The 72089-nt window shown below is 34.3% G+C and overlaps 3 protein-coding genes and 1 long non-coding RNA gene across 6 annotated transcripts; 3 read left to right on the top strand and 1 right to left on the bottom strand.

The window, feature by feature from the left end:
- Positions 1–20866: 20866 nt before the first annotated feature.
- On the top strand, positions 20867–43029 carry LOC120083268 (mediator of RNA polymerase II transcription subunit 11). 2 transcript variants are annotated; one of them, XM_039038940.1, is made up of 4 exons: positions 20867–21237; positions 25440–25551; positions 25659–25775; positions 41075–43029. In XM_039038940.1, the coding sequence occupies exons 2-4, from the start codon at positions 25498–25500 to the stop codon at positions 41258–41260; spliced, it is 357 nt and encodes a 118-aa protein (XP_038894868.1). In that variant the 5' UTR covers positions 20867–21237; positions 25440–25497; the 3' UTR covers positions 41261–43029. The 2 variants fall into 2 exon arrangements, with proteins under 2 accessions (XP_038894868.1, XP_038894867.1); XM_039038939.1 differs by having other exon boundaries at positions 20869–21237; positions 25483–25551.
- An 11020-nt stretch (positions 43030–54049) lies between these two features.
- LOC120083504 lies at positions 54050–54957 on the top strand. Its single transcript, XR_005483439.1, has 2 exons — positions 54050–54257; positions 54481–54957. It is a non-coding gene; the product is annotated as an uncharacterized LOC120083504 (long non-coding RNA).
- A 5936-nt stretch (positions 54958–60893) lies between these two features.
- Positions 60894–64684, top strand: LOC120082839 (serine/threonine-protein kinase D6PK-like). 2 transcript variants are annotated; one of them, XM_039038175.1, is made up of 4 exons: positions 60894–61087; positions 61592–61666; positions 61942–63029; positions 63497–64684. In XM_039038175.1, exons 3-4 carry the CDS (start codon positions 62068–62070, stop codon positions 64371–64373), a joined length of 1839 nt encoding a protein of 612 aa, XP_038894103.1. In that variant the 5' UTR covers positions 60894–61087; positions 61592–61666; positions 61942–62067; the 3' UTR covers positions 64374–64684. The 2 variants fall into 2 exon arrangements, with proteins under 2 accessions (XP_038894103.1, XP_038894102.1); XM_039038174.1 differs by lacking the exon at positions 61592–61666.
- LOC120082840 (U-box domain-containing protein 35-like) lies at positions 64609–66813 on the bottom strand. The gene is made up of 4 exons (XM_039038176.1): positions 66094–66813; positions 65190–65308; positions 65001–65110; positions 64609–64903 (listed from the first exon to the last, which is right to left on the bottom strand). Exons 1-4 carry the CDS (start codon positions 66410–66412, stop codon positions 64642–64644), a joined length of 810 nt encoding a protein of 269 aa, XP_038894104.1. The 5' UTR covers positions 66413–66813; the 3' UTR covers positions 64609–64641.
- Positions 66814–72089: the final 5276 nt, after the last annotated feature.

Raw genomic sequence — 72089 nt, 5'->3', positions numbered from 1 at the left:
ATCACCACGAACACAACATCCCAAAGAATATGGCAAAAACACCACCACAATGAGTCTTCTTAGTTATCCTTAAGGAGAGAACCAACTGAGAGGAGTGAGCTTCCTTATCAATTTTGGTGCTAGGGAGTTTGAGAGAGATTTTGTTCTTTTTAGAGAATTTGCCAGGGGGAAGTGATGAAAGATTTTGTAAAGGGAACACTTCTTTTGCTCTTCCGTTTTCACGTAAAAAAACCACTCATGTCACCCCTTCCTCTCCAGACTGTATATGAGAGATAACTAAATAACTCCTAAGGAGTTATTGAGTTTTGAATTCAAAATTCAAAAGGTTAATTTTAATTTAATTATATTAACTAATTAATATAATTAAACTATATATTATATGGATTATAACCTATAATTTATTATATCACATATAACAAAACTTATAGTTTATTATTCTCTTATATAACTATATAGATATAAGGTAAATCTTTCACATTAATTTTAACATATAGTTTTTATATAAATCTCATTCATATAATAAATACTTGAATCATGTTCAAATACTTATCTCTCTCATTGAACTATATAATATTTCAACATATATTATACTTTAACATTTTAATATATCAATATACAGTATATTAATTGTATCTTATACAATTAATTTCTTTTAATTAATTTGAACAATTCAACTTAAACCAAAATTAATTTGACTCTCATTAGTTTTTATTGAGTTAACAATGGGACCTTATGGACCTACAGATTGAAGCTTCAATGATATGAGATTAATTTATTGAACTCTTTAATCAAATTAATCAACATTCATTATCTATTAATCATTTTACTAAAGACCGACAGGTGCACTCTTCGCAACGTAGATATATTTCTGTGTCCATTGGATATAACCAATCAACAGTGCATTGACCTTTCACAAATTGTATCTAAGTATAGTTGGGTCAAAATTATCATTATACCCCTGTAGTTACATCTAACTCCTTAAGTATCACTTATCCTTTAATGAATAATTAGTCATAGTCTCACTATAAGTAGACTCCTCTCTGACCAATGAGAGAGTGAGGGCCCTCATTGTTCAAGACTCGATATCAACCCTTAAGACAAAAATTCATCTACTTACCCTAACAAAAGGAATGAGCAAATTTCATCTTGTGTAATTGAGTTTCCAGCTTCCCACTCAGACGAATCCCTGAAATGGTAGGCATATTGAGTCGAAGAATTTGGCCACTCTCATTCATACAAATCAATGGAATGCCCCCATAGGCAGAAGTTCACAATTCACTCAGGATTAAGGTCAAGTCACCTATGGTCATTCCAGTGAAATGTAAATCTCTTCTAACAATGGTGTTATAAAGCTCTATTTATCATTTCGTGGTCCAATCTTATACAAACTCTTTATACATGATACCTCCACTCAAATGTCTCCACATGAATGATTGGGATCATATTATTTATAACACTTTATAACAATTATAACAATTACAAATAGAATCGTATTTGTAGTGTCACTAGGATAAGGTACCTACCGTTATCCATCTACTACAAACCGTTCAGGTTATCACTTAAACATGATCTACCTATATGTCTCCACATACATGTTTAAGTTACATAAACTCTATGTGACTGAGTCAACCAGCATGGTAGGGTGCACACTAAACGATTGAGTCAACCAGCATACTTCATCGCATAGTCACTGGCTACTCGATCACTTGGTATACGATACTTGACACTTGCTCCGCAATCGTTTAGACGATCATGCTTCACTACATAGTTGTCGTCTACTTGATCGTTTAGGCATACGTTGCACGATCGCGTGACCTTCATGCTTCATCACATAGTCATATGCACTCGATCCATGTTATATAATCATTTATGCTCGTTCAGTGTTGCTAGACGATCACAAAGAGTTGCTACACGATGACTTAAAGAGGCTTCGTCTGGATAGTTCAAGACCCGGTTCGCCTGTTTGAACCGTTGGACTCAATGCTCTTTGTAATAGTTAGCTTTATTCTTTTGGTTTTGAGGCTAATTGTCCTGATCCATCAACTTTCTTTTAATGTACATGAGATGTATGTTTGTTTATATGACATAATCTATGACATATAGATGTAAAACCCACATTGATTTATGCAATTCATGCATCATCTTTATATTATAAGTGTTATAATATAGTAGATTGCATGATTAAATTACACTAAAGCATGCTCATGTATCATAAAATTTCAGAGTTATATTTATGCACGCATTAAGCATTCATGCATCATCTTTATTTTACGAGTGTTATAGTATAAGGGTGTATGAGAGCATGTATGCTTGGTTCATTACTTTGTTATATAAGAGTTATATAAAAGTAGTAATGAATAAACAATACATGGAGCATGACACTTAGGTTTATTTATAAGAGTTATGAATTCCTTATGGATGTCTAACTTTGCATTGTGGTTGATTTTGATTGTTTTATTTTTTATAAGAGTTATAATTAATGAAATTAGAATTAAATTCAATAACCAAGAGTTGCATGTGCACTTAGGTAAGATCATGTTTTAAAAGAGTTTTAAATTTTGATTGAGATAGACCTAAGTTCATGGTTCTAATGAGATTAAATATCTAAGTTTAATCTTTTGAATCGATCTAATAGGATTAAATTGATTTGAGTAAAAGATTTAGTTTTTAATAAATCTATCTATAAGTGACCTTTTGTCTAAGGCGGGTTCTGGCTAGGCTGAGGTATTTAAGTTGACGGAAATGGAACACCCCTACTTGGGAACCTACCTGGAAAGGTGAATTAAATAGATTTTCTACAAGCATGCAACAGCTGATTATATGCTCGTGAAAGAGTTTAATGAATGTTGATCAAAAGTTGTTTAACTTTCCAAAGTAAGAGTTACTTTTGAGCAAACCTAAATAGTCACTTAGTAAAAATAATTAGTTGTGTTTTTCTAAGTAAACCAAACCCTAGGTTCTTAAAATACTCAGTGGGAGGAAACGATATATATGATATGTCAATGCCACTCACGTTTCTTCCTGAATGTTCACGTCGTGAGATTCATGATTGGCCTCGTGGCGCCCTAGAAGCGTCTCCCTTTGGATGGTGTTTGCATGGGTCAATATCAAGGTGAACGGAGAGAGTATTATAGTAAGTGGGAGAAGGATATGTGTCAACATGTCCTGCTGTCTCCTTCATTGGTTTGCACCGTGAGATCTTCTTACACAGCCTCGCGGCGCCCTAGGAGCATTCCCTTTTGGATGGTTTGTATAGTTGGTCAATATCAAGGCAAACTCCATAAATAGATAGGGTCGCTTTAGTTTTGCCCCAATCGAATTTTTTCCATTCGGATTGGCTGCTTGGGACAAAACTCTAAGATCTAAAATGAAGGGTCACACTTATGAAAAATTGTTAAGTAAGTTAATGATTTCTTGACCAAATCAATGATGGTTGATAGTTGTAGGAACAAGAGTTGTTCTGGTGTAATGATTTGTTGAAAGTGCTCAATTCAGAGGATGGATAAATTGACTACCCTTCGGTGGCTTTTGTCCTAAACCACTGAAGCGTCATTGTAAAACTAGATGTCTAGAGGTTCATTTAGATTTGGCTAAACCAGATTAGATTTGTCTTAAAGAGTAATTGCTAAAATCTAATGTAGATCAATATGTTTGTTTTTTCAACAACATGTCATTGAATGATTTTCCATTAGTTGCCTTTTCTAATTTGACCGATTACATACAATGGAAAGAGTTTATTAAAACATATTTTATGGTAAATGACCTCGAGTTTGTCATGATTGAGGAGTGTTCTCAAGTCCCAAACCTTGATGCACCATGAAATGTTCGTAATGCATATGAGGTGTGGATGAAGGTTAATTCCATGGCCTGACTTCACATTTTGGCTAGCATACATGATGCATGGCTAATAGGGTTGAGAACATGGTCATTGCACGTGAGATCATGGACTCGTTGCAATAATTGTTTGAATGTAAGTTCTCCCTTTTTGAGCAAAAAGAGATTGATGACAAAGAAACTAGTAGCATCAGTTCCCAAGATAACCTCCAGTCTTTCTTGAATGTCGAGGGACTAAAAGATAAAGCAATTGCTGCTGACTCTGATGAAGTTCATCGACGAGAATTGTTCTCTGAAATGGAACTTGGAGCTTATATAGGTTCTGATTTTGATCCTACTACTCTCCAGAAGAGGAAAAAGTCTAAAGACGATAAATGTGATTTATTTGTCTATGAGACATATTTGGTAAAGAATGATGATTCTGCCTGGATACTTGATTCAGGTGCTACTAACCACGTAAGTTCTTCCTATCAAGGATTTAGTTCCTGGGAAAAGTTAAAGGCTGGAGAGTTGACTCTTAGAGTTGAAACTGGTGAGGTCGTTTCAGCTGTTACTGTAGGTAGACTTAAGTTATTTTTGGACAAGAAATGTTATCTATTAATGGATGATGTTTATGTAGTTCCTCATATCAAGAGGAACTTAATTTCAGTTTCTTGTCTGATTGAACGAAGTTATTCCATCTTCTTTTTTTTAGAATAAAGTGTTTATTTTTAAGAATGGTATGGAGATTAGTTTTAGTTCAATAGAAAATAACTTATATGTACTAAGGTCGTTAGTCATAAAAGCCTTGCTTAATACTGAAATGTTCAAAACAGCAACAACTACAAAAAGACCAAAAGTTTCTCCTAAAGAAAACCCATCTTTGGCATCTAAGGTTAGGTTACATCAATCTCAATAGGATTGAAAAGTTGGTGAAATGTGGACTTCTAAATGGTTTAGAAGAAAACTCTTTGTCGGTATGTGAATCATGCCTTGAAGGCTTTTGACCAAATGACCTTTTACTGGAAAAGGTTATAGAGCCAAGGAAACCTTGGAGCTTATACATTCAGACCTCTGTGGTCCGATGAGTGTAAGAGCTTGAGGTAGGTATGAATATTTCATTTCGTTCATAGATGATTATTCAATATATGGGTATCTATACCTAATGCAACATAAATCTAACGCTCTTGAAAAGTTCAAGAAGTATAAGACTGAAGTTAAAAACTTGTTAGGTAAGAAGATAAAAACAATACGATCTGATCGTGATGACTTAGAATTTCAGAACTATATGATAGAATATGGAATCATGTCCCAACTCTCGGCTTCAGGTACACCTCAGCAGAATGGTGTATCATAAAGGAGAAACAGAACCCTATTGGACATGGTTCAGTCTATGATGAGTTATGTTCATCTTCCAGACTTGTTTTGGGGATATTTAGTAGAGACTGCAGTTTATATTTTGAACAATGTTCCCTCAAAGAGTGTTTCTGAAATGCCTTTTGAGTTATAGAGAGGTTGTAAAGGTTTTCCATTTCACGATTTGGGGATGTCCAACCTACGTGTTTGTTGCTAACCCTAAAGAGTTGGAACCTTGTTCGAAAGTTTGCCTATTTATAGGCTACTCCAGAGAAACGAGGGGTGGATACTTCTATGATCCAAGTGAGAACAAGGTGTTTGTATAGACAAATGCCATCTTCTTGGAAGAGGACCACATAAGGGATCATAAGCCCCGAAGTAAGCTTGTTTTAAATGAGATTTCTAATGAGACTACTGAGAATTCCACAAGAGTTGTTGAACAAACTGATAGATCAACAAGAGTTGTTGATATCGGTTCATCTAGTCAACCATCTCAAGAGTTGAGATTGTTTAGGAGGGTTACGAACCCATCTGAACGCTACATGGGTTTAACAGAAGCCCAAAACATCATATCTGATGATGGAGTTGAGGATCCATTGTCTTATAAGCAAGCAATAGAATATTTTGACAAAGATGAGTGGATTAAAGTCATGAATAAAAAAATGGAGTCTATATACTTCAATTTCGTCTAGGAGCTTGTGGGTCAACCTGATGGGGTAAAATCTATAGGTTGCAAATGGATCTACAAGAGGAAAAGAGGTGTAGATGAAAAGGTGTAGACCTTTAAGGCTAGACTTATGGCAAAGGGTTATACCCAAGTCGAAAGAGTGGACTATGAAAAAACTTTCTCACCTGTTTTCATTTGAAGTCTATCAGGATTCTCTTGTCCATAGCCACATTTTATGATTATGAGATATGGCAAATGGACGTCAAGACTGTCTTTTTGAATGATAATCTTCAGGAGACCATCTACATGGCTCAACCAGAAGGATTCATTGACCTAGATCAAGAACAAAAAGTTTACAAGCTTAATAGGTCCATTTATGGACTGAAATAAGCATCTAGATCTTGGAACATTAGATTTGATAGTGCGATCAAATCATTTGGCTTTAATCAGAATGTTGATGAGCCTTATGTTTACAAGAAAATTATCAACAGCTCAGTAACTTTCCTTGTGTTGTATGTGGATGATATCCTACTCATTGGGAATGATGTAAGTTACTGACTGACATTAATAAGTAACCGCCAAATTCCAAATGAAAGGTTTGGGAGAGGCACAATTTGTTCTAGAGATCCAAATTATAAGGGATCGTAAGAACAAAAGGTTGGCTTTGTCTCAGGCATTGTACATTGACAAGATGTTGATCAGGTACTCGATGCAGAATTTCAAGAGGGGTTTATTACCTTTCAGGCATGGAATTATTTTGTCTAAAGAACAGTGTCCTAAAACACCTTAAGAGGTTGAGGAAATGAGATGAATTCCCTATGCATCGGCTGTTAGTAGCCTTATGTATGCAATGTTATATACTAGACCTAACATTTGCTATGTAGTAAGGATTGTCAGTCGATATCAGTCCAATCCAGGATTAGATCAATGGAAGGCGGTCAAAACGATCCTCAAGTATCTTTGGAGAACGAGGGACTATATGCTCGTATATGGAGATAAGAATTTAATTCTTATAGGATACACAGACTCTGACTTTCAGACTAATCGAGATTCTCGAAAATCGACATTAGGTCAATGTTCACTCTGAATGGAGGGGTTGTAGTTTGGCGAAGCATCAAACAAGGATGCATCACGGACTCCACTATGGATTGAATACGCAGGCACTTGTGAAGCTGCTAAAGAGGTTGTTTGGCTTAGAAAGTTCCTTACCGATTTGGAAGTTGTTGTAAATATGTCTTTGTTGATCACACTCTATTGTGATAACAACGAGGCTGTGGAAAATTCTAAGGAACCTCGGAGTCACCAAATAGGTAAGCATATCGAACGGAAGTATCATTTGATCAGGGAGATTGTGCATCGCGGTGATGTGATTGTCACAAAGATCGCGTCGGAGCACAACGTTGTTNGGTCAATGTTCACTCTGAATGGAGGGGTTGTAGTTTGGCGAAGCATCAAACAAGGATGCATCACGGACTCCACTATGGATTGAATACGCAGGCACCGAAGAGGCAAGCACATCGAACGAAAGTATCATTTGATCAGGGAGATTGTGCATCGCGGTGATGTGATTGTCACAAAGATCGCGTCGGAGCACAACGTTGTTGATTCGTTTACAAAGGCTCTCGCGGTTAAAGTATTCGACAATCATCTGGAGAGTCTGGGGCTATGATATATGTGAAACCTTGTCTAGGGTAAGTGGGAGATGATACTGGGGTATAGAGTATGCCCTAGTTTATTGTATTTTGTACTGTTTTGTATTGTACATTAGTCTCCCAAGGCTTTAGGACGAGTGGGAGATTGTTGGGATTGGTGTCCTAATTCTTCTGATAGTCTCGTAGTTTGTAAACATATTGTTATTAATAAAATAAATGTTATTTTATAAATACTCAATCCAATAAACTAAGATCCGAGTTTATTTTATGTAACTTAAGCATGTATGTGGAGACATACAAGTGGATCATGCCTTAAGTAATAACCTAAATGGTCTGTAGTAGATGGATAAAGGAGGGATACCTTATTCTAATGACACTACGGATACGACTCGCTTTGTAGATGTTACAAGTGTTGTAAAGTGCTACAAATGGTATGATCCTAACCATTCATGTGGAGACAGGCGAGCGGGGGTATCCTATATAAAGAGTTTGTATAAGACCAGACCACGAAATGATTAGTCTCTTTATATAACGCCGTTGATAATTGAGACTAATATTCTATAGGTGACATGACCTTAATCTTGAGTGAAATGGGAACTCCTGCTCACGAGGGCGGTCATTTGATTTGTCTGGGTGAGAGTGGTCAGAATGCCAACTCAACAAGCCTACCATTTTGGGGATTCGTCTGATTGGGGAGTTGGGAACTCAACTACATAAGATGGAATTTACTCTTTCCCCGAAGCAGAAGTAAATAGATAAATTGCTCCATTAAGGACTGATTCCGGGTCTTGAACATAGTGGCCACACCCTTTCTTAAGGACTGATTCCAGGTCTTGAACATAGATATAACTACAGGGGCAAAGCGGCAAAGTGGCCCAACTATAATTACGAGCGATTTGTGAAAGGTCATCGTACTGTTGATTGGTCATATGGACACAGAAATATATCTGTAGTGCGAAGAGTGCAACTGTCGATCTTTAGTGGAGTGCTCGACAGTTAACGGATGGTGAATATCGTGATTAAAGAGTTTAGTCAGTTATTCACGTACTGTTGGAGCTTTAAGCTACAGGTTCATGAGGTCCCCTTGGTAGCTCAATGGGTTCAAGTTGAGAATCAGATTTTGGGTTAGTTTGAAGTGTTCAAATTAACAAGAGGAAATTCAATTATACAATATAATTGATTTGATGTATTAGATACATTAATTGAAGAAATTAATATAAATATATTTATATTAAATACCATCAAATAGAAAAGGCACTATGGTTTATATGTTTCATATGATGAAATATTAAAACTATAAGTTATAAATATAATATGATAAGTTGGTTATTATATTTATTTATAACATATTAATTATATGATAATTAATTATTCTTTTTCTTTAATAACCGAATTGAGTGGGGGGTTATTGAAAGTTTTATGGTAACTGTGAGATAAAAGGAAAATGGTTTTCCAAAATCAACATATGATTCATTTTTGTGTCATTTGACAAAAGAACTAACTTTCAAGTAAAAGCGTTTTACTAAACGATAATGTTTCACAGCCTAAACGATCAAGTATCGAGTTTACTATACGATAGTTACTCGGTACTACACGATCGAGTAGCAAGTCTATACAAGAGGCTTCTTCTTACTAAATGATCGAGTAGTTAGTCTATACGATAGACTTCATCCATCTCCCACTTACTCAATCGTCTACCTCCTTCATTCCTCTATCCAAAGTCATATAGAGCCCACAACTCCTGGATTTTCACACCAAGAATACCAAGGTAACTCTTGTAGTGGTGTTTTAGTTCCGTTCGAGGTTCGAGGATCGTGTTGAACTCGATTGTGATCGAGGTTCATCCAGTCGTTCATTGAGATCGAGTTCTGATTGTTGCATTCGAGTTTATGCTGTTGAACGAGTTTGCTGAATGATTGAGGGATAATTGAAGAAAGGTTCTTCAAAGGTTTTCATACTCTATCTCTTGTCTGTTCATTTAAAGAAGCATGTTGTAATTTAATGTTTATGCAACCGTTCCGTTGGGCTGTAATTGTTTGTGTTCTTTCTCGATGGGATTTGGAATGATCCGCTTCCGCTCACTGGTGGTCTATTTAGAGTTCCTTAAAAAATAACATAGGATCTTAGTTTATTGGATTGGGTTAGTGCACATAAAATAACAAATAGTTTATTAACGACAATTTGTTTATACAAGTTTACAAACTATGAGAATATAAGATATATATATATCGAGGCTTGAACCATGTACTCATGTAATTCAAAGTGTTAACTAAACCACTTTTTTCAACTTATTTTTTTTTTCATGAAAAAGAAATCAAACTGGCAAGCAACCAATTAAAGTCAACAACTATCACACCCCTTCCCAAATTACCCTCTTAACCTGTAAGGAGATGCGATGGCAACAGTTACCGACCCTCTCGACGACACTTACTGCCTAACTTACATATATAACCTTCTTTAAAACCTTGTTATGCATTTATGACTTAACAACAATAATATTTTACAACATAACCAACAAGTGCAACATTTTTAAAACCTTATAGTTTAACATACTAAACACACAATGGACATAACTATATAAGATCGGATACGATGGGTCCCAAAATGCAATTACCAGTCCCTGAACACTCTCCTTATACATGTGTACATTATATACATAGATCACCACCTAGATCTTTTCTTCCAACTAGATCTTCAAATGGCAGAGCAGCAGTAGAATCAACCTCTGGATATCTGACCACTACCTGGGGGTAGAAAACATATTAAAACATGGTGAGTTGGTTGCCCAGTGAGTGACTTATAGAAAACAAAAAATCTCATGCTTAACCATTCATATAAAACATGTATAGTTTAACTGTAAATTCAACAAGCAACTTTTTTAAAACATGAAGCCTAAAACATAACATCATTCTTTAAAACTATTTGAACCTTAGTTGAGAACGAACATTCCTCGCTCAAGTTTCCAACGTCATGTTATGGCCAAGTGAGACCCATACTTCGATCTCTTAATACTGAACTGTGGCTAGGAGACCCATACTTCGGCCTCTCATTTTGAACTACCTATACTCATATACCTTCCCTACCTTCAGTATCTGGCCAACTCAGGCTATATAGTTCTTAAAACATTGAGTAAAACTTTTAAGCATAGCATAAAATATTGTAGAACTTTTGCGTAAAATACAACGCATGCTTCAATCATGGGAAAACATTTAATTTTACTCCGGTGAACTATTTCATAATACCTTGGCATGCATTATAGTTATCACATTTAGGAAAACATACTTAGGAAATTCTATGCGTTATCATACTTCGTAGGCATAACCATGAGTTGCTTGAAAGCATGAGAATCACTTAAAAATACATGGGCTTTAAAACATAAGAACCTTCAAACATTTAGTCACTCACGGCTCTTGGCTTATCCTTCCACAAGCTTTGTAGGCTTCACCTATTGGTGTTGCTCCTACACACAAGAACATTATTTTCGCTACTACATTGGTCTCCCTTTTGAGACTACTCTTTTAAACCAAGCTCACATTTATTCCCTTCGCATTTAATTCTTCGTAATCTCACCTTAGGGCGTCAGGTACTTAGTCACATTTAAAGGGCTTAAACTTCAAATGATCGCCTCCTTCCTAACGCCTACACCCAACACTTAGTAGGATTTTTTGGTGTCAAACTCACGTTTAAAAGTAATTGTCTGCTTGTTCAACAAATTCCAGATTCAGATCCTAACATAAATAACTCGAAATACGTAACTCATTTTAAGAAAATTCCTTTTACAAACTTGCTTAGAATTGTGTTAACAATATTACCTCAAAATTTCAGCATAAAAATCCTTGTAGTTTGATCTGGAGCTTCAAACCTTCATCATTGGCCCCAATTCAAGCAACTGTCTGCTTGTTCAACAATTTCTAGTTTCAACTTCCAAAATATATAACTCGAATTCCAGACCTTATCTTACAAAAATTCCTTCTAAAAACTTACTTATAATGATGTTAACAATATTACCTTAAAATTTCAGCTTTAAACTCCATGTGGTTCGACCTGGAACTTCAATTCTTCATCGATGGCTCAGATTCCCCCGAGAACTAAACCCTCCGTCACTTTCTTCCTTCTCCGATCTTCTTTCGATGAGATTTCCTTCCAATGGCCTGGCCTCAGAAACTAGACTCACACAGCTTTCCAATAATACCAAGATCACTCAATTTTCACGGAGAAATTTTCCAAAATGGTTTCTTGAAGTTCATTTTCTCTTTTATACCACTGGCCACACACTTGCATGAAATCCCATCATGCCACCTCGTCCACTAATGGCTTATGGCCCAAGATTAAGCCAACTTTCTGGATTAATTAGTGCTTAAATCTGACCACTCATGCAAAACTCGATGCTGGATGGAATACTCGATGGTATTTTGGTAATTACTCAATAGAAAACTCGATGCTCGATGGCTTACTCGATGCACGATCCTTCCTCGATCACATATACTCGATGCAAGATGGCACTTACTCGATGCTTGCTTAGTGTTTACTCGATGCTCACCCACTATTTTTATGGCCAATACTTAGCCAAAATTTCTTCTTGCAAGGCTACTTATTAAACACCTGAGAGCAAAGTTTCCCATACTTAAGCATTTTCCTTCTTCATCTCCTTATCCTTTACTCATTTCCCTACAATTCCATACTAACTTAAATATTAAAGCCCCTCATTTTACTAATCTCAACAATAAACATATGTAAATAGAGAAAGTAGGGTTCGAGTTTTACAACAACAAATTAATGCACGGCTTATGTGATTTGTAAAAGAAATTACCTTCTTTTGTACCTCTTTATACCATTACTAGCCTTCGACTCATTTGTAGTAGTAGCACCCATAAATTTAGTTTGGTGTTTCAACTCCAATATGCCTACTACCGGAATGGACTTCAGCTGATGAAAGAATTGTGTAGTTATGAAATCCAACCCAAAAAGCCCTTTTGGTTAAACTATAGCCATGTTTATCATGACCAGCACATCGACCCCCAATTACTCCACCATTTGACATATCACATCCCTTACTTCTCCACTTTCCATTCTCATCTCCACCTTCACATTATTTAGATCCTTGCATAACCTCTTGACCTTCTCCTTCAATCTCCCCTACTTGGCAAATCACTATCTTCTCCTTCGTCTTCATTGGATGAAGCATTCCCTCTCCACAGTCGTGCTTCCCTACACCTTACATTTGTAAAAAATTTCTCTCTTCATCGTATTTCCAAATTCTCACAACATGCTCTGTTGTATGGTTTCAATTTGGAAAGATATGGAACAACCTTTTCGAATTTGATTGACATTAGAATCAATTTTATTTTCAATTTGTTGGAACTAAATGTTGATAGTTGTTGTGTCATGGAAGATCCATTAACTTGAAAGCTCAATTTGACGCGACCTTGGTGTTAAATCACAATCGTCAATTACTCCCTAAAGTTTACACAACCTCCAATCTCAGACGTGCACTCGTTGGAGAAAGGAATGTAATCAAAGAACTTGCTAGAGAAAATCAAAGTGATACAAAATGGGAAGAATAAGAAATCTTGTCTCAAAACTGAATTTTCTTTTCCCAATTAATTTGTAGGAAAACATATTAGATCTAAAATTAATTTTAGATTTATAACGGTCAAGCTTATTAATGCAAGACCGATATGGCAACCCTAGAGATGGTGATTAGGGTTTAATCAAATTAATTAAAGATTTCTCCTAATGTTGACCCAATTAATAAATTAACAAACATTTTTGTTGACAAGTAATTTAAACAATAAATTCAACCAAAAATAATCAAGAAGTTAACAATATTACTTGAAATCACCCAATTTGATTCTAATAACAAGATTGATAATTAATATAAAAATTTAAGAACTACCAACCAAAATATACAAATATGAGCAACTAGCTTCAAGAAAAAAATATTACGATTAATTTCATGCAATAAACTATAATAACATATTAATTGCAAAATTAAAGTAGTACAAGGATAGAGAAATTAATACCAACATTTTTTATAGTGATTCGATCAAATTCGACCTACAACCACTTTCCCAAGTCTTGGGATTTTGAATAAGAATTTCACCCATTCTTTTCACGGATCAGAGCCCAACCGCTACACCGCTCTTTTTGCAAGTTCAAGAGCAAATTCAATCATTTTCACGGATTAAGATCAAACCATTGCAATAACTCTTTTTTTTAGATTAAGAATAATCCTTACAAAATGTTTGGAAAAATTAAAGTACACTTGAGAAACTTTCTAAAAGAGTGGATGTACAAATTTTGAGCTCACAACAAATCAATCCTCGTCATACATAAATCTTTCTCAAGAGTAAGATGAAAGGAAGAAAATTGGAACTTTGAGAGAGCAACAATGAAAATTTTGTATTTTTTGAGAGGATTAAAAATTATGAAATTTGTTGTATCAAATTTAGAAAATAAGATGAGTTTAAAAAGAGATGGAAGAGGAGAAAATCAAATTCAATTTGGGCCTTCATATCTTGAAAATGTTGAGACAATGTCCTAAAACTCGCAGTTTGTAAATATGATTAACATATCCTATATTTATCAATAAAAGTATTATTGGGTATTTTATTCGATAAATAGTTATTTGTAGGTGTATATCCGGATGCAGCGGAAGCAACAAGGATCAATAAGCATTCTAATTCATTAATTTTGGCTATAAATAAAGCATGTTAATACACTAATAAGAGGGTTTCAAGTAATACTTTTGAAAGAACCTCTTTAATCTCGAATTTAGCTGCAAATCTTCTTCAAATCTTGTTTTGAACCACCTTAAGATCTTCCCTAATATTTTCTTGGAGCTTTAGATTGAGTTGTGTGACTCAAAATAAGCTTGAATGAACGGAATTTGGAGAAGAAGCTCACCAATACAACTTGAAGAACACTTTTTCAACCTTACGAATTTTCAACAAAACTTCAGCATGTTCATCAGCTCATGCATGCTCGATTTTCATTTCCATCTTCTCTATTTATTACAGGACATTCATGCAAATAAGAAGACTGCATGAGATGCAGTTCATGCTTGGAAGATTGAAGCAAAATCAAGTGGACTTTGAGTGAGCTACTTGGTGAATGTAGTGGAGAAATTAAACTTTTCTCAAATTTGTGTTTTCTAATTTTCTAATTTACAAATTGACTTCCAAAATCAATTTTGATTTCAAAAATTTGAAATTACTATTAATGTTACAAAATTAATTTTCTAATAAAATTAATAGTAAATAATTAATTAAATAATTTAATTAATTATAATTAATTTAATATCAAATATTAAATTAATTTTACACAAATTCCACCTTCATGAATCTAATATTTAAATCATATTTAAATATTAATTGATTCTTTAATTTTATTTAATTTCAAAATTAAACGTGTAATTATATCTCCCTTAATTCTAATTTGAACGTTGCAAATTAACTTATCACGCTACTCTAAGACTAATCCATTTACGAGCTAGTAGGGGACCTTGTAAACCTATAGATCATGGGCTCCAACGATCTGAGATTAATTGGCTAAACTCTTTACACCGAATTAACCCTCATTCGTTAACTAATGAGTCACTTCACTAAAGTCACTAGTTGCACTCCCCTCACTGTAGATATATTATGCCCACTTGATATAACCATGATTAGTAAGTTAACCCTTTAAAGATTGTTCGTAATAACGACTAGATCAAATTTTTGTTTTACCCCCGAGATTACCTCTTATTCCTTAAGTTCCACTGATCCTCTAATGAACAAGTGGTTTGTGATCAGATAAAAAACCGAGTCTCTCTCGGGCCAATGAGAGGGTGGGGCCTCTTGTTCAAGACCCCAAGTCATCACTTAAGGGAACGAATTCTCTACTATCCCTGAAAGCGGGTAGAAGTGAGTTCCATCTTGCACCCTATGTCCCCAGTTATCTACTCGGTCTTATCCCTGAAATAGAAGTTTATTGAGCCGACGCTATTAAGTCAACCCTTGCCTATGCAAATCTAAGAATAATCTCGAATAAACAGGAGTTCATAGTTAGTACAGGATTAAGGTCAAGTTACCTAGGTCATTGCTTTGAAATAGTCAATCTTAAACAGTAAACATCGTTATAAAGTAAGAGTGACTGATTTCGTGGTCCGATCTTGTACAAACCCATTGCACAGGACGCCCCCACTCTTTATGTCCTAATACGTACGAATTAGGATCACATCGTCTGTAGCACTTTACAACTATTTGTAACAACTACAGAGTGGGCCGCATCCGATAGTGTTACCAAAATAAGGCACCAACCTCATTCATATACTATAGACCATTTTGACTATTTTCTCGAACCTGATCCACTTTTATGTCTCCACATAAAGTTCAAGCAATCACATAATGGTCATGGGTCTTTTAGTTTATTGGATTTTTGAACAACGAAATAAGTAGTACATATATTCAATAACAACTTATTGAATTTTTAGAATAAGTTTTATTGTTTACAAACCACGAGTTTAGGACATAAAACCCAACAAACTCCTACTTGGACTAAAATCCCAGTGGTAACTTATATATCCTAATATATAAAACTGACTTTATGAGTTTTACAGAGAAATACAATAAACTAGTGCATCATATACTCCTGGTTTACGCTGGTATCCCATACCCAATTTTCTTCTATTTGCCCTAGGTTATTAACATGGTATTCTTAGTCTTACTAGGTGATTCTTAAACACTTTAGCTGAGAGAATCGTTGTAAACATGTTAGTGTACAATAGACTTCTTATTAAACTATATAGTGTACAATAGACTTCTTATTAAACTATATGGGGAATGCATCTTATTTTCACAACACTTGTTTCTCAACAACGGCTAGGAAGTCATACTTTCCTCCCACTACATTGAGGTACTCTCAACTCTTTGAGTAAGATACATCTGACTTATTTTAAACAACTCTTGTTTATAGTGTTAATTCAATAACTCTTTACTGATTTATGCATGTTTTCTGGAAACAGATTATACAAAGTGATCTGGAATAACATTCCAATGATGTTGAGAAACCAATTGAAGGTAATTAGAAAGTTTTTCACTGGATATCAAGTTCTATCAAATAGACCTAGAAATATTAAATTTTCTATACTTTGATCCAATCGAAGTATTTTGGTTTTATTTTACCTAACAAGTTTTGTACACTCGAAAATTTTCAAGTGTTCTAAACTTATCACTTAGGTTAAATAACTACTTACCTTAATTGAACTCTAACCGGTTTAAATGACTTTTAACTAGGTTGGTTCTTTAACAGAAGTTGCTATGTGATAGAACAAACATAATTTTCGAAAATGAACATTTCATTTACAACTAAATATATACAATTTTTTCTTTACATGATAATAAAAACAACATCTCCCACTGTTCAATCTAAGGACAACTAGCAATCTTTAGGAACTAGTTTTCCTGTTTTGTTTTCTCTGCTCTTCTCAGCAAGGTACTGAGGGCAGTTCCTCTTCCAGTGCTCTTCCTCGTTGCAGTGGAAACACATTCCTTTGTCTGCAGCATTAGCCTTGCATTTTTTTCCCAGCGATTTTCTTCTTCCCTTTCCCTTGCTCTTCTTAACAGGAATACCTTTATTATGTGAAGAGGAAGCAACATCAGGCTTTTTGGAGAACGATCCTCTCTTTTTAGCAGTAGTAATGTGTACTTCCGGTTTCAGTCCTTTAGCTCTCATCATGGTTTGGTAAGCCTGTAGCTCATTCAGAAGAGTAGTCAAGTTGTATTCAATTTATTCATAAGTGCGTTCATACAGAACTGTAGAAAACTCTTCGAAAGAGATTCTAGAATAAAACCAACTTGACTTCTCTTGTCAACGACAACTTCATTTACTTCCACTACGTTGAAGTGGACCATCATGTCCAGGACATGTTCACGAATAAAGGCCCCCTCTTTCATGCGACAGTTGTAAACGTACTTAATAGCATCATGCCTTAGGGAGAAGGACAGTTGTCCAAACATCCCTCGTAGAGATTCCATAATCTTTTTAGCAATACCTATAACCTCATATAAATTGGGATAAGTGTTAGATTTAATATTAAATTAAATTAATCAAATTATTTAATTAATTATTTAATATTAATTTAATTTTAAAATTGATTATTAGAATAAATTTTGAAATTAAATGGATTTGGTCAAAACTGCATTAAAAGTCAATTTGTTGACTAGGTAAAAAATGCAATGGAAGTCAAATTGTTGACTATTGATTTTTGAAAGTCAAAAAGCCAAATTTATTGACAAGACTTTGAGAATCAAACTTTGACCACGTTAGCGGAAAGATCCAACATTTGTGAGTAGGAAATGCCAACTTTTACATGGCCCAAGTGTTGTATTCATTTGAAGACACTTGTCCCACTAAATCCCACTTTTTGAGTTAGTGGATTTTTTTTGTCAAATTCTCATCAAACTCAAAGTTGAATGTTTGCATGTAATGGCCTTTAAAAGGGAGTGTTTAATGCTTTTGAAGAACTTTTGGCCATAGTGGGTTTAGATGAGATTATGTGATAATCTCATCCATTTTTCTCTCAAAGTTTTAGATTTTTCCTCTCCAAATTAGTCACTCACCGGATCCCACCATCCTGTTCTAAGGCCGGAGAATAGTAGGGAAGACTCTCGTAGTGGTCTACGAACTGTTCGTGGAGAGATTGGAGCTGATTTGGAGAAGATTCAAAGACTACAAAGGTTGTACTCTTTTCCCTTTTTTCTTGTATTATTGCTTGCATGCTTATCTTTATAATTAATCTAATTAAAGTACTTTAGATCTATTTTTCTTCCGCTACCCATGTGTTCATTCCATCGTTATTTATAGGGTTAAAACAATAATTTTGACCCAGTTGCAAATACGCACAACATGTGAAGAATCGACATACTGACTATGATTAAAATTGACAGAAATATATCTATAGTGAGGAGAGTGCAACTATAAAGTTATAGTGGTGTGTCTCGGTAGTTAACAAATATTGATTAATTTGATCTAAAGAGTTTAGCCAATTAATCTCAAATCATTGGAGCGCATGATCTGTACGTCCATAAGGTCCCTCTACTAGCTCATAAAATTATATCTTGGATTAGTGAGTTGAGGGGATCTGAAATGTTCAAATTCAATTAGGATTATAATGTTTAATTTTGTGAAAATTGAACAAAATTGGAGAGTTTAAAATATTTATGTTGATTTAAATTTTAAATTATATGAATAGAATTCATGTCTAATTAGATGTTTGATTAATTTAATATTTGATATTAAATTATTATTTATTTATTTAATTAAATTAATTTGATTAGTTATTTAAATAAATAAATTATTATTCATTTATTGAAATTCAAATTCAGATTTGAATTTACAATATATATAATTTTACTGAAAATTAAATGGAAATAAAAAAAAATGGAAATTGAAAAAAATAAAAATTCCACTTAATGTGGAATTTTTTAAGTTTTTCCTTCCATTGGAGTGGCTACACCCAAATCAGCCACATTTTCACTTACTTAGTACTAATTGAAGTGTCAATTAGCAACTAAGTAAATGTTTTGCATGAATAAAGTTTATAAATAATTTCAGCTTTGATCATTTCATGCGGCTGGAATTCAAAATCCCTCTCTCCATCTCTCAAACCCCCTTCAACCTTTCATATAATTGGCTCCAATTATGAGTTCCACTTTTCAAATCCAAGTTAGAAGATAGTAAAGAAGTTCTTTGTGGTGGTTCACTGAAGTTTTGGAGATCAAATTGACGAAGAGGAGCAAGAATCAAAGTTTTTATCAAAGGTAATTGTGTTCTTGAAACCTAATTTAGTAGAGAAATGTTTTGCATGCTTTTAGAACTCAAATTAAATGTAATTAGAGTGCTTATTGATTGTGATTTCTTCCGCTGCATGTTAGTTTATGCTATCATAAAAAGAAAAATCAATGATGGATATTTTTTCTTTTTTAATCATCTAGACGTTAGACACAAATATAAAGTAATATTAAAATTATTTATTTTAAAACCAATCCAAAAATCAAAAGTCTACCATATGTCACCCCTCCATTGCTCTAAATGACACTTTTCAATTGGTTATAAATAAAACTGCCACGTCATCCACTCGAGATTTTTTTTTGTTAAGCTTGTTTCGGCTATATTTTTTTCATTTGAGTTCCGATTTGAGTGGTTCAAATTGTGTTTGAATCATTGTCTTGAGCTGCAATGGATACTTTAAAACACTAAAATTATTAGTGAATAAGAGCATGTTTGTTATCATCAAAATATTAATTAATTAATTTGAGATTAATGACAAAAAAAAACCAACAATTAAAACATTATATTGTAACGATCAAACAGTTACAATATTTCTAAACACATATTTCAAATTGTAATATTAAAATGGCCACAAGTTTAAAGGTAGTAATTAATGGTCACAAACTACCCCTTCAATCAACTAAATGTTTCGACGAGGTTAGGATATTAATGTAACTTTTGATACTTTAATAATATTTTTTTTGAAATGAGGTACTAACAATTTCCATCTCTATGCTAATGGTAAATGTATTTTTAATCTTTTTTTTTTAAGGGTATTAAGGAAACTTTTAAAAATTAAGAGGTATTTTTTAAACAATAATGGTAACCATATTTTTGAACCCGTTCTTAAAGTTCAAGAGTATTAATGAAACTTTTGTGTTATCCATGTAACAAAGTGGATCTTTCCTGTGACATTATTAACTTTACATTTCTTTTATTCATATTGTTCTTTTGAAACTAATTAAGATAGTTTTCAATTTACATTCCGAAATTTTGAGTGTTGTACCAACACTTTTAGTATATAAATTAAAACCATAATAAACCAAAGATAAACTAAGAGGTTTGAATATACTTGCAGACATATATGGTCACTCATGGTGGTTCATTTTCAATCCAAATCTTTGAGTGCTTCAAAGGATGAGCGTGAATTGTATCAATTTAAACCATGAATTAATAATTACATCAGTTTGAACTCTAAATTTTTGTAAATAGTGCTTATTCTTTTTTCCTTTCTCCTTGACCTTAGTGGTTTGTTTTGTTATTATCCTTTGATGTATGTAAGTTTGTGTGTACTTTTGTTTCTTCAAGAAATAAAAAAATAAATAAAAATATTGTTTTAAATGTTTAAAATTTTAAATTATTTTAAATAAATCAATTTATTAGGATTACATTTTAAAATCGTTCATGCATGAAATTTTGACACGTATGTAGATGATTTTAAATGTCAAGTTAATAAAATGATTAATTATAATTGACGTAGGGACAAGTTTTTAGAGAAAATCTTATTTGAGAGTAAAATGAAAAGAGAATATGTATATGTATTAAACTAAAATTCCAATTAAAGTTTAACTTATTTTTATTTAAATATATTTAGAGATAGGAGGATTTCACTCGACAGTCCTTAGTGCCGCCCGAAAGTTGTCAGCCGCCGTTCCAGCAGCCGCACGAACGCCGGAGTCCACCGCCATCCGTCGTACCCGCCGATCTCTCTCTTCGCGTCGGCTTCCGTTCTCAGCCTTCACGCCGGCCACTTACCAGTAGCAGGAGCGCCGTCCGACGATCGACCGGGCCAGCGCGCCTCTGTCCGGCGGTCAGCGTTCGAACGCCAGTCTTCACGCCCAAAGGAGCTTCGTCCGACCAGCCAATCGTCCGCACCATTCGTGGGTTTCGCTCAGACGACGCCGGATTTCCGTCAGATCTCGTCAAATTTTGTTTTGGGTAAGAATTTTGGGGCTTTGTTGATCTTTTCTTTTCGGATCTTGGATGCCCACTAATTAATATAGTTAAAGAAAATTTAGGATTTAAATCGATACCACCGCAGACATTAGGGTACATATAATATAACAAAAGCCGAATAGCAACGGAAAACAACAGCCTTGCAGGATTATTTCGAACTTACGTGATCTACCCTCTGCATATAGTCAATTTGGGATTTAATCATCTGTATATCTCTTTCGTCTCTGCTGGAAATTGCTCTGTTTCTGCCCCTATGAATTTCCAGCAACTACCTTCTTCTTTATTTATCAGAGAATCATTCCAAGCAATACATTGTATTTGTATTATTCAATTCTCTTATAATCCCTAGCTTGTAGAAGTTATTTTATTTTTGGGGAGAAGACAATAATCACTCATACTACGAATTTACTTGAAATAAGAGCCATTTTTGGTCGTCTACATGCTTTGTACTTCATGTACCTTGATGTAAAAAGTTATGGAAAATGTTCAAGGCAAAATAAGCGTATTTTAAAAGATGGAGGGGTTAAAAGGGACTTAGAAGATTCTCCACTTTTAGCCACTTATATATACAATATCAATGAATTTTATCTTATCAGATGTTCAATCCCTTACTAAACCTTTGATTGGTTGTGGCTCAGAATTTGGTATTCGTTCCATAATTTTGTTTGAATTCATCTGATTAGGAAATACTGCCAGTCATGGAAATTTGAACTGTAATTCATTATTTCAATAATTTAAGTTTAAGATGAGAGATCTCTCTACTTTCTCTCTCTAATGGATTTCTCTCCGCACATCCCCTTCCCCCTCACCTTCTTTAACACTGTTTTGATCAACGGCATGTCCCTGCATTTTTTCTCTCCCCTTCCGTCCTCCATCGACAACAAGTCCTTCACCGTTGATTTATTTCATGGATTGCACATCACCGAGGCTTGGAAAGATCGATCTTTCACTCTATCTTTGATGATAAAGTCCCGCTCTTGGCTAGTCTCATGTTTCGTTGCACTGATCAATGCTCACCTCAACCAAAAGTTCTTCTAGAAAAGCCATCTTGATGAATATGATTTATGGGTAGAAAAGATCACCAACCAAAAAGGACGTTGTGCAGAAGTTGTTAAGCTTGGCATTATGGAGGCCTAAGTAAAATCATCTGTGGGAAAAGAAAGGAAAAAGAATGGAATTCTTCATCTTTCTTATTCAAGACACCAATCAATCTCCTCCAGTCCTCCTACCAATATTACCAAGGTTTCACACTTGGAAGCTTTAAAAGAAAGCCCTTTGGCTACAATTGACCAACCTTCTTCCTCTCCAACAAAGGCCATTAAGAAGGTTCCTCCTCCCTCCTCTCATGAGCTCGCGACCTTCTACCCCGAAAATCCATCATTTTATACCAAAAAAACCGTCACGATGATTGGTTTGACATTCTCACCGCTATATGAAAAGAGGTCACCTACTTTGGATCAATTAGCCCCTTACAACCGAACAAAGCTATCCTTGCAGTGGAGAACAAAGAACAAAACTCTTTGCAACATCAAAGGTTGGATCAAAGTTGGAAAATTTATATTAAAGTTTGAACAATGGAGTATCAACTTATTAGAGTGATTTGAAGGTACCATTTTATGGAGGTTGGTTAAAAATTCGTTAGTTACCCATTCACCAATGGTCACTCGACATCAAGCATACTGAGATCTTTGTGGAGGTTACATTGAAACTTCAAAGAAGACTTTGGCTAGAATGGACATGATGGAGGTGTGTTTAGAGGTGAAAATGAATCAGCATGGCTTCCTACTAGCAATTATCCAATTCCCTTCCTTTTCATCTTTATCATTGGTAGTGCATATTGATCCCTTTTTTTTTATTCCGAACTTTCACATAGGATATGTTATTGTTCATGGGAAAACTCCTAAGGATTCAACATCTTTTCCACTGGTGAAGACACTGGGTATGGTTCACCCTTGGTTGGAGATAAAAAATAGTGAAGTCTCCTCGTGTAATGCCCCAGGACTAGGATTTGGAATCTGGATTTGACACTTGATGGCCCTGACATTCCTCTACGTCTTCTCTGACCTGGTTACGTCATCCTTACTTGTCTTGAATGCTTCTAAGAGTGAAAGTTGTCCCTTTAAACCAACACTGGTCCTTTCAGCATGCTTTGTCCTCACTCCCATCCATCCTAGGAAAATTCCCACAAGGTCCCCCAACATAGGATTGTTCCAAGCTAAGCATGCTTAACTTTGATATTCCTATGATTGAACCATCAAAAAGGAAGGTGCACTTTGTTGGTATGGGTAGTAACTTTTAATTTTTTTAAGTCTTTCTCAACCATACTTTCATGTCCTCAGGATCCTTCTCATTCGGATGTGATCTCGGCTCATTTATGTGCCCCTCCTAAACTCGGGCTATTACATGCCCACCAGCTTCCGCTTGATTCGTCCCCAAACCACATCTTGTTGGGAGAAATTCCGCCCTGATACCATATGTAACGCCCCGTGCCCATGATTCAAACCAGGATTTGAATTTCGGATTTGGCACCTGATGGCTCTGACATTTCCCAGCATCCCCTGCGACGTGGTTACATCATCCTTACTTGTCTTGAATACTTTAAGAGTGAAAGTTGTCCCCACAAACCAACACTGGTCCTTTTAGAATGTTTTGTCCCCATTCACATGCATCCTAGGAAAATTCTCAGGAGGTCACCCAACATAGGTTTGTTCCAAGCCAAGCATGTTGAATTTTGAAGTTCCTGTGATTGAGCCACCGAAAAGGAAGGTGTACTTTGTTGGTATATGTAGTAACTTTCAATTCTTTTAAGTCTTTCTCACCCATATTTTCATGTCTTCAGGATCCCTCTCATTCGAATGTGATCTCGTTTCATTCATGTGCCCTTCCTAAGCTCGGATCGATACAATTTTCCCACCAAAAAACAACACATTTTGGCTAAAAAGGACACTACCTTTTCCCTCCCACCTGCTGTTCCTATTTCTACTTAATTCCCTCGTCCCATCTATCAATTTGTCAGCCCAAAAAGCAACCAAACAGGCTGTTCATGAAAGCAAAAACACATCCCTCCCCTCTCTCAAGCAAAAACATATCCACACTTAAACTCTTCCTTCGTCCTTCACCAGAGCCTCTCTTCCCCCATCCTCATCTTTTCCATTGAAAAGCAACAAGCCCATAACATCCCAATCGACGGTCAATCATCTTAAGACAAAACATTTTGCCCTGGTGTAAAGCATTCCATTGCACCACTGCCATTGTGGATTTGCCATCCAATATTGAAACGGAAGATTACCTAACAAGCCCTAACCCAACTCCATCGGGCTCTCCTCATCCATCCTCTTATGAGCCTCTAGAACTAGAAGTACAATGGTATGATTTCATTCCTCCACCAACAGATGAGTTGGGCCTCACATAAATGCATTGGCACCTTGGTTCAGAAAAAAGCCCTTGTATAATAGCTATTCCTGCTAGGACAAAGAAAATCAACAAGAAAATGGTGAACAAAGGAAGTGCATTCGAGAAATCCAAAACTTGGAATGCTCGCTCTCTTACAAGAAAAAACATCATCTTTGCTTAGAAGGATCATTATCAGCATGAACTTTTCATTGCTCTATGTTTCTCCTGTCCAACTTCTGGCTTTCCTTTTCTCCTTTTCATCAACAAATGTGTTTATGTTGCCGTTTGTTTGACTGGTGTCGTATCCGTTTAGTTTTCCATTTGCTTTTAGGTTGCCATGGTTTGATGTGCATTGGATTGTTGGTTCATTTAGTTTGTCCCTTTCGATATGAAGGCTTTCTGCAGCATCAATCCACCACACATCTTTTTGTTTCTCTTCTTTTGTTGGCCCTTGGTTTCTGCTGTATCTTTTTAGATGGGTTTACCCGTTTGATTCATCTTGTATCTCCTCACTTGTATTTTGTACTCTCTGGATATTTCATTTATCAAAGAAATTGTTTCTTGTCAAAAAAATGAATAGATAAAAATAAGATGTTTTAAAATTGAATGAGGCAAAATTTATGAGGTTAACTGATATGCTAAAACATTCAAAGAATGTTGTTTTTATGTAAATAATTTCATTTTGGGTGTCAATGGCTTAAGTTTTATAAATTGAGATGTTAACAATTATTATTTATTAGGACACTATTTTAGCTTTATTTACTTAATTTTTAAATTTAATTTTGTTACAGATTAGTTTGTTTAAATTCTTTGTTGCTGTGTGATTTATCACAGCCAGCACAGCTCTTGATGGATCTGCCGACCCAGAATACTTCGTTGCAACGCCTTCAAAATGTGGAGAAGGTTGGAATTACTTTCCATATCATAAACTGTTTGTTTCTAGTTATTTGCATGGTCTTTATTGTAGCACGATATTCTTTTTGGCCAACTTTTGTGCTTCATTCCTGCAGAGAATTGTGAGGGTTTTGGAGCTAGCAGGAGGAGTCATGGAAGAGCTTGCCAACCCTGCTGGTCCAAGAAAGGAATTTGTCAACAATCATTGCAGTGAGTTCATGCAATTCATCAAAGTGAGCCCACTGTTTACATAGGTTTATTGCCTCACGTTGGGCATCTGTGTTTAATGACTTTAGTACTTATTTGTTGGGTTCCTTCTGCACTGTCACTTTTGTATGTCCAACTTTTTCTCTTGGTTGCTGATGAAAATAAAAGAAGAAAGGAACACACAACGTTTTACGTGGAAAACTCTAGAACAGGGAGAAAAAACCATGATACAGAATACTTTTTATTATTTTTTGATCATACGTATAGGAGAGGGCACGATATAAATAGACTGGTAGGAAACCCTAATACAATTTAGGACGAAGGTAAATTACTAAAATGTCCCTAGGGTTAAATGGTAAAGTCCTCTATTTTCAACACTCCCCCTCAAGTTGGGACATAGATATCAATAAGACTCAACTTGCTAACTGGTATAATACCAAAAGTCTGATTTTGAATGAAATTGATCTCTCTCAAATGAGGAGAGGAAAACTTTATTTATAGAGGGGAAAACATAATATAGCTTATATTTTTTACAATTGAATTACAAAACTAATAGAATATAGCTTCTGTTTTTACAACTGAAAACTAACAATAAAAACTTACAAACTAAAGTTCTGTTATTTACACCATATTCCACCCCCCTAAAATTTAGATTCGTCCTCGATGTTTATTACGAAGCTAACTGGAAATCATCAGGAGCAAAGTAGGGTTTCAAATATGCTACATTGGAAACTGGATTGATGTGAAGGTCAATCGGTAGCTCAATGCGATAAGCATTCGAACCATGTCTTTGTAGGACTTTAAAAGGCCCCATTTGTCTAACTTTCAGCTTGTTGTAAGTTCCAATTGGGAACCTTGTCTTAAGTAGGTAGATCATTACAAGGTCTCCTTCTTTAAAATTGACCTCTCTTCGTGACTTGTCTTTAGTTTCTTTGTAAGATTGTGTGGTCTTCTTTAAATGGTCTTGAACTTCTCAGTGCAATTATTCTATTTTTTCAATCATACTTTCAGCTTCAAGACCGATATCCATAGAAGAAGGTAAATTGTCAAGATCAAATGTGAGTCTAGGAGGTTGAGTATATACTACTTCGAAGGGGCATCTTCCTGTTGATCTGTTTTTCATGTTATTGAAAGCAAACTTCGCTTGAGCAAGGGATAAATCCCATTGCTTTGGTCGTGAACCACTTAAACATCGTATGAGATTTCCCAAAGTTCTATTGGTTACTTCAGTCTGGCCTCAGTTTGCGGATGTGAAGTGGTGCTGAATTTCAAACTAGTGTCAAACTTCGTCCATATAGTAGGCCAAAAATGACTTAAGAATTTCACGTCTCTATTTGAGACATTTGATTTTGGTATTCCATGAAGTTGAACCTCCTCTCTGAAGAAGAGGTTAGCAATATAGATTGCATCATTTGTTTTTTTGCATGCTAGAAAATGGGCCATTTTGCTGAAACGATCCACAACCACCGTGACTGCATCATATCTTTTGTGTTTTAGGTAGACCAAGAACAAAATCAACATATAGGTCTTCCCAAATAGTTGTGGGGATCGGTAATGGAGTATATAATCCGACATTTGTAGAAGTTCCTTTGGCTTTCTAACAAATGGCGCATCTTTTGACAAATTATTAACATCCTTTCGAAGTTGTGGCCAATAGAATCCTTTGGGTACTAATTCAAACGTTTTGACTTGGCCAAAGTGCTCTGCTAAACCTCCAGAGTGAGCTTCTTTTAGGAGGGCTTCTCGGAGAGAAGTGTGAGGGATACATAGTTGTTCTCCTTTGAATAGGAAGCCATTCATAATATGGAAGTTTTCAACATTCAAATAGTGAGTATATTTGTACCAAATGTCTGCGAAATCTTTGTCATTCTCATATAGTTCTAGAAGGTGGGAGAAAACCGTTACTTTCGTGGCTAAAGTAGTAAGAATTAGACCTTTTCGGCTTAGGGCATCAGCCACTTCATTTTCTTTACTCGATTGGTGTTTAATGACAAAGTCAAACCTTTGTTTGAAAGAGATCTACCTTGCATGCATATGGCTTATGTTCTTCTGAGATTGTAAGTATTTTAATGAGAAATTATCTGTTAATAAGAGGTACTTCTTGGAAAGTAGATAATGTTCCCACTGTTTAAGGGCTCTAACAAGAGCATACAACTCCTGCTCATAGGTACTCCAAGTTTTTCTTGAGTTACTAAGCTTTTCGCTGAAGTATTCAATTGGGTGTCCTCGTTGAGACAAAACACCACTAATTCCTACTCCACAAGCATCCACTGCTACTTCAAATAGGGCTGAAAAATCTAGTAATTTCAAAACAAGGCTTGTGCTCAACTTCTGCTGCCTTTCTTCAACAATCAGTAATCGGTGCTGCAATGGAGCTGAAGTCTTTAATAAACTTCTTGTAAAATGATGCTAACCCGAGGAAGGCTTGGATATCTTTTATTGTTGATGGAGTTATCCATTGAGTGATTGCTCCAATCTTCTTTGGATCAACTTTGATTTGATTTTGGCCAATTAGGAAGCCAAGGAAAGCAATCTCCTTCATAAGAAAGTGGCATTTTTTGTGGTTGACGTACAACTTGTCGGTTGTCAAAGCTTGAAATAAGCTATGAAGATTTTGTAAATGTTTTTCAAGGTTCCTGCTATAAACCAAAATATCGTCAAAATATACTACCATAAATTTGTTAAGGAAAAGATGAAGTACTTGATTCATAAGTCCCATGAAAGTGTTCGGAGCATTTGATAAGTCGAATGGCATGACAAGCCTTCGTTAGTCTTAAAGGCCGTTTTCCACTCATCTCCCGGCCTAATTCATATTTGGTGGTATCCACTCTTCAAATCCACCTTTGAAAAGATTAAGGCTCCTCCAAGTTGATCGAACAAATCAAGGAATTGGAAAACGATATTTCACCGTGATTCGATTGATGGCTCTACTATCCACGCACATTCTCCAACTGCCATCTTTTTTGGGCGTGAGTAGAGTTGGTACTGCACACGAACTTAAGCTTGGTTTAATGTGTCCTTTTGACAACAATTCTTCGATATGTTGGTGGAGAATTTTGTACTTCTTCAAATTCATCCTGTAGTGAGGTAAATTCGGTAAGGTAGCTCTCGGAACTAGATCAATGTGGTGTTGTATATTTCGCAAGGGGGGCAGCCCCTCGGGTTCCTCTCTTAGGAGAGGAAATTCATCGAACAACTTTTGTACTTCTGGTGGGACTCCATCTTTTTGTGTATCCTCGGACTTTTCAGCAACAACAAGTCCGAGGATGTCAGCCTCCCTTTCTTTCATCAATGTTTTGCCATTGATTGTAATAAACAAGTGACTGCAACCTTCTGTTTTTTACTTTTACACCCACATCATTCTTCTTGTTTAGTGGAAGTAGTACCACTTTCTTACCCATCCACTGAAATTCGTAAGTATTTTCTCTCCCCTTATGCAAGATTCGAGTGTTAAATTGCCAAGGTCTTCCCAAAAGAATATGACATATATCCATGTCTAACACATCGCACACTGTTTGGTCTTTATAGCTACTACCGATTGAAAGAGGGATGATGCAAATTTCACTTACTTGTGCTTTGCCGCCTTTTTTCACCCAACCTATCATGTAATGGTTTGGATGAGCTTCTACCTTAAGATTTAAGGCTTCCACTAGCTTTTTGGAGACAAAATTCTCACTACTTCCACTGTTTATAATGACATTGCACACTTTATTGTTGATTGTACACCTTGTTTTGAAGAGACAATGCCTTTAGGGCTTAAAATCTTCTTTAGGAGCGATTAACATCCAACACAAGACAATCTATCTCCATCATCTGGTTCAATAAATTCAGCCTCCTCTTCATTTTCTTCACTGTTTTCAGTCAACATTTCTTCTTCTTCCTCCATGTAAGCTACTGTTTTTCGCTGAGGGTACACATTGGATGGATGACCAGCTTGGCCGCATTGAAAATACTTGCCCAAAGAGGGCCTATGGTAAGGATTTTGAGTTTTTTTCTTGAGAACTGCCTTTGTCTTCTTCTCCTCGGCCCCTTCTAAATTTTCTCTCTTTCCCTTTGGTAAAAGGTGGAGGATTTGGTAGGTCGGATGTTTTATTTGCAGCATTCACCTTCCTACTTGTGGAGGCTTCCCATGCGGTTCTTCTTGATGAATTCTTGGAGCGAATTTCATTCACTTCTTCAACTGCTTCAGCAAAGGAAATGGCCTCAGATAATAAGTGAAAAGGTTGTAGTTTTACCTTTTCTTTGATGTCCATGCGTAGGCCTTCAACAAATCTTGCAACCAAATGTTGTTCGTTCTCCATCAAGTTCATTCTTGCTCACAGTTGGTGGAATTCTTCAATATAATCAGCCACCGACCATTCCCTGCCTACAATTTTGGTATTGGTTGTACAATGTTTGCTCATAGTTAGGAGGGAGGAATCGTTCTTTCAACAATCTTTTCATCTTTTCCCACGAATGAATTGGTCGTTTACCATTTCTCCTCTGATTGACTTCTATTGGTCCCCACCAAGTTGATGCACCGACTTTCAACTTTAAGGCAACTAGATGCACTTTTTTGTGCTCGGGAGTGTTCATGTAGGTGAAGAAGCTTTTCATATTTTTTATCTAATCAAGAAATACCTAAATGTCACACTTCCCATTGTATATTGGCAAGTCGATCTTCATTTTGTAGTCATTCGAGTTACTTCTCATTTCAAATCTCTTTCCTCTTTCTCTTCTTGGCGCAAAAAACTCTTTTTCTTGATCATATTCACTAGATGAGTTCCATTCTTGGTTTTCTTGATATCTTTCTTAGGGCTGTCTATGCATTCTTGGAGGTCTTTCTTGATGAATTTCTTGCTGAAACTTTCTTGGCTGTCCAGCACCACGTCTACCTCTTCTTCCCCATTCTTGAATGAATGGTTGATCATTCCCCCGATTTTGAGGTGTGGCTGCCCACATTTCAACCCTTCGAGTAAGAGTTTCCATACTTTCTTGGAGACTCAATAAAGTGCCATGAATTCCCTCCAAAGAGTTCTTGACGGATAGCAAGCGTCGTGTTGTAGATCTTGGAGAGAGGGTGGGGGTTTCTTCCACCTCTTGATCTTGCTTACGAGCATCTCCTCCATTCGGATGGGCTGCTCTTCTTTTGACCATCAGTCCAAGGATTCTTGGAGCTCTGATGGTATTTGGTGTAATACCAAAAGTCTGATTTTGAATGAAAGTGAGATCTTTATCAAATGAAGAGAGGAAAGCTTTATTTATAGAGGGGAAAACAGAATATAGCTTTTGTTTTTTACAACTGAATTACAAAATTAACATAATATAGCTTCTGTTTTTACAACTGAAAACTAACAATAAAAACTTACAAACTGAAGTTCTGTTATTTACACCACTAACACAAAAATCAAAGCTTTGCCTGAGTAATCCTTTTGTGAGAATACCTGTGACCTGTTGACCAGAAGGAATGTACGGAATACAAATATTGCGACTGTCTAGTTTTTCTTTGATGGAATGTCTATCCATTTCCACGTGTTTTGTCTTGTCATGTTGAACTGGACTATGCTAATTGCTGCTTTGTTGTCACAATAGAGCTTCATGGGATAATCACTATCTTGATGGAGATCTGACAGAACTTTCTTCAACTAGATTTCTTCACATATTCCCAAATTTATAGCTTTGTATTCTACTTCAGCACTGCTTCTAGCAACCACCCCTTGTTTCTTACTTCTCCAGGTGACAAGATTACCCCACACAAAGGTGCAGTACCTAAGTGTCGACTTTCTGTCTACAATAGAGCCTGCCCAATCAGAGTCAATGTAAGCTTCAATACATATTTTTTCGGTCCTTCTGAACATCAGACCCTTACCAGGAGTAGTTTTTAAGTATCTTAGAATTTGTTCCACCTTCATATGCTCCTCGTAAGGTGCTTGCATAAATTGACTCACCACACTGACACCGTAAGATATATCTGGTCTAGTATCTTTCTTTATTGACAGATAGATCAATTTCCTTACAAGACGCTGGTATCTTTCTTTATTGACAAGAACTTTGTCAACAGAATCACTAAGCTTAGTGTTAAATTCTACAGGAGTATCCACGGGCTTACATCCAGGCATACCTGTTTCTTTAGTAAATCAAGTGTATATTTTTGTTGAGAAAATGAAATCCCTTCTCTTGACCATGCTACTTCCATTCCTAGAAAATACCTTAATCTCCCAAGGTCTTTAATCTCAAACTTAGCCATTTTCTTTTTAAGCCTGACAATTTCAATGGCATCATCCCTGACAAAACAATATCATCTACATACACATTAAGAATAACAATCTTCCCTGATATCGACCTCTTTGTGAATATAGTGTGATCAGAGTGCCCTTGAGCATACCCTTGGGACTTAACAAAGGTAGTGAATCTATCAAACCATGCTTTTGGAGATAGTTTCAACCCGTACAGGGACTTTCTTAGTTTACACCCTAGTGATCAAACCGAGCCTCAAAACCCAGAGGGAGACTCATGTAGACTTCTTCTTCTAACTCACCATTGGGGAATGCATTTTCACATCGAGCTAATGGAGCGGCCAATCTTTGTTTACGGCCACTGACAGAAGAACACGGACGTTGTTTAGCTTTGTTATAGGAGAAAAAATCTCTGAGTAGTCTATCCCAAAGGTTTGAGTAAACCCTTTAGCATCCAACCTAGCCTTGTATCTGTCAAGAGTTCCATCAGACTTATACTTTATAGTGAACACCCACTTGCATCCAACCGTCTTATGCCTTTTAGGAAGAGAAACATGATCCCAAGTATTATTTTTCTCAAGAGTTCTCATTTCCTCCACAACTGTAGCTTTCCACTCAGGAATCTCCATTGCCACATGTATACTGTTTGGTATTGTTATTGTATCCAGGCTTATAGTAAAAGCCTTGAACTCAGGGGACAAATTGCGGTAGGACAGATAACTATGCATAGGGTACTTAATGCAAGATCTAGTACCTTTCCTCAAAGTAATGGGAAGATAGAGAGAGACATCGTGACTCTTTATTCTGTCTGATCTTTCATCAATAACCCCACATCCATCCTCCTACTGTAGGGTTTCACCCTCTGGTACTTTTTCCACACATTCTTCCTCACCAGCAACAGTATCACTTTCACTTTTTGGGGTTGTTTCCTCAGACTTGTCACTTTCAATTGCATCCGCATTGCACATGGTTTCCTTGGTACTGTCAGAGATTTTTTCATTCTCATCCTCAATACATATATCATTCATATCACAAACATCAATATCATTAGAGACAGGGGTACGAGTACCTTGAACTGATGCCGAGTTCGGCTCATGGACTGAAATCGAGAAACAACATCAGGTGGTATCATTTCCTTCCTGAGATTCTTCTTGTAGTATGTTATCCACGAGACTTGTTCAATAGGTAGGACAGTATCATTAACACACGGGATAGGTTGAGGGAGTGACTCGAATGACTCTAATGAGATCGATGAATTGGATCAATTAGTCTCCTCACTAGCTCTCCTTGAAGATGACTAATGGGAAAGAAGGGCTGATCCTCAAGAAAGGTAACATCCATCGAAACAAAATACTTTCGGGATGATAGGTGGTAACACTTATATCTGCGTTGATGAAGAGGATGGTCCGACAAAGACACACTTTTGGGCACGAGGGGTAAATTTAGTACGATTAGGACCATAAATATGTGAAGACAACACACTTAAACACACGAAGAGGAACATCAGGCATAGGACGTGTGGTTTGATACGACTCTTTGAAACACTCAAGAGGAGTGTGAAATTTTAGAACTCGTGAAGACATGCGATTAATCAAATGCACTGCAATTAAGACAACATCCCCCCACAAGTAAGACGAAAGGGAAATAGAAAATATGAGGGAACAAACAACCTCAACGAGTTGGCGATTTTTCTGTTCAGCGACCCCATTTTGTTGCAGAGTGTAAGCACAAGAGCTTTGATGAACAATTCCTTTAGATGCCAAAAATTCACGAAAGGTATTGTTAAAGAACTCCCGCCCGTTGTCACTCCGAAGGATGACAATTTTTGTGTTAAACTGAGTTTCCATAGTGATATAGAACTGTTGGAACATCGATGACACCTCAGGCTTATCGGTAAGAAGAAAAACTCAAGTAAGACGAGTGTGATCGTCAATAAAGGTCATGAACAAACGTTTGCTAACAGAAGTGGAGATGGGTGAAGGACTCCAAACATACTATGGACAAGAGTGAATGGTTTGGATAGTTTATAAGGCTGAGATTGAAACGAGACTCGACGTTGTTTAGCACGAATACACACATCACAATTCAAGGAGGAAACATCAACATTATGAAACAAATGAGGAAATAAATACTTCATATATTGAAAACTAGGATGACCAAGACGAAAATGCCATAACATAAAACTTTTTTAGAAGTAGAATAAGAAGAATCAAAACTAGCCCTATAACTGTTCCTAGAGGAAGCATCAGCATTAAGGAAATAGTGTCCCCTATCGTGTTGGGCAATACCCATCGTTGTCCCTGAGCTCAGATCTTGAAATAAAACAGTATCAGGTGAGAAACCAACTTGAAAACCCACGTCTCTTATAATTTTACTGATAGACAATAAATTGCAAGATATTTTCGGGACATGTAACACATCTTACAAGGTCAAACCCTCAGATGGAGAGAGATGTCCTTTTCCTGCAACAGGAGCAAAGGATCCATTTGCAATCCGAATTCTTTTATTGCTAGCACTCGGACAATACGAAATAAATTGATCAGATGAGCTGGTTAGGTGATCCGTAGCTCCTGAATCAAGATTCCACGACTTTCTACCATTAATACTAATAAGACCAAAGGAGTGAATCGTACATGACTGGACAATAGCACTGACACTAATAGCACCAGAATCATGCTGATTATTCACCAGAGATCGAGGTTGAGAATTGCCATTTGTTGAATCACCCACAAGTGCTCGTCCTGAATTTGACTTATCCTGTGATTGACGTCGTCTACTATTCGGTAGTCGATCATGCAACTTCCAATAGTGATCTTTAGTGTGCCACGGCTTCTTGCAGTGTTCACACACTTTTGGAGGCTTACTACTTTGCTTATCACCATCAGGTATAGATGACTTTGCATTAAACATAGCAGAATCTATTGGAGAAATCAGGAGGTTATTCATGGCACTGGACCTGTCTTCTTCAAGGCGAACCTCTGAGCAAACCTCCATGAGGGAGGGTATTGGTCGTTGTCCCAATATCCGACCACACATTGTATCGAATTTTGAATTCAAACCAACAAGAAAAACATAAACTTGATCTGTTTCCTCAATCTTTGAATACTATACGCCACCACAGGGACAGCCCCAAACAACTTCACGACACATATGTTAGAGTATATTAAAGTGCAGCGGAGGAAAAACAGAATCAATAAGCACTCTAATCATACTTAATTTGAGTTTGAAACATGCTTCAAAGTAACTTCTACAGAAGAGGGTTTGCTGAACACAATACCTTTGAAGTATCCTCTTCAAGTTCAGCTGAGTTTCACATGAAAGAGCTTCAATCATCAAATAGACAACCACCAAGATCTTCTCTACTATTCTCTTGCAAGGATTGTATGGTAGAAACACAAAATTGAGCTGGATGTATCTAAGATATGAAGAGGGTTTGGAGGTTTCTGCAGAGTTCTTTTTGAAGTTCTTCTAAGCATGAATCATTATTCAATTGAGCACTCCAATTTATAGAGCTTTCACAGTACAAATTCATGGCTTGCATGAAGGGCAACTCCTACTTCATGGAGAAAATGGAGATGTGAATAAGGAAGTTTAATATATAGTGGAGATTTCCAACATTTTGGAAATCTCCACTTTGAAAAACAATTTTTTGAAAGATTTTTCCAAAAATGATTTTATTATTAAACTTATTTAATTTCATTTATTAGTTTTATAAAAATTAATTCAATTAATGAATTTTTAAATAAAACTAATTAATTAAATCTTTTTAATTAATTTTGTTAATTTAATATCTAAATATTAAATTAATATTTAAATCATATTTTAAACATTAATCGTTTCTCCAATTTCGTTTAGTTTTGATAAAATTAAACATTTTAATTGTATCAAATACAATAAATAGAAACCCCAATTGAATTTGAACATTTCAAATTTTAAACCCTAATTTCAAATCTTATAAGATTACTCAATTTACTAATCCAAATTACAAGCTAGTAGAGGGACCTTAAGGACCTACAAATCATGAGCTCTAACGACTTGTAATTAATTGGTTAAACTCTTTAAACTGAATGAATCACTATTCGTTAACTATCAAGACATTCCACTATAGCTCGATAGTTGCACCTTACTGTAGATATATTTCTGTCCATATTAACCATAATTGGTAAGTTAGTCCTTCATAGGTCATTCATATTTATAGTTGGGTCAAAGATTACCGTTTTACCCCTGTAAACACATCTTGCTCCTTAAGCTTCCACTGATCTTCCATTGAACAATTGATTTATAGTCCAACTTATAAATCATAACCCTCTCTTACATGAGAGGGTGGGGCCCTGTTGTTCAAGATAAGCCATCAGCGCTTAAGAGAACAACCCACCTGTTAACCCTAAATCGGGTATGAGTGAATTCCATATTGCAAAGCTATGTCCCCAGCTATCTCTATTTGGTCTTATCCCCAAAATGGGAGGCTTATTGAGCAATGCTGTTGGACTACTCTCACCTATGCAGATCAAAAGATAATTTCGAATAAACAGTTCATAGTTAGCTCAGGATTAAGATCGAGTTATCCTTGGTTATTGAGTTTGAGATAGTCAATTTTAATAGTAGATGGTTGTTATAAAGAAAAGTGACTGTTTCGAGGTCCGGTCTTATACAAACTCATTGCACAGGATGCCCTCACTCACATGTCTCTACATGAATGATTTTTGGATCACATCATTTGTATCAGTGTACAAAATAGGCCGCATCCAATAGTGTCACCAGGATGAGGTACCCAATCTCATCCGTATACTTATAGACCATTTTGGTTACATACTTGCATTTTTATGTCACCATATAAAGTTGAAGTATTCATGTTATAGCTATTGGTTCGTTTATTGGATTTTCATAGAAGGATGTAATATCAATAGTAATTCATTAAATAAAAAACTCAACTACATTTTTATTGATAAATAGAATATATTAACAACATTTACAAAATGTGAGTTTAGGTCATTTCCAACAACAAATCCATCTCCTGCCAAAGGAGAGATAACTTGTTGAAATACGATGTCACGTCCATTGTTCCCTGTTTGCATTCATGGACCTGTTTACGTAACGTATACAAACGTGACGCATTTTGTCTCTTTGAGTATCACTTCTGCACAACATCACAAATATCTCGAGCGGTTGCAGTATACAGTAAGGGTTTTCCTATCTGTGGTTCCATGCTATTCACCAACACGGACCGAAGTAACGAGTCCTTTCCTTTCCATGCCTAGGTTTTGGTATCTCCTCCATTAAATACCCAAATTTATGACGTCCTCAAGAGCCATCTTGATAGACTGAGACCACGAGAAATAGTTCTGGCCATTCAACTTCCCCCCAGTAATAAATCCTGCAGAATTTCCCATTGAACTAGACAAAAAATTTGCTGTGGGTAACAAAGGGAAAGAATTTACCGGAATTTCTGAATATATCGGTAAGTTGGAAAATGGGTCTGAGTGGACTGGGGTTGACTAAATATTTGTGGTTGTTCTAAGGGTTGCTTTGAGAGCTGCTATCTATTGTTGAAGATGGGTGAACTGTTGCTGGACCTCCCTTTGGGATAGAGTCATGGGGCTTGTAGTGCCCAGTCCTCTTGAAATAGAACCCATATGGTCAGTGGTGGCTGCCTGTATGGGTTGCTGTCTGAGATATGGTGAAGAGGACTCTTCACCTTAAAACCACTTCGTTGGTTACTATTGGTGCCACTGCTCACGTCTGGGGAAAGCTACTATTGCTCGGATCCATTAGAGTCAGACCACCAGCAACGGTGTAGCGCTGGACCTCCCTTTGGGATAGAGTCATGGGGCTTGTAGTGCCCAGTCCTCTTGAAATAGAACCCATATGGGTGAAGGATCAACTGGGATAGGATTAGGGATGTCTATTTTACCCCGTGGGGCTGGTGCGGGGAATCCTCGATTAGACGGGGAATGGAGGAGGGAGTAGGGATAATTTTTTCTCCGTTGGCTAAACAGGGATGGGATGCAGGGATTATATTCCCCGTCCCCGTCCCCAACCCCGTTCTCCACCTTGCCTTGATGAATATAATATATAATTATATTTATATAATAATAATTACTTATTATTATTATTATTATTATTATTAACTCATATTCTATTTACTTAACAAAATATGAGTTTTTAATAATAATTATTATTATAATGATTATAATAGTTATTTTTATTATTTTATCTATATTCTTTTTACAAAAATTGTCGTATAAAAGGTTAGTTATTTTCTAATTTTCATTTCAACCTTTTCGTACTTTAATACATTTTTAAAATTTTTTAACATTTAAGACTTGCTACCTTAAGCCATAAATGTTGTAGTATTTAAATTGAAAGCTTGACTATGATATTGTAATATTTAAATTTTAACTTTTAGAAATTATAGGATTAAATTATATTTTTACACATATAATAGTATTATTTTTATAATGAATTTTTATACTATTTTCTTTGAATGAAAAATTTATTGGAAATAACTCATTTAATATATATAATTTTATTTGGTTGAGAATAAACAAAATTTTCTAAAAATGAATATATTAAAAAAAAACAAATAGGGAAATTTTCCCTGTGGGGAACCTGATCCCCGCAGATTCCCTGCGGGGAATCCTCACCCCGCCCTGTGAACATCTCTAGATAGGATTGCTTGGCTGCGATCGGTTGGAGGTGGGTTTGCTCGAAGAGATCGATGCACGGAACCGGCTGGGCTGGAGCAGATGGCTAGATCAGCGCTGTGTGGAGGTAGTTCGGCCCGATCAAATCAGCAGTTGGCTGGGTCGGTGCTGTCTGAAGGCTTCTCGGCTCGACCGGGAGTGTGGCTGGCTGTCTGGAGGCTTGTCGGCTCAATTGGGAAAGTGACCAGTTGGGCTTCACTCGGCCGTTGCGCTGGTCGGAGGAGGTGTGGAAGCATCGTCTGAAAATACTATGGAAAACAGCAGCCTGTACAGTGGTGGCTATGTCGGCGGCGGTGACGCCATTGTTGCTGGCTGGTGATGATTGTGATTCTCCTGGTTGATTTTCATCGATGATGGCTAAGGTTTCATCGCCATGCTCTGATACCATGAGGAAAATAAAATAAAAGAACACACAGCGTTTTACGTGGAAAACCTTAGAATAGGGAGAAAAAATCATGATATAGGATATTTTTTATTATTTTCTGATTATACATATAGGAGAGGGCACAAATCTGGTAGGAAATCCTAATACAACTTAGGATGAAGGTAAATTACTAAAACGTCCCTAAGGTTAAATGGTGCCCACTATTTTCAACAGTTGCAATTGTTTATTTTTATTATTTTGGTTGACCCTACACTTTCTTTCATCTTTTTCTCTTCATGAAAGTTAGGTTCCTTCAGGGAAGTCACTTTTATAGGTAAATTTGAAAGTTCGGTTCTTCAATTGAATGATCTTTCAAGTTTAGGTTTAAGGGTTCTAGCAAACATCCTTGGACTATTATTGTTTGAGGCTTTCCTTTGTTTTCTTAGTTTGTTAATTGTTTGATGGGGGATGGGGCTAACAATTATAATTTGGAGGATACTTGGGTGCGGAAAACCACCTCTGTGCTCTATTTCCTCAGCTCTATCACTTGTTAGATAGAGGATGCATTTGATCGCCTTTGTCTTGCCCTCTTTTGATATTTCCCTGCCTGCTGTCCCTTAGTTTTCATTGTTCCCTTACCGACGGAGAGGCAGTTGAGGTTGTTGGCCTACTTTCTATTGTTTCTGACTAAGTGTTCCATCATGGAGAAGGCATTCCAAGTTTTGGGCTCCCAAGCCATTTAAGGATTTCTCTTCTAACACTTCTTTTCATATATTCCTTGCTCCCCTCCTCTCTGTTTGGGTGCCTTTGCATTCTCCTCTCCTTAGCTGGCTAAAATTCCTAAAAGTGTAGAAGTCTTTGTTTGGCAAGTTTTGGATGGGAGAGTGAACACACAAGATCATCTCCAAAGACATTCATCAATTTTTTTTTCTGTTGATGAAAACAACAATTTTCATTGAGAAAAAATGAAAGAACATACGGCATACAAAAAAAATTAAGCCCATAAAAAGGGAACCCCCTCAAGGAGCTCTAACTAACAAAATGCCTATAGGATAATTACAAAAACCCTTTGAGATCGAAGCCCAAAGGGAAACATGGAATTCTATTTTTATTTATTATTTTTTTTTTTTGTGGTATGCCTGTGCTCCTTCATTCCTTCTCAATAAAAGCTTGGTTTCTTATGTAAAAAGAAAAAATTGTTTTTGTGGCAAGGCTTCATTGTATAATTTCATTATTCTAACAATTCAAGCATGTAATAGATTTTCAATGTAACTTCACTGGAAATTATCATGTTGCTTACATTCAAACAAGTGGTGTACAAAAATTTGAATTTTCATTCATTGTCGTTTTTAAAGAATTTTACTATATTAAATTTAATCCTATCAGAAGTCCAGAATCTAGATAAAGTTTTATTACAAAAAGTATTCTCCCTATTATATGGTTCCTGCCAGGAAAAATGTGGAATGATGTGTTAAGAGTATTACTGGGAACATATTAGGATATTGTTAGTGACATAATTCTTTGTTAATTTGTTGTTAGTTTGTTAGCGTGAGTTGGTTGGGAGTTGGGGAGTGTAGTCGGGGGTACTTTTGCTGAATGATATTAGTTTTTTACCATTTGGTTCTCATAATCAGGATCCTATTCCTAACAGATTTAGAGAATAATTAAAAAGATAATTGTTCTGTGGTTGGTATGCTTATTTTTGGTATTGTTAAAGATGGGGCATCATGATCAGGATTTTGTAACCTTCAATATTTAATTATAAGTGAAGAGTATGCCTGGATATATTTTCTGTTTAATATTCCACAACTCTCTAGTCTCAATTAGTTAAAATAGTTATGTAATTGATGACTACCTGTTATAAATATTTTAAAAAAATCTTGAAAGCACCCCCCTCTCTCTTTTTGGAAGAAGCTGATAGGTGTTTCTCACTCACTAGTAAAGTAAATGTTTCATTTAAAAGTGTCTCAATGCAATCCTATATTTCACCTAAATCTCTTTGAATTATATCTGAGGAATAATGCGACATTTTTTACTCTCAGGATATCCAAGTTACATTGCGGGATGAAATCAAAAGTGCATGTGAATATCGTCCATTTGAAAAATGTGATTATAGTTCAAGGATTACTAATGAACTTTGCTGCAAGAAACTAGAATATATGATTTCGAAGTTGGATGCAATGAAACAAACTATCGATGAATATCAAGTGAAAATGGAAGATTCGTGAGAGCTGCTAATCTAACCCTCTGCCAGTTTCCCCATACGGGTTATAGAAATGAAAGGTTGAAGGAGAACTTCAGTCATGTATGTATATGATCTATCTTTGGTAGAGTTAATAGCATTCACTTTTTACTGTCGACTCATAACAAGATTCTGCCAAATTCTTAGTAATAATATCTCCTATTATTATCAGAGTTTTTAGTATGAATTTCGAGAAGGTGATTAATCCAAATCCTGGTATATCTTCTATCTTAAGGGATGGCTAAACTATTGATTGTTTTCCCTTTAATCTATTTTCTTTTATGAATTTGATATAGGTCAAGTCTTATTGGCTGCATACATTTTCTCTCGTATATCTGCATCGGGGAACCCGTTCATGTCACCTGCACAGCAAAGTGAAGTATTCATGATTGAATTTTGCTTAAGACTGCTTTTATCGTTTTTACGTGTTCTTGAGTCAAAATAGGAGTTGATTCTTCAAAGGTTTTGATCTTCACGTAGAAGATAATTTTGGAGAGATGTTTTTGATAGTAGAGGAAAACAAAAGCAAAGGAGAGACACAATAATATTCTCCCATTTCTCTTTCGATTTTTATGTATCTTTTCATTATTATTATTATTTTAATTTTGAAAAGACCACAGGTATTGCTTCTCCTACCAAAAAGTATAGAACATTCTATACCGTGCCTATATCTTAGGATGTGAAAAGTTCATTGGCTTACGACTTCCTTTTGATGAGAGAATATTAGCAACACACTGTTTATACATACCCTTTGTCTGGAAGGTTTTCTTTTATTGGCAAGTTGATGAGGAGAATAAGTTTTGTAATGAGTATATTTGAGTTAATATTTATTTAGTTGTTAATTTAGACAATTTAGTGATTAATTAACATTTTACAATTATTAGTTAATTATCTTTTTTTTTTTTTTTTTTTTGTAAGTTTGGGTCGTAATAGGATTTTATTTTTTTTGGTTTTTTTTTTTTAAATCATCATTTAATTATAGAAACTTTGTTCTTGGAAAGCTGTGGCTCCATCACAAGCCTTATCTTTGTCACATACTATATAGAGCTATTTTGTCATGCAACTATTAGCTGGAGCTTCTAGTGAGTTTAGTGACTTGTATCATGAAATTGACCTATGGGAATAAGAATCAAATTTATATTCGAAATGTAATCGACATCCTTGAGAACATTCTACAACTTGTATTAATATCCAAACATACATTTCTAATGCTTGTTTTCCTTTTAGATATTTGAACTCTTTTTTTTTCTACAATGTCATGATCGTCATCGATGTAACGATACTTATTACTTGCATAGAATTGTTGACAGTCAATTTGATAATCATCTCTTTGCTCATCTTTCCACTTTCTTTACTGTCTTTTTTATGTTCTATTTTATTACAATAATTAAACGTAGTGGCTCACCTACCTTTGGGATTGTCATTTGACTCTTCACTAACGTTCTTTTACCTCCTTGCTTACCTTTCCATTAAGTTGATCAACTATTATTATCTGTGTTTGGTGTTCCTTTGACAGGAGATCTATGTTGAAGCCTACCAAAATTGAAAGGGGAAAAGGAAATAAGAAATGATGGGAAGAGGGAAAGAGGGAAAGAGAAATGTGGACAAATGGTGTATAAACTTAAGATGCGACCTACTTTTGTCTAATTTGGATTTGAATAGCACCTATTTTTAGGTTATGTATTAAGTTTGCCATGTTAGCTTGTTGTACACATTAGTATTGACATGTCACCTAATTACATACTTTAGTTTGCATGTCACCTAATTACATACTTTAGTTTGCTTTCTATTGGAGGGGACAATAATTATGTTAGCTTAAAAGGACCACTAGGAACTATGCCATATACTCTAGGACCAAAAGAGACACAAGAAGAAAAAATAAAACTCAAAGGCAATAAATGTAGGTTGTCCATTGCAATGAATTATTTTGTTGTGCAATTATGATTTTTAAATTCCATAAATTAGTATTAAGTAGGGATCCGTTTTGAAGTTTATACACAATTTTTTCTTTTTATTTTTATTTTATGGAAAAATATTAAACTATAAAGAAAATGAGAATGGATGGTTGTAAAGATAAACATGCTATAATTAAATATTTTAGAAAATGAAGATATATACCTATTTTTTTTTAACATAAAACGAATCTCTATCTTCTTTACAAAATCAGAAGTTTAAATCTCGACTTTTTGAATTTATGAAATGATATTTCTATTATGATCAACTTCATCTTTACTCGTCTTAGAACTGTTTCTAAGAGTAAGACTATCTCCCATGAACCAACATGGATATTTATTCACTCATATGCTTTCTAAGAAATTTTTTAAGAGATCATTCATCATAAAATTTTGATAAGTCAAGCACACGAATTCAGTTTATTCATGTCTATTGAACTCGTGTGTTACAACTTTAAAATAAAAGAAATAGCAGAAATGCTCCACTTAAAAAAAGTAATAAAGATAAAGATTATCTTTTAGATTATAACAAAACTAAAAAAAAAAAAACTTTTTGCACACATTTTTTTAAAAAATCTAAAAAAAGGGAGCTTTGAACCACTTGACAAACATGGAGTAGCAATTAGATTCATCCTAACTAATTCTTTAACCTCATTTCTCCCTCTTTCTTTCTTTCTTTCTTTTTAAGTGAGAAGTCAGCATCAGATTGTGACCTCATACAAAAAGGATTTGCAATAATAACAATAATATTACAAATCAACTTTCTTTCTTTTTCTTTCTTTTTTTTTTTTTTTTTTGGGTAATTGGGACCTCAATGCAGCATGTTCTAATCCCCTTTATGGGTTGTTCACTTGTAAAAAACAGGCTGTTAGATTAGGGTAGCATGAGAGAAATTGAGTCACACATTTTCATTTCAAAAGCTCATAAAGCTACACCCAAATTTCTCTCTCATGCACATGTGATATGGGGTTTTAAGTGATCTAAATGGGATGCCCTGTCCCATCAACAAGGGGATGCCAATTGACAATATAGCAATTAAAGGAGGGGCCATGGGACCTCCTTGCCTTCCCTTACACCAACACAACTCTCAAATGGAACCTTAATTATTTTAGCGTAATTATAATCAATAGCATTTTTAAAACTAATAATTAAATATATAACAACATTTTTAAAGAATTGCAAATATAGCAAAATATCTAAGTGATAGATTCCTATCAATGATATCACAACAATATTGACGCAAAAGATCGGTCAGTAAGCCAAATTAGACTGAGTGGACCAACTTCCTCTTGCCGTCCCCCCTCAGCTTGCCCTAGCCCCAAGCTTTTGTTTTGAAATTGGAACTAAATTTTGATATATTTACATTTTTTTTTTGTATTGGGCTATATATACTAATATTTTAGGTTTGATTGTTATATTTGTAATTGTCCTTTAATTTTAAAGTTCAACTAATTAGGGCATTTATCAGAGGGAGAGAGGGGGATAAAAGTGTCCTTATTCATAATCTTAAATATGGGCAACCCCCCACCTAGCTAATTTTCAATCAATTCTCCATCACTTTGGTTCTAATCTCATTATTCATTTGGACCACCACTATTTAACACCCACTTTAAGTTTTATATCTTTCACTCTCATTCTTTAGGGAAATTATTTAGATTATATATTCTTGCGTTATCCATTCAATGCGTATATGTTGTATGTCATCTATCTATCATTGTCATCTACATTTTTCACATTCAATTATATCATCTCTCACCTATCTATGTTCTTACAAGTGTTTTCTCTCCAATTTCTTTGTGTAGGGAATTGCAGAGTTTTGTTTCTGATTTATTATTAGATGTTTATTATAGTCTATCACCGTCTATTGTTAATAGATAATGAAATTTTGCTATATTTATGAATAAATTGGTCAATTTTCCTTTATTTGAAAACAACTCTTAATTTAGTCTTTTATCTTTATTTCTTTTTCATTCTTTTGGGAAAAATATTTAGTTTAGTTTTCTTTTCTTTTTGTTTTTTTTTTGGTTATCCATTCAATATTATTGCATGTCATCCATCATTCCCACCTACATTTTTACACATTTAATTCTTTCATCTTACCCTTTTATGTTGTATAAGTGTTGGCTACCCACTTGCAAGTATAAGAAATTAGGGTGTTTTGTTTTAAGTTGCTTTAGAACTATAAATTCTTTTAATTTTATATTTTAACCTTTCATCTTTTAAATGTTTATTTTTGTCTTCAACTTTTCATGAAAAGGTTAGTTTGGTCCTTATTCCTCTTTTTTCTTTTTTTTTTTTTTCTCTCTCAGCTCTTTCTTACTTTTGGAAAAAGAAAAGCATCTTGATTTTATTTTTTGTGTTATCCATTCAATAGGGTATATCACCTATCATTATCATCTCCATTTTTTTTTAACACATTCTTTTCCCTCTCATCTTACCCATCTTCTGTGCTGTTTAAGTGTTAGCTACCCACTTGTTTGTGTGAAGGAGATTAAGGCATTTTGTTTCTGATTTTTTTAAGATATAACTTTCAATTGTTTTGTTTTAGTCTGCTTTCATAAGAAAGAAAATGATTTTAAATAGTAATAATAAAAAAAAATTAAGACTTCATTTTAAAACCTGAGGTATTTCAAATACTTGTCCACATAAACATTTGTTTATTAAAAAAATCAATAAAGAATATATCTCTGTATCAAAATTCTAAAGTAACAAATAAAAAAAATTAAAATAATTTTTTAATGTGATATTTTGAGGTCTAGCATAAAATATTGGCTAAATTATAGAAAATACTCTTGAATTATGTACTCTGTTTTTTAAAATAGAAACTTTCAAAATTCATTAATGCGCTTAGATTAAAAAAAGTTCCAAAAATACCTTTCATTAGTTTTTGGATGGAAATGGCTAGTTCTCGGTTTAAAAAAGACTCTTGAACTTTCAAAAGTTTTATCTATACTTTTAAACTTAAAATAAGGTTAAAAATATTCTTATGGTAAATATATGTATGGATGTAATGAGTAGTTCGTTTAAATAATAACTCTGAGCTTTTAATAAAGTTACACCAATGCCCTTAACAGTTAAAAAAAAGTTTAAAAATACCCTTTATTGGTAGTTTATAATGGTAACTAATTATCGATACTACATCATCTCTCTTTTTCATTTTATCTCTCTCATCTGCTTCAATCTATAATCTAATACTTTCTTGTTTTCTCTCTTTTCTTTTTCAACTCTTATTCCTCTTCTTATTTAATTCTCCAATCTCTAAAACTACGCCTTCTTTCAATCAAAGTATATATCCTATTCTAACAAGTTGGAGTGCGTTTTAATGAAGTTGTATGTTAGTATTGGAGTTTGATTTAATACTTTAGGGTTTGATATACAAAAAGAGAGACATGTCGAGAATTCGAGCCATAATTTTGAGAATAGCCTTCTAGAAGAAAAAGAAAGAAAATGTGGGAGACTGCACACATAATAGCGTTAAGACATTATCATCAAAATGCACCGAACAAGCTAATAGAAATGAGGCCATTGATGGCACTAAAATTGTGCTATCTTGTGTTGGGTTTTATGTCCTAAAATTCGTAGGTAGAAAATGTAATTAATTGACCATCATCAAAAGCGATGTTATTTCAATAATGTTATTGATTGCATTGTATTCTATTTTTTTTTAATAACCCTAAATACAATAAACTAACAGGTTGTCTTATGAGTTTTGAACTATATGTGGAGACATACAGAGATCAATGTTCAAGATACAACCTAAAAGGTCTATAGTATAGGGATAAGATTGGGTACCTTATCCTAGTGACCCCTATAGATACGACCCACTTTGTATTTGATACAAACGCAAGGATATAACGCGTTCGTGTAGGTGACAGACGAGTGGGGGTATCCAATGCAATGAGTTTGCATAAAACCGAACCGCGAAATAGTAACCACTAGATGTAACACCATTGACTAGATAGGTTTATATTTCAATAAGATGACCTAGGCAACTTACTCTTAATCTTGAGTGTATTAAGAATTCCTTTTCACCAGGGATTGCCCTTTGATTTGTATGGGTGAGAGTGGTTAGTTTTCTCACTCAATAAGCCTACCATTTTAGGGACAAGACCGAGTGAAAAATTGGGAACATAACAATACGAGATAGATTTCACTTCTTCCCGACTTTAAGGTAAGTAGATGAGTGTTCCCTTAAGTGGTGTCTTCGGGACTTGAATAAAGGGTCCTACGCTGTTGTTGGATCGAGAGAGATTTCTGTTTAATGGTTGGACCATAAATAGGTTGTTCATTAGTGGAGCACTGACACTTAAAGATACAGAGGTAACCCAAGGGTAAAACGATAATTTGACCAAACTAGTGTTACGAACACTCGCGTAGGACTAACTTGCTGTTATTGGTCTATATCCGTGGACATAGAAATATATCTGCAGTGAAAAGAGTGCAACTGAGAGTCTTTAGTGGAGCGTACCCACAGTTAACGAATATTGATTAATTTGGTTAATGAGTGTAGCCAATTAATCTCATAACGTTGGAGCTTATGATCTATAGGTCCCCATGTTGGCTAACTAAAGGATATTAATAAAGAATTATTTGAATTGTTCAAATCAATTGAGGAAATTGTATATTAATGTGATTAATATATAATTAATTATAAACGTGATCTATAATTTAAATTATGTTAGAGAGAAATATTTGAATGGGATTCAAATATTTAATTCATGTGAATTAGATTCATGAAGAATTAATTAGTTATAATGTTAGAGAGATGGAAGCATATAAACATGTGATGTTTATATATTAATTAATTAATTAACTATATATTTAATTAGATTTAATATATGGTTATTTAATTAATGTGCCAATTAATTAAATAAAGAGTTATTTAATTAATTAGCATCAAGGGTAAAAAAGGAAATACTTGAAAATTCATCCTATTAGTCTATTTAGGAAAAACATTCATTTGTGCAAAAATATATCCTAGCCTCCAAGATAATTCCTCTCTATATTCTTTCTACAATCTCTCTATCTCTTCCTCTTCCAAGTGTTGGAGACCACTCATCCAACTCTTGGAATCTTAGAGAACAACAAGGTTATTCTTGCGGTGGTTTCGATGATCGTTGAGAAGATGTTTGTGTGAAGAACAAGGGAATTTCGAGAACTTTGGGAATCTACGAAAGTAAGAATCGTTCATGCCTTTTTTTCCCCTTTATAATGAATGCTTATTAGTTTATCTTCTTCTATTCTGTTTTAGTTTGCTGTATTTTGTTTCTTTAAAATAAAATTTCGAAATGCAAAACGTTCTCATGCTTCTACTTGGGATTTGATCCCTACAATTGGTATCAGAGCCAATTTATTGCATTTTCGTTCTTCACATTTTTTAAACAAAAATCAGTTTAGAAAGGTGAGTTTTAAATCTGCGTTTTGAATGAAAGGTTTGCAAAATTGGATGTTTACATTTTTTGGAACATATTTTATGTTTTAATGAGATTAAAATGTAAGGGCCCATTGTATTTTTTTTGGGGCATTTAATTTTTGCTTCGAGTTTATAAGTCCATGTCGATCGAAGAGCACGAGTGTAAGTCCGAGTCGATCCGCAGGGAAGTGCGATTTGTTTTGTTAAGTTAATTTCCTAACTAGAGTGGTAAATGAGGGGTTTTGGTGTGAAAAAGATAAGTGCGTGAAATTAAAATAAAAGGGATAAATGTAATCTATAATAGGAGTCTATCTAATTTTTAGAGCAGAGAGAGTTTCCTATGCAATTTCTTTCACTAGACATCAATTAATTACACTGAATCTGTCAACCCCTCAACCTATTAGAAAATCTAATAGCCCAATTAACAAAATTCGATATAAACCAAATTAGTCCTAATTCAAATTACAACTTTTCCTTCTTAGCAACATACAAGCTAAAATTGAATTGCATTACGAAAGGATTCAATTGTTGAGATATATTACGAGTCGGAAAAGCCATATCTTATAGCATGATTTATTTGGAAAATATTATATTAGGGCATACATGCATTTGGTCAGAAAAAGTCTAGACTTTACACATGCGATCCTAATATGCGCAACTAAATAAATCAATATACGCATAGGCTATGATGATTTTGCAAACAAGAATTTCAATAAACTAATTTGTCAGATCAATTTATAAAAAATCCATTAAGATTCAGTCAAATCATTCCAAAGAGTTCACAACAATTCAGTTAAATTAACTAGAAATCCTTCAAGAAATTAAACATAGGTCTTTTGCTCAAAGAAATTAGATAGAAGTTACTTCTTAATTCATAGAAAAATTTGAGATACACATCCAATCTGTCGATTATAACCCAAAATAAAAAGAAAAACTAACCTAAAGATACTAAAATCTGAAGGGAAAAGAAGAAGATTAAAGTTTAACTTCGGCCTCCATCAGTTCAGCCCTCAAAATTTAGCATATTTTGACCTAGAGACGAAGGAGGTATTTATAGAAATCATCGCAGCATCGCAACACTAGAAACAGCGTTGCAATGCTCGACAAATAAGGTCACTAGCGTCAGGGAAACGTTACAACGCTGGCATTGCTGCCAACTCGGAGCATTGCAATGCTAGGAGTAGCATTACAACGCACCCCTACACATCAAGCTACTACCTTGCAACGTCAGGCGAGCTTTGGGGCTTCGTATAAGGTGAGCGTTGTGACACTGAAGCAGGGAAATTTTGGTCTTTTTGACTCCTTTGAAGCTCGGATGCTCAAATCAACTTCAAATTAACCCCGTTCTTCTCCAAATCGCTAATTCTACCTCTTAATTGCTTGATACCTACAAAATAGAAAAATAAACACATAAAATCTAATAACGAGCCCAAATTAAGCTAGGAATAATAGCTCTTTTTGAAAGCTATCAGTATAGAATATCCTTGCTCATATGTCTCCACATGAATGATCAAAATCAGATCATTTGTAGCACTTTATAACAATTGTAACATCTACAAAGCGGACCATACTCGTAGTGTCACAAGGATAAGGTATCCAGCCTTATTCATCTACTACAAACCATTTAGGTTATCACTTAAACATGATCCACCTATATGTCTCTACATACATGTTTAAGCTACAAAGATAACCTTGGATGTTAGTTTATTGGTTTGTGGTTAATGCAACTAATTTTGAAATAAAACCTCACATATTTTATTATATAAATAAAATATTTTTACATTACAATTACAAACTATTGGACCCTACAAGATTTAGGGCATCAACCCCAACACATATAACACAGGAAAAGCTACTAAATTGTTGATGATCTTCTTGTAAACACAAGGCTCATCAACATTTTGATCAAAGCCATAAGATTTGACTATAGCATCAAACCTTCTATTCCAAGATCGAGATGTTTGCTTCAATCCATAAATGGACCGATTAAGCTTGCAAACCTTTTGCTCTTGATCTTGTTCAACGAATCCCTTTTGTTGGGTCATATAGATGGTTTCGTCAAGATTACCATTCAAAAAGGTAACCTTGACATCCATTTGCCATATTTCATAGTCATAATATGTGGCAATAGATAAGAGAATCCGAATAGACTTAATCATAGCAACATGTGAGAAAGTTTCTTCATAGTCCACTCCCTCAACCTAAGTATAACCCTTTACTACTAATCTAGCCTTAAAGGTTTGCACCTTATCATCTACACCTAGTTTTCTTTTGTAGATCTTTTGCAACCTATGAGTTTACGGCGTACCTTATCCAGGGTAAGATATAAAGTTGGGTACCTTATCCTAGTGACACTATGGATACAACCCACTTTATTGTTGGAAATGTCCTAGAACTCGCAGTTCGTAAATTTTGTGTTAAATATTCTATTTATCAATAAAATATTATTGAGTATCTTATTCAATAAAGTTGTTGATTTTGCATTCTATTATGAAAATCCAGTAAACATATCCATGGCTATAGTATGAATACTTTAACTTTATGTGGTGATATAAACAGGATCAAGTTAATAGTATATAGCCTAAATGGTCTATAAGTATACAGATAAAATTGGATATCTCAGGAGTTAACACTATTGGATGCGGCTCATTTTGTATAGGTAATACAAATGACATGATCCCCAGATCATTCATGTAGAGAACATGTGAGTGGGGCATCCTATGCAATGAGTTTGCATATAGACTGGACCACGAAATAGTCATTTTTTCTCTATAACGGCCGTTTACTGTTAAAACTAACTATTTCATACTTAAGAACCTAGGATAACTCGATCTTAATCCTGAGCTAGCTATGAACTCTTGTTTATTTGGGATTATCTTATGATTTGCATGAGTGAGAGTAGTCCAACAACATTGCTCAATAAGCCTTCCATTTTGGGGATAAGACCGGATGGATAGTTGAGGACATAGCACTGCAAAATGGAATTCACTCCTACCCATTTTAGGGTTAGCAGATAGATTGTTCTCTTAAGTACTGATTCCAGGTCTTGAACAATCGGGGCCCGCCTTCTCATGGTAGAGAAGGACATGATTCACAAGTAGTATTATGAATCAACTTGTTCATTGAAGGGTCAATGGAAACTTAAAAAACAAAATGTATTTACAGGGGTAAAATGGTAACTTTGACCCAGATGTAATTACGAACAACCTGTGAAGGGTCGATTTACTGATTATGGTTTATATGGACAGAAATATATCTAAATGAGGAGAGTGCAACTATCGAGCTATAGTGGTGTGTCTTGATAGTTAACGAATAGTAATTTATTCGATTAAAAAGTTTTACTGAATTAATTACAGATCGTTGGAGCTCATGATCTGTATGTCCATTAGGTCCCTCTACTAGCTCATTAAATTGGAATAACAAATTAAATATTTGATATATGAAATTAGGGTTATAAATTTGAAATGTTCAAATTCAAAGGAGTTTTCGATTGATTGTATATGATACAATTATAAACGTTTAATTTAATTGAAATTAAACGAAATTAGAAAATCAATTAATATTTAAATTATGATTTAAATATAAAATTGATTTATTGGTGATATTGATATTTTATTAATTTAACATTTAGATATTAAATTAATATTTTTAATTAAAAAGTTTAATTAAAAATCAATTAAAATTAGTTTTATTTAAATTAATTATTTTGAATTACTTTTATAAAATTAATTTAAATAATTAAATAAAATGACTTTTTATATCATATAAAGTTAATGTGGTTTTCCAATTTTTGAGAAAAACCCATTATCTACATTTGATGGAATATCACCAAATTCTAATTTCATTTTGGTGATGATCTTCAAGCTGGAGCTATCCACCATGTAATCCTATACATTTGCATGAATTCTACCTATATATAGAAGCTTCATGCATAAAGATCATTAAGCATTCTGAGTTATACTTGCTGAAGTGATAACCTAAAAACCCTACATACCCCTCACTTGTTCTTCATCAGTTCAACTTGATTTAGTATTTCCACCACACGTTCCAGCTTGAACATAGTAGAGAAGATCTTGGTGGTAGTCCTCTTGAATTTCAAGCTCTGTTTTGGTGGATTTCAGCTGAATTTGTGAAGAAAATCTTCAAAGGTAATATCTGTTTCAAACCCTTTTCTGAATATCATATGAACAACATGCTTAAAACTCAAATTAAATGTAGTTTAAGTGCTAATTGATTCTGAAGTCTTCCGTTGCATGATATTTCATTCTTTCAGTATTTGATATAAATGTGATGATCCAACGCATTCGTGTAGGTGACATGCGAGTGAGGATATCCTATGCAATGAGTTTGCATAAGATCGGATCGCGAAATAGTAACCACTAGATGTAACACTATTGACTAGTTAGGTTTCTATTTCAATAGGATGACTTAGGCAACTTAGTCTTAATCCTGAGTGTATTATGAACTTTTGTTCACGAGAGATTGTTCTTTGATTTGTATGGTTGAGAGTGGCTAGGTTTTTTTACTCAATAAGCCTACCATTTTTGGGACAAGATCGAGTTGGTAGTTGGGAACATAATAATACAAGATGGATTTCACTCCTTCTCGACTCTAGGGTAAGATAAGTGTTTCCTTAAGTGGTGTCTCCAAGACTTGAACAAAAAGCTCTATCGTCTCACTGGCCCAAGAGGGATTTCTATTTAATGGTTGGATCATAAACAAGTTGTTTATTAGAGAAGCACTTACTTAAGGATATAGAGGTAACCCAAGGGTAAAACGTTAATTTGATCAAATTGGTGTTACGAACACTCGTGAAAGACTAACTTGCTGTTATTGGTCTATATCAGTGCACACAAAAATATATCTGCAGTAAAAAGAGTGCAGCTGTGGATCTTTAGTGAAGTGTACCCACAGTTAACGAATATTGATTAATTTGGTTAATGAGTTTAGCCAATTAATCTCATATCGTTGGAGCTTCTGATCTATAGGTCTACTAGGCCCCCTTGTTAGATCACTAAAGGATATTAATGAGACATTATTTGAATTGTTCAAATCAATTGAGGAAATTGTATATTATGTGATTATTATATAATTAATTATAGATGTGATCTATAATTCAAATTATGTTAGAGAGAAATTTTTGAATGAGATTTAAATATTTAATTCATGTGAATTAGATTCATGAAGAATTAATTAATTATAATGTTAGAGAGGTGTAAGCATATAAAAATGTGATATTTATATATTAATTAATTAATTGACTATATATTAAATTAGATTTAATATATAGTTATTTAATTAATATGCCAATTAATTGAATAAAGGGTTATTTAATTAATTAACATCAAGGGTGAAAAAGTACCCATATAAATTCATCTTATTAGCCCATTTAGGCAAACATTCATTTGAGCAAAAATATACCCTAACCTCCAAGATAATTTCTCTCTACACTCTCTTTACAATCTCTCTACCTCTTCCTCTTCCAAATGTTGGAGTCCACTCATTTCTCTTGGAATCCTAGAGAATAACAAAGTTATTCTTGTGGTGGTGTCGGTGATCATTGAGAACGTTCGTGTGAAGAATAAAAGGAATTTCAAGAAATTTAGAAATCTACGAAAGTAAGAATTGTTCATCCCTTTTGCTTCTCCTTATTAATGCATGCTTATTATGATGTTTATCCTCTTATATTCTATTTTAGTTTGTTGTATTTTGTTTCTTTAAAATTGAATTTCGAAATGCAAGGCATTCTCACGCTTCCGCTCGAGATTCAATCCCCACATCTTGCTCGGCTTAATTCAAGATTGTTTTTTAGTTTGATGTGTTTATTTAGTGATTTTATAGGTGTTCGGTATCAAAGAGGTAGAATCAAGCGTTAAGGTTGAAATGAAGCTAAAATAAACCAATATGGAGCTCAAATGCATCAACTGGGAAAGAAGAGACAAAATTACGAAAATCCCCTGAGGGCGGGGCACCATGCACAAGGCAGAGAGCGTGCGAGGACGGAGGGCTGCACATTCAACGACTCTGCGACATAGCCAAAAATTTGAGAGTACTGATGCATAGAGTGTCGTGGTGTACGTATTTTGTCAAAGTATCCGCACGCGTCCGGATTGTTGCAACGTTGCAATCTGTGGACCAGTTTGCTTAGAGCACCAGAACGCTTGCTTGATATTATATATATCGTCATTTCTTGTCAATTAGAGCATCCAATTTCAAACCAACCGATTTTTCCTTGTTTTTTCTCTACTATTTTCAACATCCTTCTGTATTCTCCTTTATGTCTTTCATTGAATAATGATTATCAACTAAGGTAAGTAATTCTAGCTTGTGTTTATAGGTTTTCCCCCTTTTAGATTAACTTGTGAGAATTCGTCTTCATCCAAACTGATTTATACATCTGTTTGCTAATTTTCATCTCAATTTAATTGATCATGATTATATTGTCTTGTGATTGTCTAAAAACTATTCTTGATTATATGATTTAGTGCTATTTATTCTTGGTTAAGTTTTCTCTAAAAAGCAGAAGGTTAGATTAACTCGTAAATTGTAGTCCACGACAATGAACATTGCTTTAATCAACATAGAGGAAATCAAATTGAATGCTTAATGATGACGTTTTCGATTTAGTTTTCAAAATTAGCATTATCTTAGATCTTAATGCAATTAGTTCAAATGATTAGAACAGATTCTTCTACGCATGTTGGCTAATTAGTTAATTAGGTCGGTTAATTAGCTTTTAATTTGGCTAATTTTAGACAAGATATTGAAATCAAACCCTCAAGAGTTCGATGACCAAGTAGACTAAATGGGTAAAATTCTAAAATAACTCAAGTTAGACCTTTTATTGATATTATCTCTCATAACTATGACTATCTCTTGCTTTGTACTTTTATGCAAATTTACTTTATGCGCACTTTAATTACAAGCATAGTTTAACCAACCTCTCGGTTACCTTAGGACTGTGAGTATTCTAATTGAGAAACAAGAAGGTTCCTCGTGGATCCGAACTTCCAATCTATGATTTAGGAAGGAATAAAATATTATTTGATTCGTCGTAGAATTCGCATCTTATGGCGTGCCTATCAGCCACAATGTTGAGAGATTGCAAATTTTGATGAAAAGAAACATGCATGCATGCTTTTGAAACTTTTTGGAAAATTTAGAGAGGATGATCTCTCGATGTTGTAACGTTCTTTTCTATATATACCTTGTCACACCCCCTCCCGAGCTTAGCTCTTTTGTCTGGAAGGAAGCGTGAGGACGAAAAATACCATCCTTTTGTGATCAATCTACTATCCACTTCAACCTGTTTTTCTTAGTAAACTCATAGTTAAGTAAATATATCAATAACTCTTTGGCTTAATTTATTTTATTACAAACCAATATAATGTTTACAAAACTCCAAATTTAACTTAGATAACTCTAACTCATAGGTTACAGAACTAAGACCAGACTTTAGACCAGAAGTGTGGTTGATCTTAACCTCAGCAGTACCCTAAAACTCCTCTCTTTTGCTACTTGGAAGAAACACATAAAAGAAAAGAGTGAGCTAAAAGCCCAATGAGTGGTAAACAAACTACAAGATCTCTTTCAACCTTTAAGAGCAAACGAATCAATAACAACATATCAACACAACCCGGACAACAACCCGGACACTACCATAAAGAATCTTTGGTATTCTCGGGGTGAGAACCCAGGAATGGTGGGCTCTGGCTATTTTGGCTAAGGGGGATAGTTTGGGTGGAGGAAGGAGATTGAGAGAATTCTCACAAGAACTCACAAAACTTTTTTGCAACTCTCAATCGTTTAGCAAATTCTATTGTTAACCGTTGTTTGAGAAGAAGAAAAATATTTTTTCTTTTATTCCTCCTACAAAAACAATAACAATAACCACCCACTAAGGTGATTGAAGAGAAAAGAGGGAAGTTATTATTCAAATAATAATAAAATAATATAAACAAATATGATAACTAACTTATCATATTATATTTATATTAAATTATATGTTATATCAAATATAACATATAATCTATAGTTTTAATATTGTATCACATACAATATACACTATAGTTTCGTTTCTCTATTTTGTGACATTTAATATAAATCATAATTTAACAACTATTAATCACATTCATAGAAAATATATTTGAATCTCATTCAAATATTTATTTCCCCCATTAAACTATAATGTATCAAATACATTATGACCATTATATCACATATAATTGAAACAATTTAATTATATCATATATAATTAAATTCCTCTTATTAATTTGAATAATTCAAGTTAACCCAAAAATTGATTCTCAACTAAATTCTTTTGAGCTACTAAGGGGACTTTATGGACCTGTAGCTTGAAGTTCCAACGATACATGAATAATTAATTAAACTCTTTAATTATATTATTCACTATCCGTTAACTATTGAACACTCCACTAAAGACTGATAGCTGTCATCTTCACACTACAGATATATTTTTGTATCCATTGGATATAACCAATCAATAGTACGATGACCCTTCACAAATTGCTCGCAAGTACAGTTAGACCAAATTACTATTTTGCTCCTGTAGTTATATCTAACTCTTTAAGTACCACCGATCTCTCTAATGAACAATAGATCATAGTCCCACTATGACTAATCCCCTCTCGAGCCAGGAGAGGGTGTGGTACCACATTGTTCAAGACCTGAAATCAGTCCTTAAAGGAATAATTTATCTACTTACCCCTGCTTCGGGAAGGAGTGAATTTCATCTTGTGTAGTTGTGTTCTCAGCTCCCCAATCAGACGAATCCCCAAAATTGTAGGCTTGTTGAGTCAACGATCTGGCCACTCCACCCATACAAGTCAAAGGACCGCCCTCATAAGCAGGAGTTCACAACTCACTCAGGATTCAGGTCTATGGTCATCCTGGTGAAATGTAAGTCTTTATTATGAATGGTGTTATATTGAGACTAAACATTTCGTGGTTCGGTCTTATACAAACTCCTTTGTATAGAATATCCCCGTTCACGTGCCTAATACATGAATGATCAGGATTAGATCATTTATAGCACTTTACAATAATTGCAACACCTACAAAGTGGGCCGTACTCGTAGTGTCACCAGGATAAGGTATCTCTACTACAGACCATTTAGGTTATCACTTAAACATGACCCACTTGTATGTCTCCATATACATGTTTAAGTTACAACGATAACCTTGGATGTTAGTTTATTGGTTTGTGGTTAATGCAACTAGAATATCACATATTTTATAGACAAAATGAATAAAATATCATATATTATTAATCACATTAGAGTTTGTTCATATAATGTTTATAAACTATAGGACTCTACAAGATTTAGGACATCAACCCTAACATAAAATTTTTAAAGATACTTACAAAAATTGAAAATGCAATAAACATGCTATTTTTATTTTTCCCTTTTAATTTCCTCTTCTAGTCCTTGTTAATGTTACTATAGCTTTCACTCATTTGTAGGATAGTTAACTTCTTTTCCATTTCCCCATATTAAAGGAAAAGTGCTTTTAGTGGATAAAGGAAAGTACTTTCCCCAAAAATAGTTTGATAGGTTCCTCTCTAAAAAAAAAACTTTTAAATTTAATATAAAAATTTATATATTCTAATGTGGCAAAATAATATCGAAAGAAAATATTTTTTTAATATTTTCCTTTTGTGTAAATGGAAGGATGATTCTATTATTTTGTATGAAAGATTTTGGACTCTATATAAGTCACTTCTATTTGTGCATATTTTAATTTAGGACTATTACAATTATACCTATTAATTTTTAATTTCACGTGAATCACCTCCCTAAATTATAATATTTGTTAGAATTATATCCACGACATTTTTTTAATTTGATCAATCACCTCTATAATTTGTTAACATAAATACTGATATCAATATACTTATAAAATGAAAAGTATAAGTTCAAATTTAACGTTATCGAAGTCAATCAGTTTTGAACAAATTTTCTATATGTGTGGGTTTGTGTGTACAAATTAAATTAAAGAAGTAAAATATTGACATGTTTAACGTCGTGATGATCACTCGAAATCAAAGATTAAAATATTGATGTCAATATTGTTGTCAAAATTTCAATTGTACGGATATATCGTCACCAATACTAACAAAGAGGTTGGTTGCAATACTTAACAAATTCTTGTAGGGTGATTGGTCAAATTAGAAATTCAAGGATATAATTGTAACAAATCTCAAAATTCAAAAAAACGATTGATCAAATTAAAAGTTAATGAGAATAATTGTAACAAACTCCATAGTTTCAAAATGGTTTGTACAATTTTTTCTTAAATTTATATTCTATAACCATTATGTACAAGCAATTGTTTCATACTATCTATAAAGGAGACTATAGGATGGAAGCTTTTTCTATCCATTTTGCCTCTTTCTTTTAGTAAATAAAAATGAGGAAACAATCAATTTTGATCAAACTTGTAAAGTTGTATCGATTTTAACCTTAAACTTTTAATTTAATCAAATTGTAATTGCTATAATATTAACCCTAAACTTTAAAAAATGTTAAAATTTTAACCATTTAAAGTTAAGAGAGAGAGAGAAATTTTAACCCATTCCTTAGTAATTTTGTTATGACGAGATTTTTATTTTTAAGTACAACAATTTTGAGGATGATGGATTGAACCCTTTGATCTCAAAAGATGAAGACCATACAAATTATCCTTGATATAAACTCATTTTGACTATGACGCAAGAGAAATTTATTGTATGGTCGCAAAAAATGTATGGAGTTAATGTTGTTGATAAATTAATGTGAGTCCTTGATACGCAGAGTACTTGAATAATTGTAGCATTGGATTTATGTGACCTTGGATTAAATAGAATAGTACCAATTTTTGTATTTTATATTATGTTCTTTCTTTTACACGTTCTTATATCTTATAATTACATCCCATATTTTATTTCAATATTTTTTTACTATTAGAGTCAGGGTTGTTTTTAAAAATAGAAAAATAAACAATTTTACAAAATATAGTAAAACTTTAGAACTATTAATGATAGACGTTGATAGACACTGATAGACCACACTGATAGACCCTATTAATGATATTGATAGGCACTATGGAAGTCTATCATTGATAGTTCTAAAATTTTGTTATATCTTATAAATATTTTCAATAATTTTACCATTTAAAATAATTTTTCATAGAGTTATTCTCAAATTTAAAAGATATATACAACATACGTAATGTTTATTAGTAAAAATAAAAGAAAGATACATCAAAGTGTAAAACGATAGAAAGAAAGTACACGAAAAGAAGGATACCTATCTTTCCTTTTACATCAATGTTTTACTAAAAATAATTGGGACTAACAATAAAAAGCCAATATGAAAAAGGAGGTTTTTTTTCTTTTCTTTTTTTTTTTTTTAAATTTAATTTTACTAAACAAGTTGGATAAGTGACCTTTAGGCTTCCTTTATTCATATACTGGGGGGCTAAGAATTAAAAAAGGAAAGAAAAAGAGTAGGAGAAAAAAGGTTAATGGGGTGAGAGCAAAGGCAAGCTTTTTTAATTGGAGAAAAAGAGAAATGAAGTATTTATTTGTTTATGGAAAAAAAAAAATACTTTTGTTAGTTCTTTCCTTTTAGATTTAGTTTCTATTTAATATCTTTGTTTCAAAATATTACACATTCAATCTTTAAATTTTGAGTTCGTTTTCAATTTAGTTCATAAATTTCAAATCGTTATAATTTTACTCTTAACATTTGACTTTTGTTTTAAATTGGTCCCTATATTTCAAACTTACATTTTTTACCTCAATTATTTACTAAATACTCATTCTTCATATTTAATATTAATTTAAGTTAATAAGTTAAAAATCATTAAACTGATTATAATTAATTAAGTTTCACTAATTTTTATCATTTTTAAATTTAAATTTAAAATTTTGCTTTATATTATTTTTAATTAATTAATAGAAAGTGACGTTAATAATTGAGAATGAGTATCTAATAAAAAATTGAGATTGAAACAAAATTCAAATGTAAATGGTAAAATTATAACATTTTGAAATTTAAAAACTAAATTGAAACAAAACTAAAAAAACTTAAAAGACCAATATATAACATTTGAAAATTTTATTAACTAATTTCACAAGAAATGAAAGTATGTTGGGTTGGGGGCATGATAGACAGGTGCTGGACATGAGTCGTTTGGTGATTCGGACCCCTTTAGTTCCGATGGAAAGAAAAAAAAACTTATTGATTTGTGAAAAAGCCTTTACTTTATAGCTTTGACCCTTCTTTCTTCCTTCTTTCTCTTTTCTCAATTCTCTCTCTCTCTTTCCCTTTTCCCATCCTCTTTCTACACTGCATCTCTTCTCCTTTTTCCATTATCAACCACATCAACAAAAGCAAAACCCCTCTCTGCCTTCTGATTCCCTTCACGATCCTCTTCTAATTAGGTATTCTTTTCCCCCCTCTTCATTTTGCTCCTGATTTCCCCATGCCTTTGATTTCTTCTTCTTCTTCTACTTCTTCTTCTGGTTTTTGCATCTGGGGTTGTGTTTTTTTTTTTTTTCCTTCTTGGATCTGTTCTGTTCTGGGGTTTCACTGAAGAAGCTTCAGGTTTTCGTTTCAAGATCTGGGGTTTTCTCTGCTTCCTTTCTTTTTTTGAAACGGTTTTTGGGTTTTGAGTTGTTTCTTATGAAAAGTATGAGTTGATTTCTACTTTGATTTAGATTTCTACTCAGATTCTTCTTTTCATTGACTAGGGTTCTTGATTACTGCTCTACTGTTGCTTACTCTTTGATTTTTCTGTTTCTGTCTGTTTTCAAGTTTTTTTTTGCTTCTTCATTGGCTTTTGGTGATATCTGCTTTCTGCTTTGTCTTAAACTGCTTCTTTCTATTTTTGGGTTGAATATTCATCTTTATTTTTCTTTACAAATGGGGTTTTTATTTCAAAACAGCTCTCAGAGGAAGTTAAGCTAATAGGATCAGGATGGAACTCTCTTCCTTTAAATCCCTTCATAGTCAATACAGAAGTAAGAGATTGGTTTTAGCTTACTGATCAAACAGTGAAACCTAAGGATTCAGTTACCATGAAATGTTTTTTCATTCATAGTATTGTTGATTTTCTTGTATGTTTTTGATGTATATCTTTCCTAAATCCTTGGATAACATGTTTGATTTCTTTACTATCCGTTGATCAGGTGACAACTGACAATGATGTTTAACTCTTTTTTTGTTTGTGTTTGATGATGTTAATTTAAGTTATTGGGTGATTGATTTTAATAGTTTGGTTATTTTTTTTTATCAGTTTTCAGGATATACTTCTGTGGATGGAAGACAGAAAGATAGGAGTGGTCTTGATAATGTGTAAAACTGCTGATCAATGAATTTTCTCAAATCTGATTTGTTTTAATAAAGCTGTTTGTTAGTTCTGATGGCCTCAAAAACGAATTCGAAACCTTCTACAAAGCAACCTAAGGGGATAACCGGCATTAAAGCGACCGATGCAAGTGATCTAAAATCCTTGCCTTCACAGACTTTATTGGGAAGCAAAATTGGTTCTGTTATCTCTGGAGATGTATTGAACTCCACACAGAAATCCTCGAATCAGTCTACTTTGATTGATTCATCAAATAGCAAATCTTCAAGTTTAAATCCTAAAGAGTCTACTGAGTCTTGTAATCAGAAAGTCAAAGAAAATTCCTCAAAGTCTGGTACTAAGACATTGATAGAAGGAGATCCTTCTCTTAGCGGGACTCGGGGCTTAGCAGAGGACTCTATAGATCCTGAGAAAAAATTATCAGAATGTGGGAGTGGGAAGGATAGTTCTGTTTCTGCTAAAGTCAGTGATGGAACAAACAGTATTGCCAAGACTAGTGGAAGTGCGAAAATTAGCGACCGTGTTGAGATGGTTGAAAGTGGCAAGAGCAGCATGTGTCGAGGAAGCACAAGCAGCGACATCAGTGACGAAAGCACCTGTAGCAGCTTTAGTAGTAGTATCAGTAAGCCTCACAAAGCAAATGACTTGAGATGGGAGGCCATCCAAGCTGTACGTGCAAGAGACGGGATTTTGGGATTAGGTCATTTTAGACTATTGAAGAGGCTGGGTTGTGGGGATATCGGAAGCGTCTACCTGTCGGAGTTGAGTGGCACTAAATGTTATTTTGCTATGAAGGTCATGGACAAAGGGTCTCTAGCAAGTCGAAAGAAGTTGCTTCGAGCTCAGACCGAAAGAGAAATATTGCAGTCTCTTGATCATCCATTCCTTCCTACATTATATACCCATTTTGAAACCGATAAATTCTCATGCTTGGTGATGGAGTTCTGCCCTGGGGGAGACTTGCACACTCTAAGACAGAGGCAGCCAGGGAAGCATTTTCCGGAGCAGGCAGTGAAGTATGTTCATTGCTCTCAAACTTCATCAATCACTTCCAGTTTTGTTTACTTGCTATGATGGTTCAATTCTAACAGCATAAAATCAGCATAATTTTTCTCATTTGCAGAGTGGAACCTGTTTTTGTAGGAGGAACAAGTGTTATCATTATCTTTAGGGGTTTAAAAGTGACAATACTAATACAACTTTTAGTTTCCCTTCTTTCAACTTCTAACTTTTGCAAATAAAATATACATGGTTAAGCTGTTTTGCTGTCTAGTTCAAGTTAGATAGTGTGGTTCTGTGATAATATTAAGCTTCATCACATTTCTGTTGATTGTGTGGCCAATATAACTAAGGATTACTCTTACATGTTAAACCATGGTAGGATGAGAGGTGAATTCCAAGTATCAATCACAATTGAGTTTTTCATACATGTATGTTTCTTTCCCTTCATAAAGCTTATTAAACTTGTGGTATTTTGATGCAGATTTTATGTAGCAGAGGTTCTCCTAGCACTTGAGTATCTTCACATGCTTGGGATTGTATACCGGGACCTTAAGCCGGAGAATGTTCTTGTGAGGGAAGATGGACATATAATGCTTTCGGACTTTGATCTTTCACTAAGATGTGCAGTTAGTCCAACATTAGTGAAGGGCTCATGTTCCGAGTCTGAACCCTTGAGAAAGAATTCGGCTTATTGTGTTCAACCGGCTTGTATCGAACCTTCCTGCATCCAGCCATCCTGTGTAGTTCCTACGACATGCTTCTCTCCCCGAATTTTCTCTAGCAAATCAAAGAAGGATAGAAAACCCAAGACTGAAATAGGAAACCAGGTAACACCATTGCCAGAGCTCATTGCAGAGCCTACGGAGGCGAGGTCAATGTCATTTGTTGGTACACACGAGTACTTAGCACCAGAGATCATTAAAGGTGAAGGTCATGGAAGTGCTGTTGACTGGTGGACTTTTGGAATCTTTCTATACGAACTGTTGTTTGGTAAAACTCCTTTTAAGGGATCTGGGAATCGAGCTACATTGTTCAATGTCGTTGGTCAGCCTTTGCGGTTTCCTGAATCACCAGTTGTCAGTTTTGCAGCAAGGGATCTCATCAGGGGATTGCTTGTCAAGGAACCACAGCATAGATTAGCTTACAAACGAGGGGCAACTGAGATCAAGCAACATCCCTTCTTTGAAGGTGTCAACTGGGCATTGATACGTTGCGCTTCGCCACCAGAAGTACCAAAGCCTGTCGAGATTGAGAGGATACCCTCACCAGCACCTCCAGCCAGTGGAAAAGCTGTAATGGCTAGACCTGGTCCCGATTCCAAATCGTCTGATAATTATCTTGAGTTTGATTTCTTTTAGTAGTACGGTACACACACCAAATGTTCTGTTCTCAGAAGATGGCTTTGAATCATTCTGCCTGTTCATGGTGACGTCAAAGTTCAGTTATTGATAGATGGGTTGATGAATTGTACTTGTTTTTGCCTGTCAACAATTTCAATTTTCACTTTGTATAAGTTATTGTATGTACTTTTTGTCATCTAAAGCTTGAGAATAGTTCACTGAGAAGTGAATCCAAGGGTGTCTAGTTAACATAAGGTCAGTGGATTAGGAGACATGAAGATGGAGTTTAACCACCAAAACACCTCCAAGTTAAGAAACCACTACGGTGATATTCTTTCTCCGTGTTCTTGAAATGGCTCTTGAAATGGATATTCTTGTCGCTTAAATTTGGAGAGGGGGTGTGTGAAGAAGATGAGGACGAGGACGAGGATTCAATCGCTTGGTAGGTGGATTCCTTTCCTTCACATATGATTTTCACATCACAAAATTCTTGTGCATTTTGCAGTACATGTCTGGCTATCCCTTTTCCTCTCCTAGATCTCCATTTTCTACCACGTTCCAAAATTCACAAGTTCAGCACAGAGATTTGGGTTTTGAAACTGAAGACTAGTTTGTTTGTTTATTGAGATAGAGAAAGAGATAGACCTGGCTTTGGTGCTCCCTAGTATCAGTTTCCTTATCTGTAGAAGAGAGATAAGATCAAGAATTGCCTTGGCTACCATATCACTCTCAATCATCACAACCTCTACATTGACCTGTAGAAATTTGGTGAAATTGTATTGTAAAAACTTGGGTCATAAAATCAAAGTCAAATGCACAGAATGCTCCTGATACCTGAGCAGCATAACATTTATCAACAAACTTATGAAGGAACTCCTTCCTCTTTGCTCTTTCTTCAGCCTTGAACTTCTCTACCAGCTTTGGACTAACCTGGCTCTTCGGAAGCATTCCCACTTGATAACAAAACACGCAACACAGTAATTTCAGTTAGCTTAAAATGGTTGGGGTTTTTGTATGGATAGCCTCTTTTGAGAGGTCCAAATAAAATTTAGTCCAACTTTCGAAAAGGCAAGTTTTGCGATCTTTTGCTTACGTAATCGCTGAATAAAATCACTGAAATGACTAACGAAACATGCGAGGACCTCTTTCCTCACTCCTTGCTACTAAGCTACTCGCTTCTAGTTTCTAGCTACTCTCTCTCGTCTCTCTCCCTTTTTGCTATTCGCAACTTGATACTAGTTTCTAGCAACCCTTCTCTCTTCTTTTTCTCTCTTAATTGATTACTCATCTCTTCTCCCTTTTCCTCCAGTTTGCTGCCTTTGATTATGGAAAAACCAACGCCGATGACTTCCTTTTTGTGTAGATTAGTTGCAAATCAACAATAGGGGAAAACAGATAGGAATCGAGAAGGATGAGAAGTGAATGAGAGAAAAGACATTAGATTCTTTTAAAAAGCAGAAAAAAAATCTGTAAAACGAGGAAGGAAGCATTTGGGATTAAAGTCGTAATGTCACATGTTGCAGTAAGTCAAAATTAATTGATTTTTCAAACATGGGATCGATTTTCATTTGGAGCCCTCTGTGCAATTTTCTCAAAATGGTTCCTCTCTGCCATTGGTAACGAAACAGAACAAGATCATTCTGCAGATTACTTCAATTGCAGAAAACCAGTTTGTTTTTCTTCACATCAAATTCTATGATTCTCTGAGTTGAGAGAGAGAGAGAGAGAGAAGACATACATGGGCTTGGGACGAAGCGAAGCTCGGGGAAGACATGAAACAGATAGACGATAGTGGAGGGTAAAACAGCGAAATCGAGAGTCCATTGCAAGGCGTCCATACTGGAATCGAAGTTATCGCTAATCCCAACATAAACGCAATGGTTTGATTTGCGAAAATCAAAGGAAAACCAACTTTCTTCGCAATCATCCTCCTGTTTACGATTCGATCGTACCTCAATCCCTAGCTCAATCTCGAACAACTCGCTCGATTCCTCATCTTCATTCGCGATTAAGCTTCGATCTAATAGGAAATCATCACCTCCTTCCAAAGGCAACATGTTGGAATTCCACTTTCCAGTTGTTAAATTTCTCAATTAGAGAAACAAGAAACAGCGATGGTGGAAGGTAGAGAACAGAAAGGCATGAACAAAGAGGTGGAAACTGAAAATTTGCAGTGAAATTTGTATAGAATGTTACAGAAGTCGAGTTTATGAAGAAGAAACGTGAGATTGAAGTTTGTGACGTATATGGATTTGGATTGAAGATGAAAGATGATGATGATCAAGCAGTTGAATTTCAATACTTCCATGGACGGTTGGTTTCTATTTGACTAACAATTTGCAATTTGCATGCACCCATATGAAAGCTAGGATGTACATGAGTTTTAGATTGAGTTGTAGTATTTTTTTCGACCAATAAAAAATTTAGCTCATCAAGTTGGCAACCTAAATAAGTCAAACATGGTCTCCAATCCAATCCAATCCTAAAAATTTAGGTTGGGTTGGATTGATTTGGTTTAAGTCGTTGAATTATTATTATTTTTTTCTTCTTAATATAAAATACTTAAATTTATCTATAACACATATTTAATAACTAAAATCTCATAAAATTAAATTATTACATTTGGTGTGATGAACTTATCATGAATCCACTGACTTTTGCTGCTTCCATTATTGCTGTTCGGTTGGCCATCGGGCTTGCTTCTATTGGATCTGGGGTTGGCTGCGGACCTAACAAATATCCATAATATCTATTACAAACTTTATAAAAAAACAAACGTTCTTAAAAGAAAAACATAAGGTTCCTTTTGGTAACCATTTTGTTTTGTTTTTTTGTTTTTTTGTTTTTTTTTTTTTACTTTCAATTGTTCTTCATTTTGGTGACCATTTTGTTTTTAAAAATTAAGCATATGAATATTACTTTTACTTTCAAATTTCTGGTTTTGTTATCAACTTTTTACCAATAATTTAAAAAATCAAGTCAATGTTTGAGAACTAAAAAAAATAGTTTTTAAAAAGTAGTTTTTGTTTTTGGAATTTGGCTAAGAATTAACCATTGTACTTGAAAATACAAATCACTGTAAGAAATGTAGATGAAATAAGCTTAAATCTCAAACAAAAACAAAAAACGAAATGGTTACCAAATGAGACTTAAAGAATTCACAAATTTATTAATTTAAAAATAATATTGAAGTAAGTTTTTTAGATTAATTTATTTTAATAGTGATGCAAAATTAGTGAAAACTGATTAATTATAATTCTTTTTNTATATATTCTTATTAATATATATGTAATTCGGGTTGGACAGGGTCCAATTTTTTTTTATTTAATCCTAGACCCAACTCAACTTAAGAAAAATAGAAAAAATTCAACCCAACTTAAAAACCAAACTAACCCAATCTAACCTTTATAATTTTTGTTCGTGTTGTCAAGTCATTTGAATACTCTTAATGAAAGTTGACTATTTTGTTTTTTTTTATACCCAAAATTTGTCATTTTTTCAAATTTGGCACGAATTCTATTTTTTTTTTTTAGTAATTTCTTTAGCTAATAATTGAGTTAAATATTAATCAAAAGAATGTTTGGTTTAATTATTAATTTATTTATATAGGTACAACTGAGAAAAATATTGCTTATGTATAAACATAGTTCAACTCAACAACATATTTCCTGCCGTGAATCTTGCTCTCAATTTTTTTTTTTTCTATTTTGGTCCAAAATTTCAAGAGACTTATTCATATCTCGACTTTCAAGAAACAAACATTATGGTCTTATCAAGAGTTTGTCGAAAATTATTTGACAAATGGCTTTTAGGACGAATATCTATTTATACACCTAAAATTTGGGTGTTATATCAAATTAAAATTTTAAATTAATAATTGTATCAATTTAAATTATGAATTATGAGACTTGTATAATTTTAAGTCCCAAACTAATAATTATATCAATTTAAACCGTGAACATAAATGTATGAATTTAAAACTTACTTTCATAGTTGTATCAATTCAACAAAGATATTGGATTGCTAAAATGAGATAGAGACCTCACAACCTGATGTCAAAGCACAAACAAACACTACAAAAGCACGAAAATGAAACAAAAACAAAAGCCAACCAATATATATATATATATATATAAAGTACATACGACTCAAGAGAAAACTTTCTAAAGAGGAGGCCACTTGGGTCTTCACATGAGAAGCCCTAAGTCACTTCGAATAACAAACAAAAACCTCAAGCCTAATAACCAGACTAATCACATAGGGAGGATGCAAAGTAACATCATGGACATGCATATTACGTTTGTGCCAAACATGATAAATAACAACATACCAAGCAACTCTCCAAACCTTACGCGCCTTAGCAAATTTTTACTCTAAAGTGGCAAATTCATTTGAGCTCTATATCCCAGTGTGAGATCTTATGGGAACACCTACCCTACAAAAGGATGTCTCTTCAAGGCCCAAACAACCTCACTGTAAGGCACATTCAAAAAAATGAATGATCCCTAGACACAACTCCACTAACATATAGAAAATGATTACTAAGTATATCAGAACATTATCCACGAATACAATACTGCACCTGAAGGAATCGAATTCCTCGCGGAAGCGCATGAGCGTAGTGCAATTGGAAATCAATTTGAAAAGCACTAAAATACAAAGATTCAACATTCACAGAATAGAGGATAAACAATTAATCTTTAAGCATACTTTTCTAACAGAGGGGATAAGGAACAGAAAAACTCACCTTGTAGTTAATTTCTCTTCATGTTAATCCTTTCCACGGGTCACAAACTCTTCTTTGCACGAACATTGGACATCTTCCAAAAACACGAACGCAACAAGCAGCGACACCACCAACCAGTTTCCTCACTATTCTCAGGAACAAGTAAGGGATGTGTGGGCTCCTTATTCGTTTTTGGGAGAGGAAACATGGTAAAACAGATAGAGAAAATTCTTAATAGAGTTTTCTATGCATATTTTCCTCCGTATAACCAATATATTGTGTTTTCACCAAAATACAAAGACTAAGTTGAGGAGGGTAAGGAAGTTACAATAACTCCTTCACACGTACGCCATATAACTCCCCTGTAGTGGGGAGTTAAGAAATATTATATTAATTAATATAATATTAATAATATAACCTTTATAATATGCTTAACTAACTAATTAATAAATCATACATTATGTATCTTAATCATATTAAAATGCAACTTTCTCTTATAACTTATAGTATTTATATGAATCTCATTCAAACAAGTAATATTTGAATCTCATTCAAATATTTATTTCTCACATATTACATAGTTTTAATTATAAATCACATTTATAATTAACTATATATTATAATGTATCAATATACATTATACTTTATATTAATGATATGAATATATTTAATACCTCCAATTCCCTAAAATAATTTGAACAATTCAAATTATTTCAAAAACAATTATTACTTGTTTTTATCCTTAATGAGCTGACAAGAGGACCTTATAGACCTACAGATTAGACGCTCCAATGATACGAGATTAATCAATTAAACTCTCTAATTAGATGAATCAATATTCATTAACTACCGTTCACTTCAATAAAGATCAACAATTGCACTCTTCGCACTATAGACATATTTCTGTGTCCATGGTTATAATCAATCAACAGTAATTCAACCCTTCACGAATTGCTTATAACTACATATGGGTCATATTACCGTTTTACTCCTGTAGTTCATCTAACTTCTTAAATGCCATTGATTCTTCCAGTATACAAACAGTTTATAGTCCAACTATAAACTAACTTCTCTTGGACCAATGAGAGGGTGAGACTTCATTGTTCAAGACCTGGAACCGGCTTTTAAGGAAGCAATTCATTTACTTTCTCTAAAGACGAGAAAGAGTGAATTCCATCGTGTGTAGTTATATTCCCAAGTCTCTACTTGGACAAATTCTGAAAATAGTAGGCTTATTGAGTCGGTAAAACTGGCCATTTTCACTCATACAGATCAAGGATTGCCCTTGTAGGCAATAGTTCACAACTCACTCAAGATTGAGGTCAAGTCAACTATGGTCATTCTAGTGAAATGTTAGTCTCTTCAAGTAACGACCTTATAAAGAGAAACCAATCATTTCGTAGTCCGATCTTTATAAACTCTTTATATAGATACCCCAACTTACATGTCTCCACATGAACAATATGGATCATATCATTGTACTCTTACAACTTTTGTAACACTTACAAAGTGGGCCATTTGAGTGTCACCAAGATAAGACACCCAACCTTATCCATATATCGCAGACCTTTTAGGTTATTATTTGATTATGATCACTTATATGTCAACTACATACTATTCAAGCTGTTGGATTTAGCGTCCTAAATCTCGTTCATCTTGTACTTTGTAATTTTGTAAATACAAATTATTTATTAAATAAAAATAAGAAGTATTTCATTTGACTTTTATATAGCACTAACTCAATCCAATAAACAAATATCCAAGGTTGTTTTATGAAACTTAAACAGTATTTGATAGACATACGAGTGAACCGTGTTCTAGTAATGACCTAAAAGGTCTGCAGTATATAGTTAAAGTTGGGTGCCTTATCCTTGTGACACTGTGAATACAACCCACTTTGTAATTGTTATATGAGTTGCAAATATTATAAACAATATGATCCTATTGTTCATGTGGAGACATGCGAGTGAGAGTATGCTATATAAAGAGTTTATATAAGACCGGACCATAAAATGATTGGTTTATCAGTTTAACACCGTTGCTTGCAGAAACTAATTTTTCACTAGGCTTGACCTTAATACTGAGTGAGTTGTGAACTCCTGGCAATGAGGGAATACCTTTGATTTATATGGGTGAGAGTGACCTGTTTCACCGACTCAATATGCCTCTATTTTGGGGTTTTATTCGAGTAGGGAAGCTGAAACATAACTACACAATATGGAATTCACTCCTTTCCATAGAAAGGGAAAGTAGATAAATTGATCCTTTAATAGTTGATTCTGGGACTTGAACAATGAAGTCTCATCCTCTTATTGGCCCGAGAGATGTTAGTTTATAGTTGGAATATAAATTTTTTGTTCATTAGAAAAATCAGTGGCATTCAAGAAGTTAAATAGTTACAGGGATAAAACGGTAATTTTGACTCAGCTAAAGTTACGAGTAATTTGTGAATGGTCAACTTATTTTTGATTGGTTATCTCCAATGGATACAAAAATATATCTACAATGCGAAGAGTGCAATTATCAATCTTTAATAAAGTGAATGACAGTTAATAAATGTTGATTAATCCAATTAAAGAGTTTAGTTGGTTAATCTCGAATCATTGGAGCTTCTAATATGTAGGTTCAATAGGTCCCCTTGTTAGCTCATGAAGGATAGAAACAAGAAATAATTGTTTTTGGTATAATTTGAATTGTTTAAATTATTTATGAGAATTTAAGTAATTAATTATATTAATATAATTAATATAATATATGACGTATGTTGATGCAATTACAATATTGTGAAACCCTGAATTTCACCTAAGTGATTCAGGTTGGAACTTGGTTAATAAGGAAGCTTTTAGGGAAATAAAAGAGGAGGAAATGCCTTAAGTGTTGGAAATTGGACCTTAAAGGCTAAAACTTAAGTTGTTGCTAAGTGAAGATTAAGGTGACAAAATTTAACTAAGTGTTGAATGCATGAAGGCACCATGCGTTGGTAAGAGTCACGCGACCAAGCTAGGACA

Source organism: Benincasa hispida, chromosome 8, assembly GCF_009727055.1.
Source record: "Benincasa hispida cultivar B227 chromosome 8, ASM972705v1, whole genome shotgun sequence".
Taxonomy (NCBI): Eukaryota; Viridiplantae; Streptophyta; class Magnoliopsida; order Cucurbitales; family Cucurbitaceae; genus Benincasa; species Benincasa hispida.
Note: the sequence above shows the minus strand (reverse complement) of the source record. Positions and strands in the feature narration are given on the sequence as shown.

What these genes read in the sequence shown, in the direction of transcription:
- LOC120083268 (XM_039038940.1), top strand. Translation starts at nt 25,498, where the DNA reads ATGGATCTGCCGACCCAGAATACTTCGTTGCAACGCCTTCAAAATGTG. An exon ending in GCCTTCAAAATGTGGAGAAG is followed by an intron (nt 25,552 to 25,658) that starts GTTGGAATTACT and finishes TCATTCCTGCAG; the next exon opens with AGAATTGTGAGGGTTTTGGA. An exon ending in AGTTCATGCAATTCATCAAA is followed by an intron (nt 25,776 to 41,074) that starts GTGAGCCCACTG and finishes TTTTACTCTCAG; the next exon opens with GATATCCAAGTTACATTGCG.
- LOC120082839 (XM_039038174.1), top strand. Translation starts at nt 62,068, where the DNA reads ATGGCCTCAAAAACGAATTCGAAACCTTCTACAAAGCAACCTAAGGGG. An exon ending in TTTCCGGAGCAGGCAGTGAA is followed by an intron (nt 63,030 to 63,496) that starts GTATGTTCATTG and finishes ATTTTGATGCAG; the next exon opens with ATTTTATGTAGCAGAGGTTC.
- LOC120082840 (XM_039038176.1), bottom strand. Translation starts at nt 66,412, where the DNA reads ATGTTGCCTTTGGAAGGAGGTGATGATTTCCTATTAGATCGAAGCTTA. An exon ending in TCGCTTCGTCCCAAGCCCAT is followed by an intron (nt 65,309 to 66,093) that starts GTATGTCTTCTC and finishes TTTGTTATCAAG; the next exon opens with TGGGAATGCTTCCGAAGAGC. An exon ending in CTAGGGAGCACCAAAGCCAG is followed by an intron (nt 64,904 to 65,000) that starts GTCTATCTCTTT and finishes GGAACGTGGTAG; the next exon opens with AAAATGGAGATCTAGGAGAG.